The sequence below is a fragment of the Cetorhinus maximus genome, chromosome 2 (genome assembly GCF_964194155.1).
Source record: "Cetorhinus maximus chromosome 2, sCetMax3.hap1.1, whole genome shotgun sequence".
NCBI classification, from domain to species: domain Eukaryota; kingdom Metazoa; phylum Chordata; class Chondrichthyes; order Lamniformes; family Cetorhinidae; genus Cetorhinus; species Cetorhinus maximus.
This window is the reverse complement of record NC_135880.1, coordinates 22,338,960-22,411,048: the sequence shown is the minus strand read 5'-3', so window position 1 is coordinate 22,411,048 and position 72,089 is coordinate 22,338,960.

Genomic DNA, 72,089 nt, shown 5'->3' with positions numbered 1-72,089 from the left:
AATCATCTCAGTTCCAGGACACCACTGCAGGAGTTCCTCAGGGTAGTGTCCTCGGCCCAACCACCTTCAGCTGCTTCACCAATGACCTCCCCTCCGTCGTAAGGTAAGAAGTGAAGATGTTCGTGGATGTTTGCACAATGTTCAGCATCATTCACGACTTCTCCGATGATATACTAAAGCAAGATCTGGTCAACGTTTTGGTGCAACATTATAAGCTTACTATTTTCTCCTTAACCTCCTTAGTTAACACAGAGTTGACTACCAAGGTGCAAACTACTGTCTTATGAGTTGGAAGGCTGCCACATAGTGACACAGTGTGTTTTACCACCAACAATAGATAACCCAGAGTGGAGGGCTGCAAACTCAACCAATCTCCTTAGTGAGCCATGGATAGATCTTTCTTGCTCAGTTTTTGTTTTTCAATGGAATGCATTTTTATTGGGCATTTTGAATTTCTTAAAAATGTTTCCCAATGATTGTTTACCATCATACCTTTTAGTCTATTTACCCAATCAATCATAGCCAGCTTTCCCCACTTACCCATATAATTGGCTGTAAATTTATGATCCTTGTTTGTGACTGGAATATGTTGTTTTCAGACTTAATTTGGAATTCAATTGTATTATGATCATTATTTCCTAGTGGATCTTTTACTTTGACATTACTAATTATTGTGCCTCATTGCACAATACTAGAGCTAAAATAGCTTTATCCCTAAAATAAAAGCAAGAAACTGCAGATGTTGAAAATCTGAAATAAAAACAAATAATTCTGGCAGCATCTGTGGAGAGAGAAACAGAGTTAACATTTCAAGTCCAATATGACTCTTCTTTGGAACCCTTTAGCTTTTAGCTTTATCCATATTTGGCTCCACAACATATTCCTCCAGGAAACTATCATGAAAACATTCTACAAACTCATCTTTCCAGACCACCTTTGCCAATTTGATTAGTGCAGTCTATGTGGTCGTAAGATTATAAGAAATAGGAGTAGCGGTGGGACATTCGGCCCATCGAGCCTGCTCCACTTGCCCCCACAACAATTAATACATTGCCTTTGTTACACACTCCAATAATTTCTTGGTTAATGAGCAATATGTTATTAACTATTCCCACTTGCAGATTCAGACCCTTGCAATTCCTAATCTCCACCCATACCGATTCTACTTCCTGGTTTTTCTGAGCCAAGGTCTTTTCTCACCAGTGTCCCTATGTCGTCCTCTATTGTCAGGGCTACCCCTCCTCCTTTTCCATTCTGCCTGCCTTTTCAAAATGTTGTGTACCCTGAAATATTTACTTCCCAACACTGACCACCTTGTAGCTGTGCCTCTGTATTGGCAATTAGATCTAAACCATTTATCTCTATTTGTGCCACCAGTTCATCTATCTTATTGTGGCTGCTCCACGGATTCAGGTAAAGTGACTTCAGTTTTTTTTTTACTACTGTTCCCTGCATGGACCTTGCTCTCTGATGCACTATGACCTTTCTGTATACCCTTCCTGTCCCACTCAGCTTGTCTTTACTGGCATCGATATACTTTCCTATTGCCTCAGCTTTTACCTTTGAATTTCTAAACCTCCCTTCACTCGACCTTCCTCCCTCAGTGTTAGTATAAAGCCATTTTACCCTACTTTGAGCATATTTGCTGGTGCACACTTATGTTTGTACATCCTGTCCCTTCCTGTCACACTTTGGTTACCATTACTCATATCTCTGCCCTGCATAATTGCCTTGTCCTTTCTCTTAAGTTTTCCAAATCTTCCCTTGCATGAACCCTCCCCCCACTATTTTATTTAAAACACTCTCTACAGCCCTGGTTATAATGGTGACTATGAAACTACTGGATCGTCGTAGGGAAAGAAATCGGCTGTCCTAATTGGCAAAGGAACTAAAGGAGAAACTGTTCTAATGTAGGAAACACAGCAACGAATTTGCACACAGCAAGCACCCACAAACCCCATAATCTGCTTTTGTGATGCTGATTGATGGATAAATATTGGCCAGGACACTGGGGATAACTCCCCTGCTCTTCTTCAGTGTCATGGGGTCTTTTACATACCCCCAAGAAGGCAGTAGGGGCCTCAATTTAAAGTCCCAATTGAAAGTCAGCACCTCCAACTGTGCAGCACTCCCTTTATTCTGTCATGAGATGCAAGCATTGCTGGCAAGGCCAGCATTCGTTGCCCATCCCTAATTGCCCTTGAAGGGGGTGGCTTCTTATACCATTTCAGAGGGCAGCTGGAATCACATGTAGGCCAGGCCAGATAAGGATGGCAGATTTCCTTTGCTAAAGGACACTAGTGACCCAGGTGGGTATTCATGACACTGGATGATAGTTGTCATGGTTACCATTACCGAGATTAGCTTTCAATTCCAGATTTATTAACTGAATTTAATTTCCACCAGCTGCTGTGGTGGAATTTGAACCCATTTTCCCAGAGCATTAGCCTGGGTCTCAGGATTGCTAGTCCAGTGACATTACCACAACACCACCATCTCCCTGTGTGTCAGCACAGATTGTTGTGCTCAAGCCCTTGAACTGGAACTTAAGGCAGTTAGTGTTGTAAATACAGGATGGTTAAGATTGAGAATGGATGTAGGGTGGGAAAATGGAGTTTATAAATAGCAGTGAGATGCACGTCAAGTTCTCAGCAATAATAAATCTAATTATTTTCACTTTAGTATTTGATAATGAATTAGCAGGAACCCCAGCAGCAAGAAAGGCATGGTAACAAGGGCAGAATTTCCCAGCCCCTTACACTGGTGGGATCTTCCGGTCCCGCTGATGTGAACGGAGATTCCAATAGCTCTCAGCCCCACTGTGGGGGTCGGGGGTGCTGGAAAATTCCGGCCGGGGATGGTGTAGCAGTCTTTGGGTAGCAGTATCTTTTTAACAGACCAGACTAAGCCAGGATGCCTGAGTAGGGAAAGATATCAGAGTAGAATCTCCATGTGTGTTCTCCTGAATTCCTACTGCAGTCCTGGTAGATAATTAATGGAAACCACAGAGAATCTGCCCAAAGGGCTACTTTCTCTGTCTTTTCTGTCAATCTCTCACCAAGTTTACAGCAGGCGTAGGAGAGAACACTCAGGCACTGTAAATTCTGCCTCATCAATATTCAGTGATGTCTGTAAAGTGGCCCACTTTGAACAGTTTCAGTTCAAAATTCCCAGTGCTTATTCCCAGTGCTCAACTTGGCAAAAAACAAGTTCTAGAATACATGGACTGAAATTTACCAACCCTCTGGAGATGGATTGGGAGGCGGGGGTGGGGGACAAGTAAATTGGCAATGGTAGACCGCTGTGGAGACTCCATCGTCATCCCGCTGTCATGCCATCTTGCCAGAGGTCAATTCAGCCATTTAAATGGACAAGTAAGGGCCTCTTCCCACCACTACTGGTGTTCTACTGGTGGCTCACCACCCTAACTTTCCCCTTTGGGTTAGGCAATGAATTGTGAAAAATCTTAGGCCATTTTGCTCCCATAAAGGCATGATATAAAATGTTTGTTGCCATAAATCCAGCTCCCTCCATTCGGATGGCCAAATCCTGGTCCCAGTTATCTTTTTGTATTAGTACAGAACATTCCTGTAAACGTTAAGTGGTCTTCAGGATGAAAAAGCCATTTCATTTTCTACCAGTTCCGGCTCATGACATTTTTAATAGCCCTCTTCACTTATACTTTCCACAGGAAGCAGTGATCCAGACTAAAAGGAATTGTTTAAAAAACATTCGCCTCTACACAAGAATGTAAACAAAACATTTGTAACGTGACAAACTACAGCCATAATGTCAGGCTCTAAAGGTGTTAGCCACATTCCTGATGTGTGTGATTTAGCAAGTATGTGACCTGCCAGGGATATAAATTACACCATATCCTTCAATAGGTCATAAAGACCAACCCTCACTGCTAGCTTCCACTACACAGTTAATTCAAGAAAGCACAAGGATATTTTCAGCATTTTGGAGATCTAAGTACAGACTTTTCAATTTGGATCGTAACAGATAAAGTTAAAGCTCATAATGATAATTTTTCTCTTGAGTACAAATGGAATTACCTCCTACATTATCTTTCAGAATCATTATTTATGTTACTTGTTGCAGGTTATCTATGCTACTGTAACGACTAGAAGTCATATAGTCTCTTCAAATTGTCCTTAGGTGCTTCAGGGTGAGGTGGAGATAGGGTTGGGGGAAAAGGAGGCAGGGGGGCAGCAGAGATGCATAGTGGGCCCAGTTAAGGAAGAAGGAAAAGAATTAAGGGAGGTGACCAAAAGCACATTTTTTTTTTTTGGTGCTTTTTATGGTTCTGCGAGGTAGCAGAAGTTTGGAACCAGAATGTGATGGCAGAGTAGTGGCAGAAGTGTGTGATATCATTGTGGTGTAGAGGGAAGGGCAGATGCACCATAGGCCAGAGCTGGGAAGAGCAGATATCATGAGGGACATATGGTTGGAAAAGATTCAGGTGTAACATGGAGGAAACCATATGTTTTGAAGCAATGAGAAGGATGTTTAAGACAATGGATGGAATCGTCCCAGATTTACACTAAGTGCGGTAGCGGACGTGAGAAAAGGTGTTTTACCTGTTGGCCGTAATGGCGGCTTTTCACGCCATATTATTCACTTCCCATCTCATTAATTATGCAGCCACAGGAAACACGCTGGCTCACCGGACCTCTGAATCACCTGCCACGCCACTACCTCATTGTTTCCTCACTCTAGGTGCCATATCTAAACTGCAGCCATGCATACAGTTCTCAATACTTGCAGCCTAGAACTGCTCCAGTGAAGACATGGCCCTGAAAGTCAAGAAGAGTTCAGCAACCCATCACTGGAATGCATTGTGGGGGCCCTTTGTGATGTCCTCCACCACCGCTCTAGCCAAAGAAGGTCCAGCAATCTCACCACTCCAGCTTGGGAGGTGATGACAGTCGTGGTCAGTGCCAACCTCAGAGGTTGGCCACCCAGTGCAGAAAGAGGATGAATTATCTCATCCGTGCCACCAGGGTAAGGCAACTATCTCATCACTCTAAACTCACAAACTCACAAGGCCATTACAGATTCAATGGCATCTCAAGAGACATCACCGCTCACTGTCTCACACACACCCTCACATGTCTATCTGGCCTCATCTCCTCTGGAGACTGCCTCCTCAGCCCTCACTATCTTGAGGCAACTTTCACAGATTAACATGTGCCCCACACACACCTGGGATCCCATCCCCCCCACCCCTGCCCTCTCTTCCCTAGTATAGCCTTTGCCTTGCAGCCTCCTCCCTTGCCTGAGACCACTTTTCTCCCTTCCCCAAGCAAGTCCTAGCCCTGCAGCCATTGAAAAGCCACTTCCGCCTTACGGCTGGTCTGGTAGGTAGAGACCTGCCCGTGAGCCCCACTAAAAGTGATGAGGTGCTGTGCGAACCAGGGCGCTGATGACTGCGAGTGCTGCCCGAAGCAAGGTAGGCAAACAAACCTTGAAGTCCAGAGCGAAGTGCAGTTCACCAGATACATGTCGTTTATGCATAGTTGTGAAACATGTTGGTGTGCAATCATGCCAACGTGCCCGGATGATCCAGCATGGGGGATTCCAGTGAACAGGGCTGACAATCAGATGCTAAAGTATTGAAATTAGGTTCCTGACGTGCGGCGGTGGCAAACGCGGCCCAGCATTGACGGGTGGAGTGGACGATTGCAAACTGGTTTCATGGCAGCATAAATACGATTTTTGGCCTTGTCACCATATTGTCTGCTCACGCCAGCCATGATGCCCACCACCAATGGGAGCAGAAAATTCCTGCCAATGGATCCCAGTGAGGTTCAGGGTGATGGGAGTAATAGTACATAGTGCAATTGGGAAATGTACAGTGACACGGAGTGAAACATGAAAAGTTTACAGGAAGGTGGAATGTTGTCCCATTCCCTCAGTCTACACAAATGCCTCTTTTTAAGAAAAAATGTTCATGTAAACTTTCGCTTGTTCTATTTTGCACTTTGCTCCACTCACCTATCACCCCATCCTCAATGACACTGCGTTCCTGGGAAATTCAGTTTTTTTTTTCTCTGTACCATGACTCCCGGCCTTCCTTCTCCACATACACATACTTACTAATCCTAAACATTTATGTTACATACCCTTTTCAGTTTCTCAGCAAACTGCACTGCATGATTTTACAAAGAATTGCTCTGCCTTTGTGTATCACTTTAGATGCAGAAGGAAGTAACTTACATTTACGGAGCCACATTGATCTAAGTATAAAGGAAATCAAGTATTAGGAAAGAATGGAGCAGCTACAGCTTTACTGTCTTATTGAAGATAATCAGGAGAAATATATTAAAAACACAGGAATAGGAGTAGGCTCATTTAGCCCCTCGAGCATGTTCCACCATTCAATGAGAATATGGCTGATCTGCGATCTGATTGCATATATATAGCTGCCTTTGCTCCTTATTCCTCATTGTTTTGGCTACAGAAATCTATCAAATGAATAATTCATCTAGTATCAGTTGCCAGTTGTGGAAAGAGATTTCCAAACTTCTACCACACTTTGGGCTGGATTTTATATGATGGCAGTGACCCCATCCACCAGCTGAAACGTTACAGACAAGCTCACTTTTGCCGGCCGGCAAGCTCACTTTTGCCGGCCTGGGAAACCATGACCAGATTTTACAGTTGTCAGGCAGTCCATTGCCTGAGCTCACCCCCCACGTAGGAGGATGTCCTACCTCCAAGAGCTGAGCCGATCAGATCTCTAGCAGATTTCCAGTCCCAGCAGTGCCACTGAGGAACAGTGGCCAACTCTGGTGCAGTAGCTAGTCCCTGATGAGGTGCCATACAGGAGGCCGGACTGGAAGGTAAGTGGGGCAGCCTTTCTGGGACCAATCAGGGAGGCCCCAGTGAGGTGGGAAGGCTGGAGCGGGGGGGGGATGGACATGATCAGGAGGTTGTATCACGACAGTGGATCACAGCTCCGAATTACTTATGGGCACATTGACCTTTTTAATGTGTTTTTGAAAAAAAGACATACAAGTAAAGACACTGAGCAAAAGATGGCAGAGAACATAAAGTAGCCACTTTCTGTAAAATTCCTATGTGGATTATACTTGACCGACTAGTCCAGAGAGAACATGGAATGTCACACCTAAAATGGCGCCAAGGCCTTCTTCAGACAGAGACACTTGAAAAGAAAAGATGAAATGCAAAAGACTGAACTTTAACCTCTTGTGGCTGCGGAGACCATGGGGACTGATTGCCACACCTCAGCAAACATCCAAAACCATCTCCTGTTGAGTTACATCTCAGAATGTGGAAATGATCTGAGTTGAAGAAAATGGACTCTGGGTGAAAGACATGTTTGTTTTTTCCCTTCCAGGAATACACAAAGAAATGGGTTAAAAAGCTAGCGGCTGACCTGATCTGTGTGTGCTCGTGTGCTGTGAGAGCAAAAGAAGATTAGCTAGGCACCCTTGCAACTTGCAGGCAAAAGGCTATCTCCCTCTCTCTCCCTCTCTCTGTTGCTGGAGGCAAGTCAGCAAAGCCATAATCAAAAAAGGAAATAGGACAGCTTCTTCAGCCAAACCTGCAGAAGCAAGTGTCTCCAAACCAACTGCTAAACTGCCAAAGTCAGCTCTACCAAAATCACCCAACTTAACAGCCTAAGTAGATGTTTCACCATCTACACCTCACGGACAAGCCAAAGACTGACTCATATATTTTTTTTTAGCTTTTATTTGGACTCAACTTCTCATTTCTGATCTGTGTGTACGTGTGGTGCATGTTTATTATTTTTTTCTCAGGTTTTAGTAGCAAATAAATTTACTCTTTTTTTGACTCAAGAAAGCCTGGTTAAATTGGCTCCTTCGAGAACTTAAACACATTTGGACTGGGAAAAGGTATCCATGAGGGGAAGGGATCCCTTTTGAATTAACCTTGTTGCGACCACCCGTGGGGGTTGAATAAAAAAAGGGAGCCAGCTCATTCCTCCTCACCTGAGAGCATAAAAAAATTGGGTTCCTGTTTGGGAAGTTAACGAATTGGAGGACCTCGCCTGGAGACCGGTTATAAGAGTTGAGAGGTTCAAGCAGAGGCAAATCTTTCCACTGGAGAGCTGACTGTTGGGTTCAGGGTGCCCAAATAGGAGAGATATGCCCCGCCCCCACCAACACCCAGCAGCAGTGGGAGGAGGTCCCCACTTAAGGGTTTCAATTGGCCTAAGGGTTGTTTGACACCTATCCTGCTGCTGGTAAAACACCAGCAGAGGCAGATAGGCAATGGGCACAGCGGCCCATGCCATCGCGCCCAATTTTGTGGCCATCCCACCTGCCAGATGGAGAGCAAATGCCTCCACGTTGAAGTACGGTCTCCATTACTTACCTTCCATTGTAGCCTTCTGCTCCTTTCCAGCAGGAAGGCCTCTGATCACCCCTTCAGCTTTGAGAGGCCACCCACCATCCTTAATTGGATGGTAAGCTCATCTCCAGGCCCATTTAAAGGTGTTGCCCATGAAAATCACAAAGAATGATTCTTTACCCCCAGGGGCAAGTGTGACCACTGGAAACAGTCCCGGCCTCAGTTTCCAACCTCTGGAGCGTAAGATCTGCCAATTATCTTTGTTCTTCAGGCTTCTGCTAGTCTCCTACCAGAGTAACAGTGAGGGGTTCAGGAGAAGACCCGTTGAATATTGTGACCTCAATCAGCAATACCTCAATTGCCATATTTAGATGAAAGGGTTCTTAATAAGAATTCATATCCTCACGCATGAAGAACTAAGACAGTGGATGAAGTGGCCTGGAATCAAATAGTTCTCAAGCAAATGTTGCTTTGTAGTCTAAAAGCTGCTTTTACTTAAGAAATGGAATGCTACGTTGGGCTAATCCGGCTCACTATAACCCTCTGGAGGCCACTAGGATCAAAACTAAATAAGCTTTATATTCATACAAAGTATCTTAAAGGTTATTCAGTTCACATACACTAAAAGACAGCCGCAAGAACTTTAGGTCACTCAACATTTAACAAATACAGACCAAAGCAGGTGGCTGTGTGATGACTCCTATTCCCCGTCACTTTAGATGCATCGCTGAACAATAACAGTGCTGGAGCCTGTCATACCCTGTATATGTTCGGTTCTACTCTCCGCCTTAGATCTATTCTGCACCTTAGCTCAAAACTACTAATGTGCCTGTGAATGAATATCTGTGACAAACTGCCCATATATTGTGTCATGCTGCGAACCAGATGTAATTCTTTACATGCACATTTTGATTGCAGTATTTACACATGTCAGAACTCCACTTTCTTGTGTTCTGTCAGCTGAGGCCTAATGGCACAAAGCACCTCTATGAACGTCATATTTACATAGCCATCAGCTTCCTGAAACCGATAGGACATTCTTCCTCCTTTTAAACGGTGCTATAAGTTGACAACAATTCCTGTGTTCCTTGGGGTCCTCGGTTAGAACTTGGACTAGCTTAGACCCTTCTGAGTTCTCAACTAGGCAAGATCCAAATGAGTGCAGTCATCTCTTTATTAAAAGTAGGCGAACAGAGCACCGATGGAACAAAGTTCTTTGCTCAGCAAATCTTTGATTTCACAAATCAGGAGAGATTCAAAAAAGTAGTCTTCCAAACAGCGGGCTAACATCATAAGAGAATAAGGGTGAGGGGTTTAAGAACATGCAACTATTGACAGACGCAGGCCTTTTCAAGAATGAAGTAGGCAGCTTGGACAATCCTAATTCTTGCATCCAGGAAGAAACTATAGTCTCCCCATCATAACATGCAGTGATTTTTAAGTAATTACAGCTTTATGCCTCCATTTTTGTGAAGAATTCCCTTTTCATTACTTTAAACCTGTACCTCGACAATTCACAATTTGGATTTAATTTGGAGTAGTGTTCTGGATTCGCTGTTTCTTTATCAGCTAGATTCAGAGATACTTACAGCACTGGAAGCAACTTTTCAGTCCAATATGCCAGTGTGGGCCCCATGAAAATAACAGACCTTCTTGATCCTACACCCGTGTGTTTTGTCCCTAGCCCTATTGTCTTATCTATGAGTTGCACACTTTGCCTTCTCAAAGAATGGATAGCCCAAGACTCTCCTAATTTGGGTCAAAACTCAGTACTTTAAAACTAGGATCAATGTTGAAATTCACCCTGGCATCACCTCCTGGGTTCAAATACTTTTCTTGTGCCTCAGCAATCAAACTGGTGCCCAAGCTATGATCTTACCAGACAATATACAGCTTACATATGGTTTTCTCTGTTGTGGACTCTACTATTTTGGGAATATATTTCAGAATTTTTTTCTTTTGTTTTGTTAATTGTTATTTCGCAATGATTGGAATCAAACCTACTAGACCCTTAAATCTCTTTCTGTTCTCTTTCTCAGATTGATCCTTAGATACTTCAATACCATTAACTAAGTTTTTAGAGTTCCCAATTTCTGATATTCAGTATTTATGTTATTTTATCATTAAGAGGTCTACTGTTTAAGATGGAGATGAGGAGAATATTTTCCCTCAAAGGCTCATTAGTATGTGGAATTCAATTCCCCAGAAAGTAGTGGAGGTTGCATCATTGAATTTAGTCAAGGCAGAGTTATCTAGATTTTTTGATAGACAAGGGTATCAAGGGTTATGGGGGACAGACAGCAAAGTGGAGCTGAGACCACAACTAGATCATCATGACCATGCTGAATGGTGGAGCAGGCTCGAAGGGTTGAACGGCCTATTCCTATTCCTAAGCCCTATTATATATTGGATTTTTTCTGCTACTGCTTCACCCCTTACAAATTTTATCTAGGTTCAGCCTAGGGAAATTCTTCAGACTTATACCTAGCCACATTTTAATCGTATATAAATTTGTGCTTGAGTTTTGGAATACAAGCCCAGAATTTCACCAGGGTTGCTCCCAATTTATCGTACACAGCTGGAGTTTCAATGGCACTTCAGGTGAAGGTACAAGCAGAAGTAGCTCCAAGGGGATTGACTGCAGATGCAGTGCAGTGGAAAGAGCCAGGTCCTCTGTCTCAGATGCTGTGAGCTGAAAACACATTGGGATTAAAAAGCCTACACTGAAACCAGCAAGAAACTTCATGTAAGACATTCAGTAACCAACAAAAGCCAAGATATGTTGTGGTGCCAATTAAGTTGCCCAATTCCAAAATATATGAATGAAGAACTAATTCCTTATGGAAAGTGTTTTAGGATGGCTGGGTTATACTATTAATGGTAGAGTTGATCGGCAGATACTTCTTGGGTGGAAACATTAAGTTTATTTACAATATACTCAGCAACAACTACACGTGTGATTTTAACTCCAACTCTAACTCAACACTGACTGCTGAGGTAGCCCATGTGAAATTCCTTAACAAGTATTATTCTTAAAGGTACATTGCACACTAAATAAAACCATGATTATTACATTCCTCCCCCTTTAACTTGACTATACATTTTATATTTACATGTACATATTTTTCAAGACAACATAATATTTACACTGGGTAAGGAATTTACAAGTTCAGTCTTTCAGGTGGTTTCCTGGTACGTGTGGAATGTCGCAGCTCCACAACTTCAGATTATTTGTCAGGAACCTCCTTTTCCGGAGTTGCCTGAACATCAGGTGCCTCAGTGGGCACCTGTAGTTCTGTATCTTTAACTCTTACAGGAACAACAGGCATATACAGTGTCCTCAATAGGAAATGCAGGCCCGGTCTTGGTCACTAGTGGAACCAAATCTTGGTGATTTGCCTCTCTTTTCCTTAATTGATCCACATGTTTACGGATGATCTGGTCTTCCACCTCCATGTGGTAAGATAGAGGTCAGTCACACCACTCATTTCACCCGGTAACCAGTTTGGTCCTTCCCCGAAAATTTTCCCACATACTGGATCTCCCATGGTAAATACCCTCCCGCGACCATGCCAGTCGTGTCTAGTTTTCTAGCTTCCCTGGCTCCTTTCCACCTTCCTCTCTAAATTCGGCATTATTAAGCTTAATCTCGTCCTGTACAACGTTTCAACAATAACTCCGCAGGTCTAACACCTGTTGTTGTGTGAGGGGGAGTCCTGTAGTGAAAAAGAAAGTGTGCTAGCTTGATTGCCAAGGAATCACCAGTTAACCACGAGTGATACCATTGAGGCTGATAAACTGTTGAAACTCAGCACTTGTAAAGGCTGTGCCATTTCCAGAAATGACTTTTTCTGGTAGTCTATGAATGGCAAAACTCTGACGTAGTTAACCAATTGTAGCGGCCGAAGTTGGTGACTTCACCTCATATATGTCTAACCATTTTGAATGGGCATCGACAATGAGCAGAAACATTGTTCCCAGGAAAGGTCCAATGTAGTCAATGTGTAACCGCACCCAGGGGGTACCTGGCCACTCCCATGGGTGTAATGGAGCTGTCACTGGCAACTTTTGCAGTTGCTGACATTGTACACAGTGCTTTACTAAACTTTCTATTTCATCATCCATCCATCCCAGGCCACATAGATAGCTGTGTGCTATGGTCTTCATTTGGGAAATTCATGGATGAGCACTATGTAGCTCAATTAAAAATTGGAGAATTTATCTCTTTTGGAGAATTTATCACTTGTGCTCCCCACAATAAGATGCCATTCTGGTTGGTTATTTCATGTCTCCTGTTGAAGTACGGTTTAATTTAATCAGATACAGGCTCCAGTGGCCAACCACATAGCAATTGTTCTCGTACTTGAGATAGGACTGGGTCCCGACTTGTCCAGTCTCTGACCTGTCGAGCACATACTGGTGAGGAATCTAAGAAATTTAACAGTAAAACAAGTTTCTGTGGGACTGGGACATGCTCATCATTTTCTTGTAAAGGCAACAACTGAGGGCATCGGCGTTTGCGATTTGATTGCCAGGCCTATGTACGAAAATGTATTCATATGTTGCCACAACTAAAGTCCATCATTGTATTCTTGCTGAGGCTATGGGTGGTATAGCCTTGTCTTCATTAAACAACCCTAGCAATGGTTTGTGGTCTGAAATGATTGTAAAATGGGACCGTGTATGTACTGGTGAAATTTCTTGACACCAAAGACGATGGACAGGCCTTCCTTTTCAATCTGCAAATATCCCTTTTCCACTGTGGTGAGCGTTCTTGATATGTAACCTATTTGCCATTCCGTGCTGTCATCCATCCAATGAGATAGCACTGCTCCCACACTGTAGAGAGATGCGTCACATGTCAGCACCAATTCTTTCGTCTGGTCATAATGCACTAATAGATTAGACGAATGCAACAATTGTTTCACCTTAATTCTTTCTGGGGCGCCTCCCAAGATCAACTTTGGTTCTTTATGTGTACAGAATGCAGGGGGGCCAGCATTGTAGACAAATTGGGTAAGAACTGTCCATAATAGTTGATCATCCTTAGGAATGATTTGAGCTCTGAGGCGCTCTTTGGTGCAGATGCCTCTCTTATGGCTCTCACTTTCTCCTCAACTGGTTGGAGGCCCTATGAATCTACCCAGTGACCCAAATAGATTACCTGCCTCGCTTGAAACGTGCACTTTTTTTTTTGAACACACTCCAGCATGCAAGAAATGTTTTAAGACTTCTCCTAAGTTTGCCAAATGCTCTTTCTCAGTGAATCTTGTCACCAATACATTGTCTAAATAGACTACATCCTGGGGCATTCCCTGCAGTAAGCTTCCCATTGTTCCCTGAAAGATGGCACAGGCAGAGGAGACACCAAAAGGCAATCGTGCATAATTTTACAACCCTTTGTGGGTATTAATTATGACAAACTCCCAGGAGGACTCTAGCTGTTGATAAGCATGACTCATGTCATGTTGTCCCTCCTGTCAGCTTGGCATACAGGTCTTTGATTTTTGGAATGGGTGACAGTATAGCTTAGCTAATTTATTAACCACCAGTTTGTAGTCTCCACAAATTTGGACGCTTTGGTCGAATTTAAGAATGGGGAATATGGGTGCTGTCCATTCTGAGAACTGCACAGGTTGTATAATGCTCAATTTCTCTAGTCTGTTCAGTTCAATGTTGACTTTTTCTCACAGTGCGTATGGCACCGGTCTGTCCTTCATGAAGCAATGGGTTGCCTCCGGATCCACATGAATCTTGGCCTGCAGGCCCTGGATTTTCCACAGCTCGTCCTTAAAGAGGGTGGCGTACTTTCTAAGTAGCTTTGGTAGCCCACTGCTCTCAACTGGAAAATTTAAGTCCATTCTAACTTAATCTCCTTGAACCAATTTCACCCCAGGGGGCTTGGCTCTTCACCTGCTACCACCACCATGGGCAGCTTGGCTGATTGGCTTCCATAATGGACAGTTACTCTGCTTATACCGTTTACTTGAATGTTTTGAGCTTGGCGGCTGTTCCTTCTAAACTTAATTGATGTTCGCCATTATTCAAATATCCGAAGGTCTATTCCTCAATTACTATCGTGGAAGCTCCTGTGTCCACTTCCATTCTAACAGGTTTGCCATTTACTTTCACTGTGACAAATATTGGTTCTGCCTTTCCAACTTTCAGATTAAACAACGAGTAAATGTCTGAAGTTGTTGTTTCAGGCTCTTCTACATTGCAGATTTCACTGGGCTTCTTCTTTTGTTTACAAGTCTGCTTGAATCTTTCCTTGCATTGCCTCGTCATATGTCCATTTCTGTGACAATCGCAGCATTCGATTTTTTAAAACTGCCAATCGTTAAAAGACTGCTTGTTTCCATCTCTATTAAAATTATTCTTTGATTTCGTTGCTAAGTTATTTTTCTTTATTCTTCAGCTAGTGGGGGCTGTTTCTTGCTTCTCGGCAGGGTCTGGCTTTTCCATTTTTTGGCTGATGTTTCCTGCCTGATGTGGAGGACGGTGCCGTTTTGTGCGCCCTGTATTGATTTTGAATCTCTTACTGTGCTTTCCATGGCCAGCGCTATCTCTAGCACCTTCTTGAAATCCAGATTCACTTCGGACAATAATCTTTTCTGAATAGTGTCCTATTTTACACCACACACACTAAACGATCTCTGAGCATGTCATTCAGAGTCGTACCGAACTCACAATGTTCTGTTAACTGCTTCAAATTTGCCACATAGCATGCAATTGTCTCACCCGGGGCTCTATTTGGCGAATAAACCTGAACCTCTACATGGTGACTGAGAGCTTGGGTTGAAAGTGACTCTTCACGAGCTCCACTAATTTATCAAAATTCTTTGAATCTGGGGCATTGGGTGCCATCAAACTTCGAATCAGACTGTAGGTTTTGCCCCCACAAGTACTCGAGGATCGCTCGCCTCTTCTCTTCCCCCATACCCGCGTTCATTTGAAAAAAGTACGTGAGGTGTTCTATGTATTGAGACCAATCTGTGGCAGGTTCAAAAGGATCAATTCTCCCAAATTGTGGCATTCTGAAAGGGGCTAACTTCTTCAATTCTAACGGAGCTAGTTACTTACAATCACTGGGTGAGGTATAGTGCTGATTTCTTTCTAACTTGATTTCTTCTTTCCAATCCTGTTTTACCCTCATTGCCAGTTTGTTTTAGGGTCGCAAAGTTGTACTATTAATGATAGGGTTGATCTGCAGACACTTCTTTGGTGGAAACATTAAGTTTATTTACAATATACTCATCAGCAACTGCACATTTGCTTTCAACTCCAACTCTAACTCTACATTGACTACTGAGGTAGCCCCTCCTGTTGGTTACTACAGACCATGTGATTTTCCTTAACAAGTATTAGTCTTAAAGTTACATTGCACGCTAAATAAAACCATAATTACTACAGAAAGGAAATGGATAGGAGCGAGGAAAGGTACAGAGGATAGGTGTGTGTCTTACATGAATATGGCTTGCCTTGTGCCTTGTTTTAGAGAGATCAAAGGAGTTTAGAAAGAAAAGGAAAATTGTGGGATTGACTTTAACTTTGACTACTTGGTTGGTAAACTGGGGAAATGAATTTTCCATTCATTATGGCTAACCTGCTCGACTACTTTATTTCTAGAGTGTGTAAAGTGAACAATAACCTCTGCTCCCCATCCCTTAATCCACCCCTAAACCTGTGTGTGTTTCCGGCATGCAGAAAGGCATTGAGACGTAAAAACTACACTTCCCTTGGTAAATGACTTCAAGTTATTGAATTTCTTCTTGATCTGGGAGGTGACCCTTATATGGCAGAAACTGTATTCAGGAAAATTGCCACCTGCTCTCAGGCGGCCCTGGTTGATGCCTTATGTGGAGGGTGTGCCTCACACCCATAATTTAAACCTCCCTTTCTAACACCTCCCTCGGTTATACCATGGGGTTTTATTTAAAATTGAGAGTTGTGCTCCCTCTCCTCAGGAAACTGCTGGATCCTGCTTCAGCTGACACCTAAGTTGCAATTCCCAACGAACAGAAAGTGCATGGGCTACTCTGCTCCTGCTCAGGAGATCCAATGACTGGTGTAAACAATGTTGCGAGCATACATAGAAACAGGTGTTAGGCCTTTCAGCCTTAATTTGAGCCTGCTCCATCAATCAATTGGAACATGGACGGTCTGTGTCTCAACTCCATTCACCTATCTACCTCCAGATCTCTGGATCCACTCTCCTACAGTAAACAATGGACAAAACCAAGAACCATAGAACCATAGAACACTACAGCACAGAAAACAGGCCATTCGGCCCTTCTAGTCTGAACCAAAATATTATTCCGCTAATCCCATTGACCTGCACCTAGTCCATAACCCTCCAGACCTCTCCCATCCATGTATCTATCCAATTTATTCTTAGAACTTAAGAGTGAGCCCGCATTTACCACGTCAGATGGTAGCTCGTTCCACACTCTCACCACTCTCTGAGTGAAGAAGTTCCCCCTAATGTTCCCCCTAAACCTTTCCCCTTTCACTCTAAAGCCATGTCCTCTCATGTTTATCTCTCCTAATCTAAGTGGAAAGAGCCTACTCGCATTTACTCTGTCTATACCCCTCACAATTTTGTAAACTTCTATCAAATCTCCCCTCATTCTTCTACGCTCCAAGGAATAAAGTCCTAACCTGTTTAATCTTTCCCTGTAACTCAACTCCTTAAGACCCGGCAACATCCTAGTAAATATTCTCTGCACTCTCTCAATCTTACTGATATCCTTCCTGTAGTTAGGCGACCAGAACTGCACACAATACTCCAAAGTTGGCCTCACCAATGTCTTATACAACCTCACCATAACATCCCAACTCCTATACTCAATACTTTGATTTATGAAGGCCAGTATGCCAAAAGCTTTCTTTACAACCCTGTCTATCTGTGACGCCACTTTCAGGGAATTATGTATCTGAACTTCCAGATCCCTTTGTTCCTCCGCACTCCTCCGCACTGAGCTTGGAGAACTCGGGGATGCTTCCCATAGCATGCTAGAAATCTAGAACATGTCAAGGTAAAATGAGTCACGGTCATCATTTTAGTGCAAGTAGTTGCATTTTGTCATCTGCAGGCTTGTTGTTCACCCTGCCTCTATACATGCAGTCAGATCTCATTTACCACAACACCGCAGAAATACTCCTGTTTTAGATAATAAGTGAACAATTTGGGTAACTATCATTCTGCATTAGACAATACTACTTCATCATAAAAAACGAGCTTAAAACATTACACACAGAAGGCACACCGAGTCATCCAGTAATTTTAGTTAATTGGTCAATTTGACATCTGGAGTAATGGATCCCAACTGCTCATGTTTGTTACATAGGTATACTGTTTCCAACATGAAGTTTTATTCTGCATTACCATCAAAGCTTTAGAAAACAATATGAGTGTATACCGTTACGAGGATGTGTTTTTTTTTAACAGGAAAATATACAATTTCTAATGCCTTTTTGTCTGGCTTGATTTTTAATAAACTGTAATCCCATTAAGACAATGGAAAGACTGCCAGCCAGCCAAATATACAATTTGCATTCCACCCACAAGTGGGGTGAAAAGGAACAGCCTCTCAAACCCCACTCACCACCACCAGGAGCATGAAAGACCCCATCTCTTAACATTATTACTCTTAAAAAGTTTCTGGTATAAGACATCAAAAAATGTAATTAGCTGTTCTACAACACAACGTCTACAGCAAACATGATCATCAAATTCCTCTGAAATATATAGCCAGCGAGGCTTTTTTCAGAACTGTTTTATACCAAGTCAGAGCACAGATTGGAAGGATATACTGGAAGGCTATATTGAAAGGGGAGGCAGTGTCATAGTGGTATTGTCACTGGACTAGTAATCCAAAGATCCAGGATAATACCCTGAGGACCTGGGTTCAAATCCCTCAGTGCCACCATGGCAGATGGAGAAATCTGAATCTAATAAAAATCTGTAAATAAAAGTCTAGTGATGACAATTAAACTATTGTTGATTGTCATAAAAACCCATCTGGTTCACTAATGTCCTTTAGGGAAGGAAATCTGCCATCTGTACCTGGTCTGGCCTGCATGTGACCCCAGACCCACAGTAATGTGGTTGACTTGTAAACGCCCTCTGAACAAGCAATAAATGCTGGCCTAGCCCGCATCCCATCAATGAATAAACAATATATACATACTGCAATGTGGTTGACTATTAAATGCCCTCCGAAATCAACCTAGCAAGCCACTCAGTTGTAACAAACTGCTACAAAGACACAAAAAAGGAATGAAACCAGTTGGACCACCCAGCATTGGCCTTGGCACTGGAAATGACAACAGCAATTGCAGCCCTGTTGAACCTGCAAAGTCCTCCTTACTAATATCTGGGGGCTAGTGCCAAAATTGGGAGAGCTCTCTCACAGACTAGTCAAGCAACAGCCTGACATAGTCATCCTCACGGAATCATTCCTGACAGATAATGTCCCATACTTCGCTATCACCTGTCCCAGCAAAGTGGGTGACACAGTGGCATACAGTCGGTAGAGAGTTGCCCTGCGCGTCCTCAACATCTACTCCAGACCCTGTGAAGTCTCATGGCATCAGGTCAAACATGGGCAAGGAAACTCCTGCTGATTACCACGTACCACCCTCCCTTAGCTGATGAATCAGCTTCCTCCATGTTGAACGTCACTTGGAGGAAGCACTGAGGGTGGCAAGGGCTCAGAATGTACTCTGGGTGGGGGACTTCAATGTCCATCACCAAAAGTGGTTCAGTAGCACCACTACTGACTGAGCTGGCTGAGTCCTAAAGGACATAGCTGCTAGACTGGGTCTGCAATAGGTGGTGAGGGAACTAACAAGAGGGGAAAACATACTTGACCTCATCCTCACCAACCTGCCTGCTGCAGATGCATCTGTCCATGACAGTATCGGTAGGAGTGACCACCACACAGTTATTGTGGAGATGAAGTCCCGCCTTCACATTGAGGATACCTTCCATTGTGTTGTGTGCAAAATGGGGTAGATTTCAATCAGATCTAGCAACTCAAGGTGCTGTGGGCCATCAGCAGCAGAATTATACTTGAACACAATTTGTAACCTCATGGCCTGGCATATCCCCCACTCTACCATTACCATCAAGCCAGGGGATGAACCCTGGTTCAATGAAGAGGGCAGGAGGGCATGCCAGGAGCAGTACCAGGCATACCGAAAAATGAGGTTTCAACCTGGTGAAGATATAACACAGGACTACTTGCATGCCAAACAGCATAAGCAGCAAGTGATAGACAGAGCTAAGTGATCCCACAACCAACAGATCAGATCTAAGCTCTGCAGTCCTGTCATATCCAGTCTTGAATGGTGGTGGACAATTAAACAACTTACTGGAGGAGGTGGCTCAACAAATATCCCCATCCTCAATGGTGGAGGAGCCCAGCACATCAGTGCAAAAGATATGGCTGAAGCATTTGCAAAAATCTTCAGCCAGAAGTGCCGAGTGGATGATCTATCTTGGCCTCCACGGGATGTCCCCAGCTTTACAGATGCCAGTCTTCAGCCAATTCGATTCACTCCACATGATGTCAAGAAGTGGCTGAAGCCACTGGATTTTGCAAAGACTATGGGCCCTGTCAACATTCCAGCAAATAGTACTGAAGGCTTGTGCTCCAGAACTTGCCACGCCCCTAGCAAGCTACAGTACAGCTACAACACTCGCATCTACCCGGCTATGTGGAAAATTGCCCAGGTATGTCCTGTACACAAAAAGCAGGACAAATCCAATCCGGCCAATTACCGACCAATAAGTCTACATTTGATCATCACAAATTAATGGAAGGGGTCATTAACAGTGCTATCAAACAGCATTTGCTTAGCAATAACCTGCTCACTGGTGCCCAGTTTGGGTTCCGCCAGGGCCACTCAGCTCCTGGCCTCATTACAGACTTGGTTCAACCATGGACAAAAGAGCTGAACTCCCGAGGCGAGGTGGGAGTGACTGGCCTTAACACCAAGGGAGCATTTGACTGAGTGTGGCATCAAGGGGCTCTAGTAAAATTGGAGTCAATGGGAATCAGGGGGAAAACTCTCCACTGGTTAGAGTCATATCAAGCACAAAGGAAGATGGTTGTGGTTATTGGAGGTCAGTCATCTCAGCTCCAGGACATCACTGCAGGAGTTCCTCAGGGTAGTGTCCTTCACCCTACTATCTTCAGCTGCTTCATCAATGACATTCCTTCCATCATAAGGTCAGAAGTGGGGGTGTTCGCTGATTATTGCACAATGTCCAGCACCATTCACGACTCCTCAGAAACTGAAGCAGTCCATGTCCAAATGCAGCAAGACCTGGACAATATCCAGGCTTGGGCTGGCGAGTGGCAAGTAACATTCGTGCCACACGAGTGTCAGGCAATGACCATCTTCAACAAGAGAGAACCCAACCATCTCCCCTTGATGTTCAATGGCATTACCATCACTGAATCCCCCCACTATCAACATCCTGGGGGTTACCATTGACCAGAAACTAAACTGGACTAGCCATATAAATACTGTGGCTACAAGAGCAGGCCAGGGGCTAGGAATCATATACGAGTAACTCACCTCCTGACTCCCAAAAGCCTGTCCACCATCTACAAGGCAGAAGTCAGGAATGTGATGGAATACTCCCTACTTGCCCGGATATGTGCAACTCCTACAACACAGAAGAAGCTGGACACCATCCAGGACAAAGCTTGACTGGCACCACATCCACAAACATTCACTCCCTCCACCACTGATGCACAGTAGCAACAGTGTGTACCATCTCCAAGATGCACTGCAGGAATTCACCAAGGCTGCTTACACAGCACCTTCCAAGCCCATGACCACTACCACCTAGAAGGACAAGGGCAGCAGATACATGGGAACACCACCACCTGGAACTTCCCCTCCAAGTCACTCACCATCCTGACTTGGAAATATATCGCTGTCCCTTCATTGTCGCTAGGTCAAAATCCTGGAACTGCCTTCCTAACAGCACTGTGGGTGTACCTACGCCACATGGACTGCAGCAATTCAAGAAGGCAGTTCACCACCGCCTTCTCAAGGGCAACTAGGGATGGGCAATTAATGCTGGCCCAGCCAGCGAAGCCCACATTCCGCGAATGAATAAAAAAAGAGCTGTCTCCCTCTCTCTCTCTCTCAAAAGTATTGTGCCTGATTTGCAATGAACCTTCTTGAAAGAAATCTACTGAAAACTGAGATTTTTTGGGAATAAAATGAGGAAATCTGTTCCACACTAATATACCCAAGGAGACGACTAAACAAAATTGCCGCAACGCGGAATCACCGCATTTGAGACCAGCTAAAGGACAGCTAACCATATATTCCTTTGTTCCATAAAGATATTCCATAAAGATATGTAAAACATCCTCTTATCCTACCATCTGTACTAGTGCGTGTGTAAGACCCAGGAGAACGTGTGTGTGCGTGAATGGTAGCCGTGATTTACATAATTTTTTTTTTGAATTTGGGAAGTAGCTTAAGTAAACTTGTCTCACTCTCTGATTGAAAATTGGAAAACCTGCCTGCTTAATTTTTTATAATCTGAAAGCATACATAATGGGCGGAATCATCCCAGATTTGTACTAAACGCATTCGCGGGCGAGAAAAAGGACATTTTACCCGCCGGCCGCAATGCGGGCTTTTCGCGCGGTATTATCCCAATCCCAGCTCATTAATTATGCATTACCGGGAAACACACTGTCTCCATGGTGGGTGAGCCCTCATTTGCCTGCCACGTCATCACTTCGCTGCTTCATCATGCCGTGCGCCATATTTAAAGTGCAGCCACGAGCACACCCCTCAGTGCTTCCAGCCCACGACTGCTGCAAAGACAGATGGATGCTGCCTGGACGTGACGGACAAGAAGACTGCAGCCCTTCAGTTTAATGATGCGTCCCTTGAGCACCTTTTGGGCGCAGTGGCGACCCGCCGTGATGTCCTCTACCCCCATTCTAGCCATTAGAATTCACCAGTCCAGCATGGGAGGCATTGGCAGTGGTGGTCAGCGCCAATGTTCTGCAACAGAGGACAGCCACCTAGTGCCACAACAGGGTGAATGGTCTCATCTGTTTCACCAGGTTAAGACACTCTTCTGATCACTGTCAACTCACACACTCGTAAACCCATCACACATCAACAGGGATCTCACATATTAAGGCACAACACCACTAACTGTCACATACACCCTCACATCTTCCTCAGGCTCATATCCTCTGAAGCTTGTATCCTCACCCTGTCCATGTGTCCACTCACCACACAAACATTTCATTCAGTGCCATGCATCCTGCTCACACTCTCTCCATCTGTTTTTATGCAGGGGAAGCTGGCTCACAACAACAGGGAGAGGTCTCAGACCAGAGGCGGCGTGACCCACGTTAGGCCCCTCACTCACTTTGAGGAGCATGCCATCGTTCTGACTAGTGAGGATATGGACCGTGTCTGCGGTGATGGAGAGATCAGCGACGAACACCCATGTGAGGATCCTGCACCACATCATCCCCCTCTCAACGCAACTGTGAGTGCTCTCCCTCCTGCTATTGAATCTGCTGCCATGCACTACTTATCTCTACTTTGGTTCACAGGGAGCTCGGCGAAGTGATCAAAACCCTCAGCCAGCCAGTCCCTCAGTTCCAAACCGAACTGCACCTCCAGCCAAGAGGACTCCTCATTCATTGAAGGGCTGGAAATAAGCAGCCTGGAAGACCCACCACAAAGCTTACCCACAGCCTCCACAGTCACTGCAGAGACATGCACCTCCCATGGGACCTAGATCTAGGAAAGGCTCGGGTTCACAATCTGGTGGTCACTGCACGGACACGTGTCCGCAGCAGGAGGAGACAGGTTCAGCTGAGCTCCCCGGCACTCGGAGGACTGCTGGGGAAGAGGCACCTGTGAGGTCCGAGTCAGATGACGAGCCTCTGGATTTGGCCTTCCAACTCATCGTGGAGAGTCAACAGAAGGTGGGGGAACATCACACAGAGCTGCTGGAAGCCCTCAACAGAGAGGCACACGAATCAGGGGAGTGCATCCGCCTGCTTTCTGATAAAGTGGTGCCCGCATGTGCTTGTTTGGAGGTCTCCATGGGGAGGATGCCGGATGCCATGGAATCCCTGGTCCAGCAGAACATGGAGACCCGCGCAGATCTGCACTCCATCGCAATCGCCAAGGGTGAGTTCCTGCAGTAGCAATGCGAGGGGGAAACAGGGCACCTCAACATCTCCCCGGGTGCACTTTCCACTCAAGGAGTCAGGCCCACACCCTCGAGCACCCGAAGGGAGGAGGAGCGACAGCTGGACACCCCTAGATCATCCACTAAGCAACCTCAGAGGCTGTCCTCTCCCTCTGAGGTCTCCTTTGCCTGTGACCCCCCGCTCAACCTTGTCCTCTCTCATCACAGAGAGTGCCGCTGGCGCATAGAAAGATAGCCAAAGTAATCCAGGGCCTCCAAGGTCTTGGATCTCCAGGGGACCCATAGGCAACAGGGCCAACCATTGCACAGGCTGTCTCCACCCCTGCTACGGGTGTCAGGGCAGCACCTAGAAGTGTCAAAAGTTAAGAAATTCTGATCACAGTTGGTTGCATAGGTGAACACATTTTGTCATTTTGCAATCTGAAAATATATTCACTTTCACCGAACAATGTGTAATCGTGTATTTCAGCTTCATTGAGAGGCTTCACAAGTCCTCCCACTGAATCCGCACCCCTCCCCCCATCCCCACTAGCAGATCAGCTGCACGTTGTTGGCCCATGAGTGATTCTGGAGGGAGAAGTGTGTGTGTGTGTCTGTATGGGGGGTGCAGGGCCTTTCGGAGCCTCATGCAAGCACTCTCCCACTCACGCGGATCCTTCCTCCATCACACACATCTCAATGTTCTAAGCATTTTCACTGCTGCCTGCTGGGGTTCTCTTTCAGTTGACCATCTGAGCTGACCTGCATCTCCACCCACCCACTGATCACACTCCCATGCCGCGCCTGTCCTCGCCCACCACGACTCTCGTTTCACTTTTGATTTAGCAAGCATTGTAATGCTACAGTTTTTCTTGCACTCTCCAGTCCTTTCCTATCACCCAGTCACCCATTTCTTTTCCCCCATCACTGTCGACCTCCCTCCGCCCCACCGTGACCTACCAGCCGCAACCCTTTACTTTCGGGGTGTCCAGGTGTATGCGTACGTTCCCTACCATCCCAAAAGTCCCATTCTCATCCACATTAGCCTCCCTGACCATTCCCTTCCCACACCAAGGTCCGCATCAGCCCTTGAGTCATCACCAACCGCCCTCACTGTCCCTTCTACTGATTCCATTGCACCCTCACCCTCCCACCCTACCACCTCACTTTGCCCTTGGTCATTCTCACCATTCCCTCTCACCACATCCGCCCTCCGTTCATTCCCCAGGAGGCAGTCATGAACTCAACAGAACCCTCCCTTGCATGTTCACCTGGACATCCCCCCCTCGAAACTCCTTCCCCTCTTGGACTCCTTCCCTGCTTGGAACTCCTTCCCCCACACACCAGACTCCCTGGCCCACTCCCCGCCCCTCCTTAATCCTTCACCCTCCTTGGCCCCTTCCTCCACCCTTACTCCTTCCTCCTCCCTGGACTCCTTCCCCTCTCCAGACTCCTTCCTCCCCCAACTCCTTCCTCCTCCTAGACTCCTTCCCCCATCTGGACCCCTTCCCCTTCTGAACTCCTTCCCTTACACCTTCCTCCCCCTTACTCTACCTCCCCAATTGCTGTCTTCTCCCCCATTACCCCCCCACTTCATACTGCCCCCTCCCAATCTCACCCTCCCCTGACATCTTCGTACCCCCCAATCTCAGCCTCCCCGATACCTTCATCCCCTCCTTGTAATCTCAACCCCCCGACACTTCATTCCCCCCAACACCTCACCCCCCCTACACCTTTGTTCCCCCCTCCCAACCTCACCCCTCTCTGACAACTTCATTCCCCCCCATCCCAACCTCACCACCCCCGACACCCTTACCCTTCCAGTCGATCCTAGACCTTCCTTTCCCACCCCCAGTACATCTTCCTCTTCCAAACTCAGCTGGACCTTCCTCTCCACCCCCTCGACCATCATCCATTGAGAGCAGACCCTCAACGGTGACTTTCCACCTTCCAACAGCTGCTTCGTGGCGGAGCCGTGTCCATGAGAATCCCAGCATGCGATGGACGTTCCTCCAGGGTCCCACTGCTGTCAGGCTCCAGCATCTTCTGCTCCTCGGAGGTCCACACTGTGAGCAAGGCCCTGGCGCTAAGTCCCGACTTCTGCAGGTCACACTTGTCAAAACGCGCTCTGCACGGCATGTTTTCCCACCAACATGCTCAGATGGTCCAGCGTGGTGGGGGGTGGGGGGGATGATTCTGGCGGGATGGGCTTACAATGATATGCAGATGTATTCTAATGAGCTTCCTGATGCCCTATGGCGGGAAACGTGGCCCGCCATTGACAGGCAGGACAGACGATTGAAACTGGCTTCACGATGTCGTGAAACCGATTTTTGGCCTTCTCGCCATATTGTCCACTCACGCCGCTGAACATGCCCGACGCCAGCGGGCACGGAAAATCCCGCCCAGTGAGTGGGACTCCTGCAGCATCGGCAAAGCACATGCTTGCTAAATTCACGGCAAAATCCTCTTACCTCCAGACCTGGAGTGGTAAATTGGGGGAGTCAATTTTTACCCCTCCTCATGTGCTGGTAACCATACACGCATGGCAAACAATCCAACCTTAAGCTGCTTATAAACAGTGGACATATTTTATGCTAATTAAGGTGGGTCGTTGCACCTTTCCAAAATTGGGAGATGGTTAGATGCCTTTTAGCCAATGAGGTTACATCCATGAGGCTCACCTGATATGAGCTGTTTCTTGATGACTCCACTGGCCAGTAATTCCATACTTTAATAATGATGTTAGTTCGGAACGAAAGTGGTTTGAATGCCCTAAAGAACTGAAGATCAAAGCTAAAGGGAAAAAAAAAATGACTTTTTGTTGATGTTAATATCTTCTCTGCGGGTTAGTGTGGGAGAAGGGAAACTGACACCACAACTACTTAATACCTACACATTCTAGTTTCTTACCAGCCGTGCCAAATGTAAAATTCCACTCTGAAGTACAGTAAATTGCCATTAAAGCTGTATTCTATGTACAAAGGGTGCTTGTTTTAAAGTTTTCAAATGCACTTAATGCTTTCAAAGGTGCCTTTCTGAACATGCCTTTTTGAGAAATCAAGAAAGTTAACACAAACAAGATGACGATTACTTTACCCTTAAGCAGTAAATCCATCAGAGATTGGCCCTCTGCAGGTAATATTTCAGACGTTTACGCACCCATTTTAGTAATCCCTTAAAAAGTGCTACATTGTTAGCATGAAGAAGCTCTTTAAGCTCTAAGGGCAGAATTTTCTGGATGGCGGGGACAGGGGGAGTGGGGCCGGAGCGGACGCGGACCCACTCATGATCGGGTCTGCGCCGCCAATTTACGGGGGTGGGCCAATTAACGCCCGTCCAGCGTACTTCACGACTCCCGTGCGTAGCGGGAGTGGGCGGGCGGCGGTGGGCGTGTTCAGCCCGCCGGGACCAATGGCGACCCGGCGGCCTGTCTAAAGGAAGGCCTGGCAGCCTCAGAAAGGCTGCTCTCAATGGCTGGGCGAAGGGCTCTGCAGATGGGCAATGGAGGTCATGCAAGTCCGAAGGGTAGGCTATCGGGACATGCCAGGCCGGAGGGTAAGGCAGGGGTGGGCCAGTGTTCCCCTCGTTTTTCCGATGATTGCCTTGCTGCCATTCCTCAAGGAGGTGGCAGCACAGCAAGAGGTGCCGGTTCCCCAGGACGAGAGAAGGAGCCCCCCGCACATGACGAAACATGCCTGGGAGGAGGTGGTGGAGGTGGTGAGCTCCCGTGGAGTGGTGCAAGTACCTGGATCCAGTGTCGCAAGCGCATCAACGACTCGTTGCGCTCAGGCAGGGTGAGGACAATGTTGGCATTGGTCATTTAACCCAGCAGGTCGGCTTTCCCCACTGCTGCTCCCCCGACTGCCTCCCCCATCCCCCACACCCTCCCCCAACATGTCTGAGTGTAGTGACTGCATTGAATCATTGACGGTGTATAATGTGATGTGGGCAGCATGTAGCCAAGCGGGTGGTGGGGGTGGTGGGGAGCAGGCTGAGCATCTTTGTGTGAGTGTTCGTCAGCAGCGGGGTGAGGGGGCACTGGAGTCCTGATATGTCCCACTCTGGTTGGGGTGGGCCGTGCGTGAAGAGAGTCCAGGTACAATTTGCACAAATCAATGCTCTTCTCTCATTTTCAGGAGAAGAATGCTCATAATGTGGCCGAGCGTGTGAGGACTGGCGGTGGCCAGGCGCAGTTTGCCATTCTCAGCCGGTTTGAGCAGGAGACCCTGGATTTGGAGAGGTGCCATGTGCCCAGGTCCAGTGATGTCGGTGAGGCTGGGGTGCCACGGGCAGGTATGTTTGCCCAGCAGTGAGGTCAGCAGTGTTCTCCCAACAGCCATGGCAGTGCTGAATCTTAAGTGAGTTAATTTTGCAACATGCGTTGACCATTGCTTATGGAAGGATTAGTGCATAATGATCTGGGGTACAGGGCTGAACATTGACATTGTCTCCACGTTAACTGATCCAATGTCCTTGTTCTTCCTTTCAGCATCAGCGGAGCAGGGCCGGGAGGAGGAGCAGCAGAGGCCTCCCTCTCACACCTGAGGGCCCTGAAGCCTCACCAGTGTCACACCATCTCTGCCAGGCAGGCACCAGCACAGATACTAGCACCTCGGTGGGAATTAGAATATCAGCTAATGTCCCAGGGCACAGCGGTGAGGGCACTTCACAGTTGCTGGAGGAGCTGGCAGAGACAGAGAGTGCCCATGGCGCCAGCAGTCGGAGAACTGCAGGGGCCAGGCACATGCTCAGTTGGTGTCTGATGATGTGCCTCTGGAGTCATCCGCAATGCAGCAAACGCAGGAAATGCAGCCGGGTGTGTGTGAGCATCTGGGGGAGATACATGAGGCTATGCTTGGCTTAGTGCCCGTGGTGGAGGAGTCTGCCCGGGCTATCACTGGAGCAATGAGCCTCATGTCCGAGCACCGTGCGTCCTCCATGGACAGAGTGGCGACTCTCAAGGAGAGGCTACTCCAGGAGACCCGTCAGGGCTTCCTAGGGATGCACTCTGACCAGTAAGCCCTCACATCAGCATTGACCTCAGCTGGTCAGATCCAGTGTGGGAGATGGTGTGGGCACCAAGTTTCCCAACTCGGTGCCCATCCACGGTGAGCAGGGAGGTCCAAAGCGACCTCACATTGGCGCAGCAGCTGCCTGTCGTATCTGTGGACTCCTCTCAGGGAGCTCTGGATGAGGGAGGCAGCTCCTGCGTCCCTCTCCCAGTGACAGCAGCATCCAGTGAGGCTGCGACGACTGGGGAGATGCCAGCTGTGGAACTGGCAGCTCCCTCCCAGGCGGGGCCAGCACAGGCTCCACGGGCCAGAGGACGACCGCCAAGGTCATCGAGGCCAACAGGACAGCAGAGTCAGCAGGCTGTCCTCAGATGCCACTCCCAGCGATGGGGCAGCACCAAGACGTAGCACCTGGAACTGTAAACATAAGGCACCTTAAGCATACCACCGGTGCTTTTGTGTTGGCCCGAGATGAGGTCTTGTGATTTTCTTTGAATTGGAACACCCTTGTCTTTTTGTTTCATTAAGTTTCTTTGCCTGTGATATTAAATTCAGACATGTGACCATGGCTGAGGGTGCCTCTTTTCTTCTGCATGTGTATGGTTTCCAAAAATGTTAGAAGTGCTTTATGGGACATTCAGCTTTATTAACAAGGCCCTTAGTTACTGCTCCTAACCTAGAAGATTTGACACTTAGGTATCGAGTATGGAGCCTACACCCAGGCTTGTCCAGGAGGTCCATCTGTGTTGTGTTAGCTGAAGGTTCTTTGGATTAAAGCCTCTCAGGTGTCCCTGCCTTCCTGGAGTATGCCCGGGTCAGCATCTACCTCCTCAGCATTTCACTGTGCATGATCATCCTTGGACTCACTGCTGGATTAATTGTGTGCAGCTGCAGCCACGACACTGACATCTTCATCGCCCACTGCGTCCCCCCTTTCCAACGCAAGATTGTGGAGAGCGCAGCATGCAAACACTATCACCGAGACACAATCTGGGGGGTACTGGAGTGCGTCCTCTGAACGGTCCAGGCATCGGAAGCTCACCTTGAGAAGACCGATGACTCTCTCCACCACAGCCCTTGTGGAGCCGTGGCTCCTATTGTACCGCTGCTCAGCTTCTGTTCTTGGATGGCGGCGAGGCGTCATGAGCCACCTTCTGAGGGGATAGCCCTTGTCACCCAGCAGCCATCCATCCAGCCGGGCTGGAGCACTGAAGAGCCCCGGCACCTGGGAGTGTCTGAGGATGTAGGCATCGTGGGATCTGCCTGGGTACCTTGCACAGACTTGTAGAATCAGCATCCTGTGATCATGCACTATCTGCACGTTCATAGAGTGGAAGCCATTCCTGTTGACGAAGGCACCGGGCTCACCTGCTGGCGCCTTGATGGCCACATGTGTACAGTCTATTGCACCCTGGACGCAGGGGAAGCCAGCAATGGCCGCAAAGCCTCTGGCTCACTATGTCTGGCTTGCCTGATCTCAATGGAAATGGATGAATGTCAATGCACGCCTGAACAGAGCGTCTGTAACCCGCTTGACACAAGTGTGGACAGCTGATTGGGAGACACCGCAAAGATCACCCACCGAGCCCTGGAAGGAGCCAGAGGCATAGAACTTGAGGGCAGCTGTGACCTTTAGAGCCACTGGCATAGGGTGTCCACCCACACAGTTAGCGGAGATCTCAGGCCCAATCATCTGACAGATGTAGTTGACTGTCTCCCTTGAGAGATGAAGCCTCCTTCGGCACCGCACCTCAGTCATATTGAGGTAGCTGCTTCGCCGCCTGTAAACCCTGGCAGCAGGATAGTGGCATCTTCTGTGGCCCCTCCCGCCTTGGACTACCACTTGGCCCTGCGCCCCTTGTACCTGCAACTGTCCTCCCAAAGGTGGCTCCGCTGGAGGCTGAATGTGCACTCCTGGCTTCCTCCCACTTCTAGCCCTCCCTTCCTCCTCAGAGGCGGTACCTCCAGTGGAGAATTCAGCCCCCATTCCCAGGCTATGGGAAGGCTTCCAGAAACCTGCAGGCCCAAAAGAGATTCCTTACAGCAGAGTGCTGACCTGAAGGTTAAGAGTCCGGACAAAGCAGCTGGTATGCATTTTGACATATTGCAGATCACACAGGCAAGTTTCAAATACTTTGAAAAATCAATAGCTGAGAGAGCACACTCGCGGCCCCAGTGTGCCCTCTTATCCCACCTGTGGATGAGGTTTATACAAATGCGTCCTACCCGCCTGCCCGTTGCGCCCGTGCACTAACCCAAAGATTGCACGGGTGCCGAAAAATGGGCATTGATTAGTGAGCCAAGGGCCTTAAGTGGCCCGTTGATTAATGGCGGGGGCGCAGCGGACATCATCGCGCGTCCGCCCAACGAAATATCCCGATGGCGCGCAGTGACGTCGGGACGCTCACCTGACATCACCGCGCATCATTTTACACGTGGACATGTGGGGCCCGCCCCCACACGCCAATGGGAAATTTCTTCCCTAAGACAGGGAAAGGTTTTTGTTAATTGTCATAGTCCTTTAAATGAATACTAAAAATTGTGTTTTTTCAAAACCAATTATAGGTTGTTTGTGAGAGTGTTATCCAGGTACTGGTGATGGGCCTCCCTTTCAGAAATAATTAGGGAAAATTACATCAAGCTTGTCAGGAAAGTAATTTGGCAAAAATAGCATAGCACCAATAAAGACTTTTTCTCGAAAATTAAGTTTAATGTCAGAAAACAGGCTAATAAATGTCCAGACGCTAAACTGCAGCCTAAAAGGTAAAAAAAAAAATGCAATTAACCTGCATGCAGTGGATGAGCTCTTTTAGTAACAATGCTGAAGGGTCCTTTCCACCTTTCAGTGCCATGTATGGCCCAGTGAGTTTATCACCTGGCAAGTCAGATGCCAGGAGAATCTAATATCACAAAAGGGTCCTACAATAAGGGCAGGGGCCTTATTTAAATATTTTGATCAGTGTTTTCACCACATGCTCCAGACACCAATCGGACGGTCCAAACTCATATGGCAAGCAGTGCATTTCTAGCACTTAATGAGCATATATTTGCCACCCACCATATTGAATGTACAGCATCCCATTTTGCACCTGAAAATCAGACATGCCATCAACAAATTTCCAGACCCTTTTCTGGCATTGTCTTGACTGTGTTTACTTTTCTAAAAATGACTTCAAATTACCAGCTCCGTCCGACTTATACCAGAATTGGGTGTTACACAATTGGGTGTTACCCAGTGTTACACAAGGCTTGTACGTGCTTCCCTGCTATAGAATGACCATACTTACTGAGCTCTTCCATGTCCCTGAGGCTGTATGAATATTCAGGATGGGACAATAGTAAAAGTGCAACAAATTCTAAGCAAAGAGACTGCAGTATGCTTTTTTCGAGCAAGAATTTCAACACGAAAGCCGTGTCTTAGCCTTATCTTGGGAGCTTTCCTTGGATCTGCCATCTGTATAAGCATTTGGAGCCAGGTACTTTGGGTGTTGCTGATAGTGCTCATATTGCTGATAGCGTCCTGTCAGCTATCTGCTGCCAGACCAGCTTCACCAGCCTTTTCTGTGTGTGTCTGTGTGTGTCTGTGTGTGTGTGTGTTGGGGGGGTGATCAGGGGTGGTGCAAGTGGGACATCTATCCCAATGTGCTATGCTTTCCATTACCAAATATTAAGAGTAACTACCTTTCAAATTAAAAACCGCAGAATCGCTTGCACTCCCCTACATATATCTGATAGGCACAGGGTCAGGAATTTTTCTATTTCAACGTCACCAGTGCGAGGCATTTGGAAAGTCAATGAATCTCACAGCACAGGCGGCCACGGAAATGCAAGGAATTGCCATTTTACACTTTAAAATGTCACATTCCCAATGAATGTCACTGAGGAACAGGAAAAAAAGGCACAGGTTGATGGAAACATTTTATGTTTGAAGGAGAAATGGCACTTGTCTGATTTATACGTATATATGTTTTACAAACTTGGACAGAAAAGTATGGAGGAACTGAGGCACTACACTTGCTGAAGAGTTCCTTGGGCATTCTATCGTGACACAGGATTCAAAGTGTCTGCTTTTACATCCACTTATGCTGAAAGCCTAATTATATAATATCATTTTCATGATTGGTTAGGTGCATTTATGCCATTTCACATTAGTGATATCAAATTTTAGTGCAGCACATATCAAATCCATCCTACCAGTTGAAAGGAAAATAAAGAACGTAATTCTTTACGCACTTCATTCCCAATTTTGTGTTTATTAAAAAATAAACTTAAAGCTGTACGCATCGATTATGACACATTAAAGGGATTCTGCAGGAAGTTTTCTACCAATGCGGTCTATTTATCAGAGTAAAGGGAATACTGTCCGACTCCATATATACTTCCTTTGATCTTTGTGAGATTTTCTTAACACTGTATACTACCGGTATTCATTGCCTCCTTCCTTTTCTCATGCCCAAACTAATCCTGAGATGTATTAATCATTGCTTGTAGTTATAGCAGTAGTGCAAAAATTCTTGTGTACAATTATGTATTATTCAATATTTCAAGAAGCGCATGTTTCTGATTTAATAGTTGGAAGGATATCAAAGGTTGACATTTTTGCGGTTAAACATTTGTACATAAATTCCCATTTATGTGTTTGGGTGTCTCTGTGGTTGCATTTAGGCATACAAGTCAGAGGTCGTGGGCTCAAGCCCCACAATAATCTAGGCTGATGCTCCAGTAAAAATGCTAGAAAGACGATGACCAAAAGCCTTGCATTTACATAACACTGTGTCACATCTTCCAAGAATTCTTCACATTCAATGAATTATCAAGTGCCATTTGTGCACAGCGAGTTCTAGTAAATCTGTTTTTGGTGACATTGGTTGAAGATGAAATGTTGAGCAGGATACTGGAAGAGCCTGCTGTTTCTCTTCAAACAACGACATGGGATCCTTAACATCTACCTGAAAATCAGGAATAGACCAACAGGGCCTTGGTTAGTGTCTCACCTGAAGGAAAGCGCATCTGTCAAAGTAAAACTCCCTCAGTGTTGCAATCATTTGACAATACAGCACTCGCTCAGCAATGTATTGGAGTATCAACTTGGATGCACCCAGAAAGCTCGTCAGAGCTGGAAGAAGAATCATATGGGCTCGAAATGTTAACTCTGGGAAGAATTTTTCCGTCGGCGAGCGATGGCTGGGCCCGCTCGCTGACATGTAAAATGACGCGCGATGATGTCAGGCGGGCGTCCCGACGTCACCGCGCGTCATTTAGATTGTCAGTTCGGCCGGCGCGCAGCCGACATGGCCCACTGAACTGTCGAAGGCCTATCAAGGCCATTAAGAAAGTAATTAAAGTTGGTAAGAATGCTGCCCATCCAACCTTAAGGCTGGTGGGCAGGCGAAGAGCCCAGGCGGCCTTTGAATTTTCCATGAAACCTCATCCACGGGCGGGATGAGGTTTCATGAAGGGTTTACTAATTAAATAAAACATTTTGAAAAATTTAATGGACATGTCCCAGCTCATGTGATAGTTTCACATGAGAGGACATGTCCTTAAAATTTTTTTTCACTTTTATTAAATTTTCCAGAACTTAGATTAATCTCCCTGAGGCACCTCCGTGCCCCGACTCAGGGAATTCCCACCCCCCCTCCCCGTCCCCAACCCCTGCACAGGGACCGCATAGCTCTTCCGGGTGTGCATCATGCTGGGCGGGTCTTAGTTGGCCCTCCCACGCAAAATGGCGGCGTGCACCCGATCGGGGGCACCGATCAGGTTTGCGCTGGCTCCCGCCCGCCCCCGCACAACCCCCCCCCCCCCCCCAAACAGGGCGAAAATTCAGCCCTCTGTTTCTCTCTCCACAGATGCTGCCAGACCTGCTGAATTTTTCCAGCATTTTCTGTTTTTATTATTAGCTAAAAGAAATATTGCCTGAGAAAGACTCACTTAAAGAGAGGAGCTTTTTGTTGGTTGGCAGGCAGGGGGAAGGGAGCAAAGAATTTATTCTTTCGTGCAATATGGGCATCACTGGCAAGGCCAGCATTTGTTGCTCCTAATTGCCCTTGAACTAAGTGGCTTGCTGGTCCATTTCAGAGGGCAGTTAAGCATCAACCACATTGCTCTGCATCTGGAGTCACATGTAGGCCAGACCAGGTAAGGATGGCAGATTTCCTTCTCTAAAGGACATTAGTTAACCAGATGGGTTTTTATAGCAATCAGTGATGGTTTCCTGGTTACCATTACTGAGACTAGCTTTATATTCTAGATTTTTAAATTGAATTCAAATTCCACCAGTAGCCAGATTGGGATTTGATTCCATGTCCCCAGAACGTTAACCTGGGCCTCTGGATTACTAGCTCAGTGATATTACCACTACACCTTCATTTCCCCATTATATGTGTTAAGGTAACAATTGTAAGGGAGGGAAGTTCAGCGAGTTGGATCATTGTGACAGATGGAACAGGGGAAGCAGTGAATAAGAAGTGATACAGCAATGTTAAAGGGGCAGAGTGCCTATGCAGGATCATGAAAATGGGAAGAGATTTAGGACATAGGTAGGGAGCAATTCCACAGACAGACCATGTGGATCTTGAAGTCAAATCTCTGGGGATTGGGAACCATTAGATTTTAGCCAGGACAGAAATGCTGAGAATCAAGGTCTTAATGTGGGTGGGGATGTGGGATGTGACATTCTGGGCAGGTTATAGTATTTGGAAAGGCTATAGTATTTGGAAAGGTTATAGTATCTGAAAGATGGGAGAAGCAAAACCCATAAGGAGAACATTGGACAATTAACATTTTGAGATGATAGGATTTTATCAGCAGAGTAAAAGAGTGAGAGTAGAGAGGACAGTGGTTCGCACTATTTAACATGTGTACTCACTTTAACACTCGCAGCAAATGAACCCCTTAATGTTAACACTGCAATAGATTTTACAGCTAAGTAAAATTTTATTTTTATATTGTTTGTCCATTATACCAATTATCAAAGTGCCCCAGATACTCCAACAGCATTCCCCACTTAATAGAAAACGGAACTAAAATAATAAAGAATAATCACTTATGCTACTGGATTTATTCTTTGCCATTTGGAACATGCTGCATTGTGTTTATCTGTCTGGAATTCAGTCCAAAGGTTATGGATTCCAACATCACCAGGGAGACTTCTTATACCTGATCGTTCTGACACCGGATAAGGATAAAGGAAAATGCAAGATTTGAAGTGCTATTTATTTAGCAAGTAAACTAGGGGCTTATCTGTCAATCCTAGATGGTAAAATAGATCCCGCAATACCAATCTAGAATACAGGCTGATAATACTGCATATAACATTTCCCTGAGAAGCCTCTCCCATTGATTTTCACTCAGCTCCAGTGTGATGATACAGTATCTTGCTGGATTATACTGGTTAAACAAAACAGGTGAAGCTAGTGTTCTGTAAGGTAGCAGAGTACATTCATCAAGCTAAATATCAGAGTTATACCACATTGATTTCTAACAGAATTGAAGCATTACTAAGCATAGTTCAAATTCCTTTAGGGATCGCTATCTTCTCTCCTTGACCATTCACAAAGATCCAATGTCTCAGTTGACCCCAAAGTAATCAATCATCTTACCTTTTTTATTCATTCATGGGATGTGAGCATTGATGGCAAGGTTAGCAATTATTGCCCATCCCTAATTGAGCTTGAGAAGGTGATGGTGAGCTGCCTTCTTGAATTGCACTGCAGTCCATTTGTGGAGGTATACCCATGGTGCTGAAATGAAGGGAGTTCCAGGATTTTGACCCAGTGACAGTGAAGAAGTGGCAATATATTTCCAAGTCAGGATAGTGTGTGACTTGGTGGGGAACTTGCAGGTGCTTCTGTCGCCACAGTATTTATGTGGCTGGCCCAGTTAAGTTTCTGACCAATGGTAACCCCCAGATGTTGATGGTAGGAGAATCAGTAAGAGGTGATGGTATAGTGGTATTGTCACTAGACTAGTACTCTAGAGACCCAGGATGGGGATCTGGGTTCAAATCCCACCATGGTGAAATTTAAATTCAATAATAATCTGGAATTAAAAGTCTGCTGATGACCATGAAACAATTGCTAATTGTCAGGAAAAACCCATCTGGTTCACTAATGTCCTTTTTAGGGAAGGAAATCTGCTGTCCTTACCTAATTTGGCCTATAGTTGACTCCAGACCCTTAGCAATGGGTAGTAAATACCCACACCCTTTGATGAATGATAAAAACAAATCAAGGGATGTTTGTTAGATTCTTTCTTGTTGGAGATGGTTATTGCCTGGCACTTATGTGGCATGAACGTTCTTGCCATTTATCAGTCCAAGCCTGAACTTCGTCAATGTCTTGCTGCATGCAGGTACGGACTGCTTCAGTATCTGAGAAGATGAATGGAAAGGAGCTAAACAGGCAACAAACATATACGTTTTCAAATGGTAATGTACAACTTGTAAAATATCAAAATAACTCTTATTTAAATGACCATATAATTTTCCAGTTCAAAATGTATAAACACTGCAGTGTGGTTATCTTCATTTCATTGCTTGATGAGTCAAAATAAACACAAAGCATTACCAATGTTAAAATCATAACAATGTAGTTTCATGTTATTAAATATTTGTGCCAAGTTGACAACCAATAAATAACATTTAGAATTTTTTTTCTTCATTCTTTCAAGGGATGTGGGTGTTCCTGCAAGGCCAACGTCCCTTATTGCCCTTGAACTTAGTAGCTTTCAGTGGGCAGCTAAGAGTCACCTACATTGATGTCTGGGCCAGGTGAGGATGGCAGAGTTCCTTCCCTGAAGGACATTATTAAACCGGATAGATTTTTCCAACAATGAATGATAATTGTCATGGGCACGGTTACTGAGACTAGCTTTATGTTCCAGATTTATTAATTATTAATTATATTATAATTTATTAATTATTACCGATATGCCACCATATCCCCCATTAAAGAGCATAGTAATGTTCAATGCTATTCTAAAAAACTATGTGAATACAAACTGATTAAATAGGGGTAATCGTTAAACATTTGGCTACTTGAAGGCAATGCCAGGAGGTTTAACTCTGAATGATGTGCCACCAGCCACAGAAAATTTAAAAGGTAATCCTATGATCCTTACTGATTTCCATTAGGAAGATAACTCTGAATTGTATTTAGGAGCTGGAAAGAAATGGAGTTGCATTTATGTGATGTCTTTCACAACTTAGGGTGTCCCAAAGTGTTTACAACCAATGAAATATTTATGAATCGCGGCCACTCTCGTGATGTAGGAAATGAAGCAGCCTATTTACATACAAATAGCAATGTGATGGTAACCAGGTTATTTGTTTTTTGTGTTGTTGGTTGGGAGATAAATAGTGCTCAAGACACCAGAGAAAACGTCCCCGCTCTTTTTTGATTAACACCGTGGAATCTTTTGCACCCGGCTAAGAGGGCTGGGTCTTGGTTTAGTGTCACATTTGAAAGGTGGCATCTCCGACAGTGTAGCACACCCTCAGTAATGAACTGGTTTGTCCACCCAGAATTTGTCGTCAGGCTGCTGGAGAGACTCTCTGACTCAGAGACGAGACATTTACCACAGAGCTGATGTTGAACTACAGAAGGAGGAAGGATTTTGCTCCAGTTCCACTGACTGTGTCCATCAAATTGCGTAATAGAATGTACCATGCAGTATTATTGCACAACTGTCAATGACGTGGTGAAGCAAATGAATGCCCCCACTCCCCGGTGTATGGTGCGGTCTTCAATGACCAACATCTCTCTATTCTGTCTGATCGCCCCACATTCATAAGATAAATGAAGAAATGCTGTTCCCTGGAACTCACTGCCTATGTGGGTGGTGGAAGCGGGGGTGATCAATGATTTCAAAAGGCACTTGAGGGATAGAAAAATGCAGGGCTACAGGGATACACTAGAGCATAGGGCCTAACTGGATTGCTCTACAGAGAGCTGACATAGACTCACTGGGCTGAGTTGCCTCCTTCTGTGCCATAACGATGCTATTCTATGACATTCATTTTTTATATTTTCTCTGCCTTACACTGTGCTATCCTGCAAAGCCCTCTTAATGGGTTAAGAGTTCAATGCAAAGTCTTGGCTTTGCCAGGAGTTTTATCGCTGCTCTCATTAATCCTTGCTCCTTTTCTCCAAAATTGTGATATGGCTTGGCATCTGACTCTGATGAACTAGATGTGAAAGCACAGGCACGAAGACAGCAAAAAACATTTTAATTATATCACTTTGGACTCTGCATGAACTCCATGCTTTTACCAGAAGACTGTTTCAGAAGACTAACAGCAATGACAAAATCATTTAAAACTTTCCTAAATACAAAACGCCAGGCTTATTAAAGAAAGAGATCGAATTTATATTGCACATGTCACCACCTCAAGATGCTTCAAACTGATGCACAGCTAGTTAGAATTATAGATTAACTACTCTTGATGTGCAGTCGTGATTGGTATGGAGGCAACTGGAGCAGAAATTGGCAGCTAGCAAGGCCCCAGTAACAGCAATGAGATAAATTACCAAGGAGTTTGGCCGAGGACAAATGAGAGAGCTCTTCTGCACTGTCTTTAAATAGTGCCATATAGCAATTAAGTGAGATTGATGACATCCACCTATGCAGGCAAACAAGGCTGTGAGTTCATAGGCTGCATTTTACAAGAGTAGAGGAAAGTTGACTGGGAGCCAACATGCACCAAGGAAGCCTGCCCCGCATCCAAAACACACTGCGGGCAGGCTAAATTGTTTAACAGTGGGAATTCCACCCCTCAGTGGGAGGAAGTCCCGCCCTAGGGAGCTGCCGGCTGATCAGATCAGTCACGGAACCAACGGAGCTCGGCAGTGGGTGGTGCCGGGAGTGCAAGAAGAAGCCCAAAGAGGATCATGCCTTTCCAGGATGGGTGAGTGTGGTAAAGTTAGGTACCCTGTCCCTTTAAGAGAATGCAGGTGCACTGATCATGTGACAGCAGTGACGAATCACTGTTTAGCGCAGGCAACTGGGAACTGTAAGTCTAGTTCTGGAGGTTTCTTCATGTTCTGGTGCTCTGCCCTATGCCTCAATAAGCCATCACTGTTTATTCTTACATCAGTCTCTCCCTGTTATTGATCGCAGGCAGCAATTGATGAGAACATAGGAAGCCGCGCAGTTAGAGTTCAAAATTGGTCAACAAACTCATTTACCCAAGACATAAAAGTGAGTCTGGGGTTTAAGGGCAGGGAGGAATACTGGAGCCTGGGGAGGGTGGGTGATGGCCTCGGTTTTGTGGGGCACGCAGCATGGAAGGAATGGTGGGGGGGCATGATGACATCTTGGGGAGATGTGCCCCCGATGCTGACAGGGCACCCCCCCAAATGTGGTGCCCTCCTTTGCTTCCTGTCTCCTCACGTAAGCCTTAAAAAACAACCTGCCGCTCCTGCCCGACTGCCCTTGCCAACTATATTTTAGCGTGGGCAGCATATTATTCAGGTCAATAGTTTGCTATCAAGCCTAATTGACATTTAATTATTCATTTAAATATGGTGGGCGGGCTGCTGATTTCAGCGCCCGCTCACATAGCTTATTATGGGGACCAGGTCGGGGTTGGGTGGGAAGGTGGGTGGGCTAGCCACCTGACCTATTTTATGTGCCGGTACCCCTCCACCCACCCTGCTGAAAATACACCTGGTGGAGGTGCATAAAATCCAGCCCAACATCTCAGCTAAAAGACAGTGGGTAACCCTGACTTGTGCCATAGTGTGAAATAGGTATTTCTATTCATTTCAATAGAAATAAAAATTGGATGGGATGTTAAATGGACTGCTGGCTCACCATCACCTGTGTTACACTATTGCACTATAAGTCAAGGCCTGTCCTTATACTTTTGACAAAGCAACACTCCCTCAGTACTGTATACTGCACCAATATTTCTCACTCTTAAGTTTTAAGAATAAATTAGATAGATACATGGATGGGAGAGGTCTGGAGGGTTATGGACGAGGTGCAGGTCAATGGGACTAGCGGAATAATATTTCGACACAGGCTAGAAGGGCCGAATGGCCTGTTTTCTGTGCTGTAGTGTTCTATGGTTCTATGGTTCTATATCAGCTTGGATTATATGGTGCTTGAACCTTTGACTGTTTGAATTAGAGGTGAGAGTGCTACAGCTAAGCCAAACTCATCGATGACTCTATGGATTCTCATGTAATATTGTCTCTTATTCATTATTTTGATATTACATAGCTCTTAACAGAACCAGAAATCTCTAATATAATATATATAAAATTAGTTAAAGTTTCAAGTCCAGGCTCAAAATGTTAACTCTGTTTCTCTCTCCCCAGATGCTGCCAGACCTACCGAGTTTTTCCAACATTTTCTGCTTCCATTTCAGGTTTCCAGCATCCGCAGCATTTGCTTTTATTTTACAGAAAACTCTAATGGTCTGCTGACTCTCACCTGGACTGAAGTGTTTCCTGATCAATTTTCTGACCAGATGAGTATCTTTTGAGAGCCAAGCGCTTAGGCCCAACATTCCACAAATCTCGCCCCACAGAACAATCGATTTTTTTTCGAATACGGAACAGTACAAAATACTTGAAATAGGCATGAAAACTGTTGTTTAAAATTTTGAGCAGTTTTGAGAGGACAGTCACGTTCTGTATTTGGAAATCAACACATCCAACAGTTGTGATGATGCTGACTGTGTTTTGTAACACAATTCTGAATGTTGACCACATTTGTGAATTAATGGGGTTGAGTAGTTCTGAAGAGTTCAAGATCAACTGGAACCTCACTTGTAGATGGTTGAAATCTTGAAGCTGACTTATTTAATCTTGGTGACATTTGGAGTCTTCACCGCGATTAGTTGAATGACACCAAGGCACATTTTAGTTATGGTCATATAATGTCTTGTTGGAAAATGTCTAAAGGACTAAGGCTATATGTTCTGATGAATTCTTTTTGATTGTTCATTCCTATTACATTGCCAGGACTTTATTCCATTGATGTATTGAATACTTTTTTCCCAATGTGTATTGTCAGGTCACCTGGTATCGAAACAAGCAAGAAAGCCTTGAAGTAGAGAGAGAAAGGGAGGGAGATTTCTATAACATGTCTTCGCCACCACACCATCTGTGCCAGAAGATTTGGGATTGCAAATATTTTAAAATTACAATTTTTAGGAATAAGTTTCCAGGCTTCATTTTAGGATAGGGATCACAAATCACAAGAGAGAAAGAGGTAAGGAAAGTCATTTGACTCATTATGGTCCATCCATCTAGAAATTTACCTAGGGCAGGGTTTTCTACTAATTTTATACTCTACTGGTCCTTCGCTTGCTCTGCCACTTGTAGGATTTTCCACCAATATGACTAGGAATATAATATAGATCGAGCCAAATATGAATGGGCGCAACCAAAAGTCAAGAAAACCATTGGATTATTTCACCTGTTATTTCCCATTGCTACGGTGTGTGTTGAAGTGCATTTAGCCACAGTAATTCAGGTTCCTTGAGGAGATGGTGTTTGGCCCAGTTGGCCAGAAGGCCAATATGAATCCGATTGGTGCTAGTGGCACAGGGTTCAAACCACATTCCGACGGGGTGGATTCCGAATCTGCCTCTTTTCCATACCTGTGGTCGAAGTCATGCCGCTGTGGCTCAGACCTGCCTTCAGGCAGGGAACTGAAGGAAGTGGTATGTAATATGGAAGTGGGCCCTTATTTAAATGTCCCACAAGGAGCTAAATCATTTACGTGGTGATCAATCTAACATGGCAGCCCCATGACATTCTAACCATTTTATCACAAAAGAAATCGAGGGAAGGTTAGAAAATAAAATCCTGTAGACGTGGGGTTGTGGAATCCTGTGCCACAAACATTTTAAAGCAGAAAACATTAATTATTTTAAATGAAAATTCGATCTTTGACAGAGAAAGAGGACTGTTAAAAGGGATGGGAGTAATTGCTGAAAAAAAGAGGCGTTTTTTGTCAAAGCTTTTTGTTTTGCACTCATCAGGACAATTCACAAGAAAATACCAATGTCAGGAGAAACAACATATTTATAGTGTATGAGAAAAGAATACTGATTGGCTGGCAGGTGGACTCTGATTGGTAGGGGCGTTGCCATGGAGAATGCACCAGTTGGTGGTGACTGACAGTTAACTGCCAAGCATTGTTTGAAATTTAAACCAGGCAGCTTGACTCTGATTGGTCAAGACATTGTGCTGTGAATTGTTTTTTTAATTCATTCAAGGGATGTGTGCTTCGCTGGTTAGGCCAGCATTTATTGCCCACTTCTAATTGCCCTTGAGAAGGTGGTGGTGAGCTGCCTGAACTGCTGCAGTCCATGTGGTGTAGGTACACCCACAGTGCTGTTAGGGAGGGAGTTCCAGGGTTTTGACCCAGCAAATGACTATCGCTTGTTTTGTTTAGCTGAAACAGGCACAGTGTGTGTGTACATGTTCTTTCTGTCTGCATTAATATCTGTCAGGATTTGTCCTCACTTGTTGCTGCTTCTGTGTATGTATGGGCTGCCCAAAACACACAAAAGTGATATCCCTTTAAGTCCTATTTTATCTATGACCGGTTGTGTGCAGCATGGTTTGGCCAATCATTGGGCAAATTGTTACAATCAGTCTGCAAAGAATAGGGCCCTGTGTATTATTATATGTAGCTTCCTGTACATGCAAATTTACCATACTGAGAGCCTGACTGACAATCTTAAATTGGCTGTCAGCATAATTCTTAGCAGACTGATGATTATTTAGCAAATATTGTCCAATCACGGAATCACATGTCAATGTTGCACACTGTGTTTTGAGTTTTGCAAGCATGGGTTGGTTGGATACGGTCCATACCTTGCCCATCGCAAACAGTGGAAGTGATATGCTGTTTGATGTGATCCGCCAGTCTTTGGGATGGATGGCCTCCATTCCTGGAATCCCACTGGCACTAAAGTTTATACAGCACATCACTCATTTGTGTGATAGGCAGAACATCTTTTTGGCTTGGTGGCAGCATCCTGTTAGAGACGAATACTACTCGTGTTGCTACTGCATAGTAACAGCGTCAAACAGCTAGCTCTACCTGTTGCTCAAATCTTTGAGAGAACTTGCCCTTCCAGGGTAACCTGAGGTAGGCTAGGCACTTTTCAGGGCAGAAGTTGATGGTATTGCGAAATGGCTATATGGACTGGAATAAGCAAGAAAATGGGACTAGTCTGGGTATCTTATATGGACACTTGTTGAATCAAATAATTTGTTTCTATGCTGTACAAATCTATGATTTGATCAGAACTCAGGGCATTTTTGGAGGAAGGGCCATATCTGAAAATTTAATCACTCTCTATATGGCAGATTGGTATTTCATTTCAGATCTTAGGGGCTAGCAGTTTCTATTTTATTTGAACCATAGTTGATCTTGGCTCAGCTAAAGACAAGAGCTGCCTGTCCATCACTGACTGTGATAACAACAGGTTACTTTTATACTTTTAATATACTTGACGTGCTGCCCAAATTCTAACTCGCACAAAGTCCCATTCAGCCATCACACCTGTGCTCACTGACCTACATTTACTCCCAATCTGGCAATGCTTCAGTTTTAAAATTCTCATCCTTATTTTCCAACCCCTCTGTAGCATCACTCCCCCCAAACTCTATAACCTCTTCCAGTCCTACAATTCCACAAGATCTCTACACTTCCAATTCTGGCCTCTTGTGGATCCGCAATTTTCATCACTCCATCAATGCTTGGCTCCTAAACTCTGGAAATCTCTTGTTAGTCACTATGGTCGTTAGCCTGTAGCATTCTCTTCCCCAGAGAGCAGTGGAGGCTGGGTCAATGAATTTATTCAAGTCAGAGTTAGACAGATTTTTGATAGACAAGGGAGTCAAGGGTTACGGGGAGCAGACAGGAAGATGGAGTTGAGACCACTGCCAGATCAGCCATCGTTTTATTGAATGGCAGGGTAGGCTTGCAGGGCCGTATGTCCTACTCCTGCTCTAAGTCCTATATTCCTACGGTTAAATTCTCCACCTCTCTATCTCTCTCTCCTCCTTTAAGACACTTCTTAAAGTCCACCTCTTTGACCAAGCTTTTGGCCATCTGTCCTAACATCGCTATGTAACTTGGTGTCAAATTTTGTTTGATAACTCTCCAGTGAAGCACCTTTAGATGTTTTATTACATTAAAGGAGTTATGTAAGTGCAAGGTTTTGCTATAAGTTTTCAAGAATGTCAAAGAGGCGGGACAAAGATCGAGCACTAGCAGAAGAATATAGCTGATGTGATCAAAGGCGTGGTCACAGAAGTAGATCCTGAGGACATTTTTGAAAATGAGCAGAGAGTTAGGATTTAAGGGGAGAGAGACAGGAAATGCCATGACTGCCAGGTAAGATGCTGTATAGGAGACCTGATGTTAAAGGTAAGGCACATGGTATTCAAGGGAGCAGGGATAGAGAGTTGGGTAAAAGATGGAAAGCAAAGAGTAATAGTTAACAAAGAGTTCTCAAACTGGAGGGGTGTAAGCAGTGGTTTCTGGAATCTGTGTTTAAGGGACACAATCAACGTTTACAGATGACACAAAAATAGGGAAGAGCCAGAAGAAGATCATCTTCCCTGGCAACGGGGGGAAGAAACCTGCTACTGTCCTCCTCCTCCTCTTCATTGGGATTATCATCAGATGATGGGTGATGAGCACTTTGCTCCTCCACCTTTGCAGAATGCAGCTCGCTGCGACCATTCTAGCGACCCTCGCTGGTGAGCACTCCAGATCCATCTGAGCATCGGAAATGCAACTTAAGCTTGTCGATGGTTTCCTCAGTGTCACATTGGTTGTCATGTGACTGTTAATGTACCATTCTCGGAGCTCATTGGCGGGGTTCCTCACAGACGTCATCAGCCAAGTTTGAAGCAGATATAACCCAGAAGGAAAAAACAGTTCGGACCAGTACTCTTTTTTCCCAGTTTTTACTGTTTTTTTCCTTCAGAGAACCTACCACCTCTCAAGTCTGCTTGCAGGACCTCTCACAGGCTGAAAGAATCACAGCTCCCATGGAACGTGATGCGCACCTGTCCAAACATTTTCTTGTGGTTGCACATCAATTGTGCATTGATAGGATGAGATTCCCTGCAGTTGATAACATTCCTGGTTGATCTGATGGCCTTTGGTTTGGCAAGTCTGTGCAGTCGATGGCACCCTGTACCTGAGGGCAGCCAGGCAGCGATGCAATCCTGATTGCTTGTTCATCCTGGCTGTTGTCATTGCAGGGCAAGTTGACATAACTTGCAGCTCTGGCAAACAGCTCAGTTGCCACCTTGCATTTATATGCAGCTGACTGATGACTCTCCAGATGTTCTCCTGTGGTGCGCTGAAAGGAGCCAGAAGCAAAGAAATTCAGGACTGCAGTGATTTTCGCCATGTCCAGCTGGGAGCAGATCTTTTTTTCCCAGCAGGCTGCAGATGTCCACGAACTCCTGACCTATCAACCTGAATGTCTGGAAGCACTGGTCTTTGGTTAGGTCAAGGAAGCTGTCCTTCTTCCTGTACGCCTTGCTCAGTGGTTACTGTCTTGTATAAAATCAGCCCCTCTTTTTCTCCTCTCTCTGCTGGACTCCTCTCTGTTGTCCACCTGCAGCACCCACCACAGGATGACCTTGCTGCTGTGAATGCCTGTCTTCGGTCCATTCTATGGCAGCCATGGTGCCACTCATTCTCTGTGCAAAGACTTCCAAGTTTACCAATATATCTGTCACCACACAAACTCTCAGCAAACTGTTTACCAGAAGGAACTGAGAAAGAAACTGCTCAGTGAGCCTTCATTCATATTGTGATACTTCTCATTAACCAACCCCATGAATTATCACTCAATCTTGCCTCCCTTTTACTGCGGAGCTTCCCTGAGTCCCAGGAAACAGATGCTGGAGGCGTTAAATTCAAAGTTGGAGGGACGTACCTTAAGAAACACATTATACTAACAGACAGCCCCTCTCTGGGTGGGACTAATTGGCTTCAAATGTGCCACCATTAAAACTGGAAGTGGATGTGTTGAAGATGGGTCAGGGTTGGGATTCCTGTTTTTGATATTTTAATCTCCCCACGTTCCACTATCCATCCATCCATCCATCTAAAACTCCATCATTGCTCATTTCAAACTCATAATTTCTTGATATACTTCATCGAATTATTTAGACCGAGAGAGATATTCATATTATATTACATTAGTATTTATTACCCACCATATCATTTTAAGCAGTACACTGTAGTCTTGTTAATGCTAACAGACTGGCACCCGCGGGACAGATTTTTTTTTAAGAAAGCATGATAAAGATGGAAAAGGATAAAAGGGATGGAAAATAAAGAAAAAAAAGACTTTGGGCAGGATTTTTAGCACGCGCCCGCCCCGCTCGAGCGTAAAATGACGTGCGATGACGTTAGGCGAGAGTCCTGATGGCATCGTGCACTTGTATGATATTTCGGTCGGCGAGCACATGCAGGAGTCAGCAGCACGCCCGCCGACAATTAAAAGGCCTATTAAGGCCATGAAAGATTTAACTAAATATTATTTTTCGCTGCCCGTCCAACCTTACAGTTGGCGGGCAGGCGAAAAGGCCAAGCGGCCTTTGCACTGTTTAGGAAACCTCATCCACGGGCGGGATGAGGTTCCAACAGCAATTAAAAATAAAATATAAATTTTAACATTTCGTTAAGAGCCTGTCCCTGCTCATGCGGCAGAGGGGACATGTTTTTTTAACACCTTAAAATTCTTTATTTTTTTATTTTCAAAACCATTCATCTCCTTGACTGTTCATCTCTGCGCCTCAGGGAGCTTGTCCAGTGCACACCCGCGCGCATGCGCCAAGTTCACTCTTGCCCTCCTCCCACCCCCCACACAGGGCAGCGCTGAGCGCTGAAGCATGCATTTCACGCAGGGTGGGCCTTACTTGGCCAGCCAGCGTGAAATCGCGGTCTGACCTGGTTGTGGGTGGCGGTCGGCTCTCCGACTGCTCCCGCCTGACCCCGTTGAGCCCACCCGATGAGGATGAAATCCTGTCCTTTACATATTTATGTATTGCTTTTCATGATATGGCGAAGCGCTTTATAGCCAACGGGGCATTTCTTGAAGTGTAGTCACTGTTGTGATGCTGTAATGGAAGGAGAAAATTTCTTAGGAGCTTGTCTCGGTTTACCACCCCCCACCTCCTCAGAAATCCCTGGAAAATGAGTGTGAATAGTGAACGAGTAGGAAACGCTCCACAGAAATCCACCCTGATAGGGTAAACAAAACGGTATTTGAGTAGCATGATGGTTTGGATTTAAAATCCCGAACAGTTTAGGGGAACTAAAAATATGAGGGAGCAGGGAGGCCCAATTTTGAGACCAGAAGAAAGAATGAGGAATGAGGAAGAGTCAGAGATGGTGTGATTAGTCTTAATGCCAACACAAGAGTGAAAGAAAGACACAGAAATGACATAACATTTAACAAGACTAATTGGCCTATTACAAGGGTTAGATTGGAAAGGCTGGGACTGTCCTCCTTGGAGCAAAGTCGATTGAGGGGAGATTTGACAGAGGTATACAAGATTATGACAGACTTAGATCAGGTGGATAAGAAGAAACTCTTCTCATTAGCCATAGTACAAGGACAAGGAGACACAGATTTGAGATTTTGGGCAAGAGATGCCAGGGGAATGTGAGGAAGAACTTTTTTTACACAACGAGTGATAATGGCCTGGAACTTGCTGCCCACAAGGTTGGTGGAAGTAGAGACAGTCAAAGATTTCAAAAGAAAATTGGAAGGGCGCTTGAAGGAAATAAATTTGCAGGGCTATGGAGACCAAGCAAGGAAGTGGGGGCTAACTGGATTGCTTTGCAGGAAGCCAGTGTGGACTCGATGGGACAAATGAACTCCTTCCGTGCTGTAAGTAACTCTATGGGAAAAAATTATCCTCCCGTTGGGAGGTGGGGGGGGAGTGCAGGAGCGGGCGCGGGCAGGCGTGCCTCCGATCAGCGCCCCCAATTGGGGGCATGCCGCCATTTTACGTGGGCGGGCCAATTAAGGCCCGCCCAGCATGACGTCCGCCAGGAAGCACCATGTGCTCCCTGTGCGGGCGGAGGGTGTTCCCTTAGCCGAGAGTGCGCTCTTTCATGCGTACACGCGAGAAAGCGCACAGATCTCCCTGAGGCTAAGTGCTGCCTCAGGGAGATCGGCTCCGAATTTAAAAATGTTAAACAAATGATAGCAAGATTTCCCTGACCTGTCCCCTCATGTGACACTGTCATATGAGTTGGGACATGTCCATCACTTTTACTGAAACCTTTATTAAATATTTTAAAACACTCATGAAACCTCATCCTGCCCGTGGATGAGGTTTCATGCTTTTTCTTAAGCCTGCCAGGGCTCCCGGCCTGCCCGCCAACCTTATGGTTGGACAGGCAGGTCCATTAATGATATTAATTACTTTTTAAATGGCCTTAATAGGCTGTTGACAGGTTGGTGGGTGCGCAGCTGATTTGTCTGCGCTCTAGCCGACCTGAAAATGGAAATGACGGAGGATGACATTTTATGCGTCGGCGAGTGGGCCCCGCCCCGCCCCCCCTCACTTACCAGAAGATCCTCCCCTATGACTCTATCATGACTCTTTCATAACTCTACTATTGTTAAAGCAATATTTGACACTGAGCTATAATGGAACATATTGGTGCAGATGATGAAGTGTGTCTTAAAGAAAGAAAGTGGGGTAGAGAAGTGGAAGGGTTTAGGGAGGAAATGCCAGAGCTTAGGGCCTAGGCAACTGAAAGTACGGCTACTAATGGTGGAGTGATTAAAATCAGGGATGGTTAAGGGGCCAGAATTTGAAGAGTGCAGGTACCATGGAGAGTTGTGGGGTTGGAGGAGATAACAGAGATAGGAAGTGGTGAGGCCATGGGGGAACTTGAAGAGAAGTATAAGAATTTTAAAATCAAGGCATTGCTTAACCAGGAAATGACAGTGAGTCCATGAATTTTACATTTGGAGATATCTTCCCTCAACCCTGTTTACTTGCGTTTTTCCCATGCTGTGTCCTTTTATATTCTTCCTTTGCAGTCACTTATCCAATTACTGTTTGAATGTTCTAACAGCACCTGCTTCAATAGCGGTTTTGCATTAGTGCATTTGGTACATTAATAAGCCTCAGCTTGAAAGAAAAGTTCTACTTTCTCGCAATACGCCTAGCTTTGTGAATGGGACTTGCTGCGAGTTAAGGCACTCAAGTTTACAAAAAGTAGAATGTGGGAAGGTCGTCCAGGAGTGCATTTGAATAGTCAAGTCTTGGGGTAATGAATGCTTGGATGAGGGTTTCAGCTGCAGATGAGCTGAGACAGAGGCGAGGTTGAGCGGAGTAATGGAGGTAGAAATCTGACAGCCCAGAAATGAGGCCGGAAGCTTATCTTCAGATCAAGCATGACCCCAAGGTTGCAAACAGACTGGCTTAATCTCAGACTGTTGCCAGGGAGACGGATTGAGTCAGTAGCTAGGAAACAGATTTTGGAGCAGGGACCAAAAACAATCCCCTCAATCTTCCCAATATTTAATTGGAGGGAATTTCTGCTTATCCAGCACTGGATGGCAGATAAGCTAATTTAGCAACAGTGGAGGAGTCGAGAGAGGTGGTGAAGTAGAGCCATCAGCATACATGTGGAAACAAGTAAGTAAAAACTAGCATAAAAGCAAAAAAACTGCGGATGCTGAAACTAGCATTGTTTATGCTCTCAAATTGTAATAATGTTAAAAACTTCTGTTACGATTCTACCTCAACCTTAGCTGTCTCTATAGAATTTATTGTTTAATAATCATAACTGGGTGCTTCACATCTGTTTTTATTATCCTGCAACATTGGATGAAGTTTCCCTGAGGAAACGTACTGCACCATAGTAAGTGCAAAATTCACTTGGTTTCAGAGGTCGAGTTTTTGTTCCCTCCCTCTCCTCAGTAGCGCAGCTGCCAGGATCTGACTGCCAGTATTTCATTGGGTTATTGCCCATTGGAAAAAAGGCATACTTTCCATCAATGACCAGGCAGAATTAATGCTAATTATAACAAAAGATGATGGAAAAACTCAACAGGTCAGGCAACATCTGTAGAGAGGAACGGACCAGGTTGATGAAACGTCATCGACCTGAAAAATTAACTCTGTTTCTCTGTCCACAGACACTGCCTGACATGTTGAGCTTTTCCAGCGTCCACAGTATTTTGCTTTAGCATCAATGCTAAGTTGCATTTTTCTGATATTGGAAGAGAACAAGAATGTTAAGGGCAGAAAAACTACAGAAGCTTAAACCCTACAGTCTAAGGAGGAAAAGTTTAAGGGGCAACTCACCGAGGTATGCCAAGTATTACATAACATGCATAAGCAAACCCAAAATGTTACCTTCAGGTCAATCGGGCTTGTAAAATAAAAGGGTACAATTAGTGAAAAGGAAATGTAAAATTTAAAACAGCTTTTGAGGGAAAAAAAAAATTGATGAATGTTTGGAATGATTGACCAGCTTGGGCAGGCATGCAGTCAAACATTAGAGTAGTTTATGATGGTGTAGGCAAAGTGAGAGGACTGCCAGAGTGATAAAATAATTGGGCCGAATGCCGCTTTCTCATCATTGGCTTTTTGTAAGGTTCTTATTTGAATTAATACTTTGCATATCTCAGTGAGTTTGCCCTGATCGCTGGTCAGTTTCAGTGCTGGAAATTGGATATGTGTCACTATCAGGAAAGGTAGGATTGCAGTGATCTCCCTCATAATCAGCTAATCATCATTGTGTTCATATGTTTCACATTTCCTGTTCCAAATCTGCAAAACCCTTACTTTTATCTATATCTAACTCTATCTGCTACTCTCCTTAGTCCTAAGACCATGCATGTATTTTTAAACAGTAAAACACAAAGCACACCTTCCCTTCCCTGCCCTGAAAAAACTAAAGCACTGTTATTAATATTTACACAACTTTGTGAGATCTGAAAACTAGGGGCTATAAAAAGAGCACTGTTCCTTAAAGTTCATCAGGTGTGTACATAAATTAGGAATTGGAGAGGTATTCCAACTATTTGTGATATGATTATTTATATTGTGTATTATCTGTCATAGCCTTTTATCTTCTCTAACGTGATCTCAGGTTGCATGATTATCAAAGTATTGCCGAGCTGAAACTCTTTTAATCACTTAAGAGCTGGTGCATAGTTTCATGTCTTGTGTACCACATTCACTGTCCAATTAAGACCTCTCACATATTGCCCAATGTATGGTTCTCCTACTGATTCAAAGTTGAGAGTGTCATCCTGCTGACTGCTCTTTCAAGGAGGATATTCATTCAGGATGCTTGGCTGTTTTCTACACCTGCTGGCTTCCACTTCCCTTGGCTTACTCAGCTGAGCACTGGACATGGAGGAGCTCTGATCCTGCTGAGACAACACACTGTATACTATGGCAGTGTTTGAAGAAGAGCTGGGCAGTTTCCTGGTGCCCTAGCTAACTTTTATCCTTTAGCTAACACCACCAGAAACAATTTAAGTTGGTAATTCATCTCATTGCTGATTGTGGGAGCTCACTGTGTACAAATTGGCTGCCCTGCTTCCCTATGCTACAACGGTGACAAGACTTAACTGCTGGGCTACAAAGAACTTTGGGAGATCTTGAATGATGTGAAAGGTGACATATGAATCCAAGCTTGTTCTTTTTCTCTGTATGCCTGAGGTCCCTCCTAGCCAATGCCCTTGAGCTTTGAAGATTCCCAGGGCCCAGAAAATTTGACTCATTTTTACTCCTGTTTTCTTCTCAAACTATGAATCCCAGTTTCCTCCTTCCTTCCATATCCTTTTTTCAATTGTTATTTGGTCCCATTGTGAATAGTGTGATAACTCTTTGTGGAAATGTGTCTGTGCATGTCTTCGGGGGAAGGTCGTGGTGTAGTGTTAATATCACTGGACTACAATCCTTTGCTAGAATTATAAGAATCCTCAGGTCAGTATGAACTACAATCAAATAATCCCTTGCCACTTTAAGCCAATATCGCCCCACTTTTATAAAAGCAAACTACTGCCGATACTGGAAATCTGAACCAAAAACAGAAAATGCTGGAGAAACTCAGCGGGTCTGACAGCAACTGAAGAAGAGCCATACGGACTCGAAACGTTAACTCTGTTTCTCTCTCCACGGATGCTGTCAGGCCTGCTGAGTTTTTCCAGCATTTTCTTGTTTTTGCCGCCCCACTTTTAATTTGTTTACTTTTTCTCTAAAGTTAGAAAATTAAAACATACGGCCCATAACAGGTTAATATTGTCTAAATTTTTGCAAACGAATAATCCCCAAGGAAAATTCTAGATGACCTTTTTCAAGTTCCTGTGGCACTGCAGTGTTTTTACAATGTCACGTTAACAAGCGTTCCTTGTATTCCACCCATAAAATACTTGTGCTGCCCCTCTGGAAACCCTTATTGCTCAGGAGACTGTTTCACTGACGTAAACGTTTTGAGCTAAAAAAGAATCAAATGGTAAAAGAGACATCTAGCATGTTGAACGGTCATTGCTTTTCAATCTCCAGTGTGTGTTATCTCTTTGTTGGAATGGCACAGTCGTTCAACTTGCATATAAAAAAAAAACTACTGCGGATGCTGGAAATCCAAAACAAAAACAGAATTACCTGGAAAAACTCAGCAGGTCTGGCAGCATCGGCGGAGGAGAAAAGAGTTGACGTTTCGAGTCCTCATGACCCTTCAGCAGAACCAGCCAGTTCTGTTGAAGGGTCATGAGGACTCGAAACATCAACTCTTTTCTTCTCCGCCGATGCTGCCAGACCTGCTGAGTTTTTCCAGGCCATTCTGTTTCTGTATAAAAAAAAACTTCACTCAGCCGCATGTCAACCGTTGGTGCAAACCCTAACATTTCACAACTGGTGTTTATCTTAATTAAATCTCCAAGGATTTGAATGACACTTGGCTTCAGTCCTCAGGTGTGCATTTTTTCGTAGCATTGCATGTCCCACTGTAATGTCTGCAGCGCATGATGATCAGCTAACTGACTAATGCAGAATCACATTTTGCCCATGACTCAACAAATTACATAACATTGCTCCAAATGATATAAAAGCTCAATGGTTTAATGTGCAGTTCAAGGAAAGGTTAAATAAATCCTTTTCAGCAGATTTAGTTATTTTCCGTCAGCCTTAACTCAGACACACCATCCTTCTTCTGGACTTACTTAGGCTGTACTTTCAAACTATCCAATTTTTTAATAACCCCAACCACGGTTTTTTTTTTTTGCCTTTAACTAATGCAGTCCCCTTGCCAGAACGCCATATTGCCTCTGTACCTCTCTGAAGCCAATACAAAATTTTCATTTCAAAAGCAAAATTCTGCAGATGCTGGGACCTGAAATAAAAAGGGGAGGATGGACACTCAGCAGGTCAGGCAGCATCTGCGGCGAGAGGGACAAGAGAGTTGATGTTTCACGTCAGTGACCTACCACCTGAACCGCCATCGTCGGGTCGGCAAGGTCATCAACACGAAACATCAACCCTGCTTCTTATTTCATAGTTCCAGTATTTTTTGTTTTTATTTCAAAATACTAACTTGCCGTTCCAGCGCAAATGCCTGCAGCAGTGTTGGTCTACTCTTAGCGGCTCTTTGCATTCGGTACCTTCCTGATTGCAATAACTTTAGGAAACTGGTGTTTCTGCCACTGTGGCTCAGCTTTGAACAGCCCTTCCTTCTGAGTCAGAAGGTTGTAGGGTCAAGTTTCTCTTCAGAGAACATCCAGGCGGACGTGCAACGATGAAAAAGAGCAGCTGCCTTTCCAGTGAGATTTTAAACCAAGACTCTGTCCAGCCTCTCAGGTCGACATAAAAATCCAATCCATTTTTGAAAAGTAGGAAGCCTGTACTCCCCAGTGTCCAGGTCAATGTTTATCCCTTAACCAAAATTGCTGAACGATACTGGTTATCTGATCATTTTAATGTGCTGTTTGCGAGATCTTGCCATGTGCAAACTGGCCGTTGCATTTCCTGCTTTGCAACAGTGATTCCTTTGACTGTAAACCATTTTGGAATGTCTTGAGCTTGTGAAAGGAGCTGATTAAATGCAAGAATAGTCCACTTGGGCTGGCGGAGTAACTGCGGGATAGGTAGAAATTAAACCTCGTAATGTTAGGTTTCTGATTTCCCCTCTCAAAAGTTTTTTTTTATTCTTTGACACAACGTGGGCTCAAGTCCCATGCTGGTGGAAGTTAAACTCAGTTAATAAATCTGGAATTAAAGTGCTAGTCTTGATGAATGAAACCATTGCGGATTGTCATAAAAATCCTAAAATTAAAGCAAAATACTGTGGATGCCAGAAATCCAAAACAGAAACAGAAAAGCCAGCAGGTCTGACAACATCTGTGGAGAGAGGAAACAGAGTTAACATTTTGACTCGATATGACTCTTCTTCAGAGTTGAAGAGTTCACTAATGCCCTTTTGGGGAAGGGGAAATCTGCCAACCTTACCTGGTCTGGCCTACATGTGACTCCAGACCCACAGTGATGTGGTTGCCTCTTATCTGTCCTCTGAAATGGCACTCAGGTGTATCAAACCACTATGAAGTCGACAAAAGTGCAGCAACTTTCATTCTCATTGTAAGTAACACTAGAGTTTGAGCTAAAGCAACATGGCAGCTGCAAAGCATAATCAAAGGAAAGACCAGACTCATATGTTTAACAAGAGTTATTGATTTGTTTTCTTAGCTCCATCCACATGAAACATAAAAGATTTATTGATTTCTTGTTGCCTTCTTTGACACCAGCTGAAATCTGGCTGCTGATGGAAAAGTAACTCCAGATTAAAGGCACTAGCGATTGCAGAGCTGTAAACATAGGATTGTTATTAACAGAAATAATCCTCCTTAATATACCAGATATTCTGTTAAAGATTAACACTGCGCTTGGTCAATCTGAATTGGAACTGAGCTGCAAGCAACAGAAAGCAAAGTCAAAGCGTATTACAACGAATTGCTCTTGTTTTCAATGATATTTAAGGTTTTGGTAAATACAAGTCCACCCATTCTCACCTGGTTCATACCCAGCAGCCATTCAGTTCCTGGGTGCAAAGCGGGGAAAAGAGGTAGAGACCCAAGACTTTTCCATTGCTCAGGGATTTCCATTTTTTACCATGAGGAGGACAGAATGCAACTGGGGACGGAATCATCCCAGATTTGCACAGAGCGTGGTAGCAAGCGTCAAAAGGCGTTTTAGCCGCTGGCCGCAATGGCGGGTTTTCACGCCATATCTTCCCCTTCCTGGCGGGTGCTGCCTCATTAATAATGCATTCACGGGAAACATGCCGGATGTCTGGTGGCCCCAAAAGCAAAGAAGATGGCAGCCCCTAAATTTAGTGATGCCTCCCTGAGGTGCCTGCTGGACGCAGTAGAAGGTCGCCGCAATGTCCCCTACACCCGCTCTGGCCACGGGAGGTCCATCAGGGTCATCAGTTTGGCCTGGGAGGCAGTGGCAGTGGCAGTCAGCACCACCGGAGCACAGAGGAGGTCAACCATTCAGTGCAGGAAGAGGATGAATGCGCTCATCCATTCCTCCAGGGTAAGTCAACCACCTCTTCACTCTCAACTCACACACTCCCAAACCCATCACAGATCCACAGAGATCTCACACCTCAAGGGACAACACCCTCACACACACCCGTACATTTCCATCAGGCTCATATCCTCTGGAGCTCATATCCTCATCCTGTCCGTGGCTCCGCTCACCATACAAACATTTCACACAGTGCCTTGCATCCTGCTCGCACTCACTCCATCTGTTTTCATGCAGGAGAAGCTGACTCACAACAGCAGGGAGAGGAGTGGCCCACATTGGGCCTCTTGCTCACTTTGAGGAACGTGTCATTGTGCTAACTGGCAAGGACTTGGACCATGCCTGAGGCAACAGTGAGTTCGGCGGCGAACACCCACATGAGGATCCTCCACCCCATCGTCCCTCTCTCAACGCAACTGTGAGTGCTCTCTCTCTCCTGCTTTTGATTCTGCTGCCAAGCACTAATTATCTGGGGAGGCAGTGGTGTAATGGTCTTGTTGCTGGGCTTGTAATCCAGAGGCCCAGGTTAATGCTCTGGATTATTCCGTCCTTCCCCCAGACACCTTCCCCCCTCCAAACTCCCTCCTCCCCCCACCGGATAACATCCCTCCCCATTCCACATTCCTTCCCTTACACCATCTTCCCCCTTACACCTACCGTCGCACTTGCTGCATTCTCTCCCACTGGACCCTCCTCCTTCCATACCCCCTCTCCCTTCCATACTCCCTCCTCCCCCCGCCAAACTTTTGCCCCCCAGACAGCATTGTCCTCCCCCCCCACCCTCCACCCTCCCCACCCCACCCCGGCACACCTTCCCCCCTCCAGTCACACCTAGTGCTTCCTCTCCCAACCAACCCCCGCCCACCCCGGTGTACTTTCCTCTTCCGCAGCTAGACTTTCCTCTCCCCCTGCCCTTCACCAAGCATCCATGGCAGCCCATTTCCAAGACCATGATATTCTGAAGCAGACCCGAAGCATCAACAGAGACCTCCGTGAGCTGCTTCCTGGGGGGGGAGTCATGCCCATGCGAATCCACCCTGCATGTGATGCACGTTCTCCTCCAGGGCCCGGTATCTGTCGGGCTTCAGCATCTTCTGCCCCTTGGTTGTCCGCGATCTGATCAAGGCCCTAAAGGTGAGATCCAACTTCTGCACACCTCGCTTACCCAGAAGCGTTCTGGGCCAGTGTGTTTTCTCACCGGCACAACAGTAAATCGGGCATGGGGGTACAATTCTGGTCGGGCCTTACTTTGGATCCCATGATCGGGATGTAAACCGGGTTCACGCCAACCTGCAGTGGGATATGCATTCCGCCATGGCCGGCACCATTGGATGATCCCGCTGTGATTTCACGCCAACATGAAACCAATTTCTGCCCCTCACGTAGAATTGTCCCTCCCTGCCCACCATGATGCCCACCGCCAAAGGGACAGGACAATTTCGCCCTGGGGCAGATTCAAGCCCCCCCCCCCCACCTAATCCTATGCGAGTGAACCAAGAATGATGCTTCAGAGTCCTTCCCCTACGCTGGGTTAAGAAATGTTCTTAGGAGAAGAGTACTTCTTACAGAAGTAGAAAGTAGGGCTGTGCAGATCCCTCTTCACATCAGGGAATCAGAGAAATGATAGGCAGTAATATGGATGAGCCTAAAATAAGGTATCTTGTAGCCAAGAAAATCTTCAGAGGTGGCAGCTTTTTGAAAACCACCATTGCAACCGATAGTCATTACAATGGTTGGGTTTCCGCCATCGTTTCTGAGCACAGACCCATACCAAATGACTGGAGCCTCTAAACATAAGCAAATTCAGGTCATGTCAGGTGTACACTCCAGGTATTTGTCCCCCATCCCTAATTACCCCCTGAAAGGCTTGCTGGGCCATTTGAGAGGGCACTTAAGAGTCAACCACATTGCTGTGTGTCAGGAGTCACAAGTAGGCCAGACCAGGTAAGGAAGGCAGATTTCCTTCCCTAAAGGACATTAGTGAGCCAGATGGATTTTTACAACAATAGTTTCATGGTCACCATCACTGCGACTACCTTTAAATTCCAGATTTATTAATTGAATTTAAATTCCACCAGTCATGTCCCCAGAACATTGGCCTTGGCCTCTGGAATACTAGCCCAGTGACATTACCACTAAATCACCATCTCCCATGCGGAGTTAATGGTGAATGGTGGGCATTTCTTTGGAGCTGTTTAAAAAGATGATACAGCTACAGAACAGAAACAACCTTGAGCAAATGCTAGGCTAATGTAATGGAAGTTAAGTCAATGGAACGACAACCAGGTGACTTCTACGGTAGGTGGACACTCTGACCCATCTGGTAGAAGACAAGGCAGTAAAGATAAAATAATTAACCCACAATCTTGAAAAATAAACAGAATTGATCACAAATAAATACTACAGGGAGCTCAGTGAAATTTCTCTAGCCAGAGAGTGGTTGGGACTGAAGATAACAGCCTTCAACAGTCTCCCAGCACAACCTGAGCTCCAGTTCATCAACAGTTGGTAGAAGGTGCCATGGACTTTAATCAATAAGTTAAGGGAGACTGCAGAGGGAATGCAGCAAGACCAGTCACTATACAAAGTTGGAACCGCCTTATGCAACAGCTTGGTAGCACTCTTCCTCTGAGTCAGGAGATTGCATGTGCAAGTCCCATTCCAGGACTTGATCAAATAATCCAGACTGACGTTTCATTGCAGTGCTAAAGGGAGTGCTGCATTGACAGACATGCTATACTTTCACCATAAAATGTTGAACTCAGGGTTTTTGCCTGTTTATAGAACTATTTGAAAGGCAGAGAGGTGATCTCACTGAGAAAATAGGGGCATAAGCCAGAACTTTCTGGCCCCTCCTACTGGTGGGATCGTCCTGCCCCACCGAAGGTAACGGACCTTTGAATGGCCCGCCGCATTTTCCGGCCCAGCCCCCCCTCCCGCCTTGACAGGGCTGGAAAACTCCGCCCATAGGAACTGGAGTTGGTCATTTTGCCCCTTGAGGCTGGTCCGCCAGTCAATGAGATCATGGCTGACCTGCTTCTACTTCATAATCCCTTCAAACCTTTGGTTTAAAAAAAATCTATAAATCTTAGATTTGAAATTAACAATTAACTTTGCATCAACTGTCGTTTTCAGAAGAGAGTTCCAAATTTCCACCACCCTTTGGTCCTGAACGTTCTGGCTCTAACTTCTAGACTATCTCCCCCCCCCTCCACCCCTAGTTCTAGAGCCCTGGGAAAAATTACTCTCCCAACCAACACCACAAAAAACAGATTAACAGATTACTCTTCTCATTTGTTGCTTGTTGGAATTTAACATGCACAACTGGCTGTCATGTTCACTCTACATAACAAAATCTATGCTTCAAAAGTAATTAATTGGCCGAAAAGCACTTTGATACATCCTGCAGGTTGTGAAATACGCTCTTTTTTATTCTTTCATAGGATTTTGTATTTGAGAAGGGCAATTTAAGTGCAAGTTCCATTGCACAAAGGTGGTCTACAATGTACTTTATAAAATTACTGTGTAATTGCTAATTTCCCAGAGACGGCAGATGTTTCATACATTTCATTCCCCTCTTAACTAGCAAAGGCTTGCAGTGCAATGCGTCATACAGAGTTCATTATTGGTAATTGATCACGGAACTGGTACTAATATATGTAGTGAAGGGGAAAATTTTATAGCACTATGGGGAAAGGATAGAGAATGGGATTAATTGGATAGCTCTTTCAAAGAGGCAGAACATGCATGATAAGCTGAATGGCTGCCTCCTGTGCTCTAAGGGTCTATGACTCTATAATAGATGAATAATTACTACTAATCCTGTTTTTTACTCAAGTGTATCAGATTAAGAAGTGGTGTCCCTGTTTCAAAAAAGGGTAGATATTGTCAGATATAATATATATCCTACATATATAAAATATATATATATAAACTGACTGATAATAATCTTTTTTTTTCAAAGGGAGACCCAACGGCTTCTGCAATGTTAATTTGAATAAACAGCATGCCAGGCTTTTGTAAAAACCCAGCTCTAGCTGAGACATACGTCCAAGTGCCAGCAACAGCAGTCAGCTGATCTGAACATTTTGGTAAGCATTAGGTTTTGGATAGTTGAATAATTCAAGTAACTATTGGCAGATTTACTTCAACATAGTACTGTTGTATTTGTGTACAATACTAGCCTGGCTAGGTCGTGTACAATTCATCCAAAATAGCACAAAGGATCACAAAATTTCAACTGCAAATTATACCCAGCGCAAATTGAATTCACAGGGTTTTTGGCACTAGTTTAAAAAAAACATCGCATTAGAATCTCCCCCTCCCCACCTACAAAACTGGCCAGTCTCCCAGACCAAATTAATCATCATGACGAGTTTCCACCAATTGTGCCCTTGACCTACGAGCAACAAAACTTGAGACTTCCTGAAGCTCATTTCAATTTAGGACAATGACAGTCCTCAGAGTTAAGAAGCTTCCACCTCTTTAGTTCAACTGAGTTCCCAACCCAGTCCCATCCATTTGTTTTTTAGTGGAATTATACAGAAGTAAATGCTAGAATTACAATGAGAAGCATCAATTAGTGTTAATATTGCATAAGAAAAATCAAAAGAGCTTTGAATTCAGAATCCAACCACCTGCAAGAAACAGGAGTAAAAAGGAATTATAGGAACAGGAGACAGGTCCGGATGAAGAAGTCTATTCATCCCTTTGGATCTCATCTTTCCAGAATACAACCCAGCCATCTTTCTATTGTTCCCAACATTATTAAGGTATTCCAATTATTTTTTATACAAATGAAGGGGAATTCAATCCGAAAAGGTAACTCCAGTGGAAGAGATGGCACAGCAATGATTTGTTAGATTCTTCTTCTGTTCTCTGAGTTCTATGATTCCATAACATTGCATTAGAACACCCAAGAGAATCCATCTCTACCCGATTTGTTTCCTTTCTGAAATTTGACACGTTTCTCATGAAGTCAAGTCATACGCAAAGCACAACCTTATATTATTCAATTCCATTCCATGAATGTTCTGCCCAAAAGGCAGGTCATTGACAAAGGTTTATCTGTCAGCATTTAATATGTAATGAACAATATTTCCACATCTTGAAGGTGAAGAATGTGCAGGGTGACTGAGAAAGAGCAGGGAAGCGGGACCTTTTAAATAACTCCTTCAAAGAGCTAGGACAGGCACAATGGATCAAATGGCCTCCCTCAATGCTGTATAGTTCCATGACTCTATCATCTCTAACTCAGTTGCATCAACCATTTTTTTTGGCTCTTCTGTCCTATAAATTTTAATGATGTAATGAAAATGCTTTAGTGAATAGTCCCAGACATGAAATTACACGTAATATGAAATGTCCGACCCCAGGTGTGGTCAGCCTTACAACAGCTGTACTGAGGCGCAATGTGATATATACAGGAAACGATGTTTGAACTGCTGTGAACTACTACAGAAATGTTACTCTGATTAAGACTACCTACAAAAAATGGGGAAAAATGAAATAATTATAGATGTTGGATAACTGCCTTCAGTTTAAAAACAAAGGCAAAATGCATGATCAAAGGGCTACACAGTGCATTTTATCCTCCCTTAACCAACGACGTTGTAGTCACTGAGCAATGCTAATGAAAATTTATAGGCAGAACATTGACAAATAAGATCACTGAAGTTTATAACACAGAAGGAGGCCATTCAGCCCATTCATGTTTGCCATATTATGACTAAATGATGAATATCGCTTAGGTGGTTTCTCCTAATTTTCTCATTTTCTCTGTCACGTCAAGCTTTGAACAAACACCTTAGGTAAGTACCTTTGGATGTTTTATTCACGTGGCCACATTCCTGTCAGGTGGATTCATCCAGCTCAGTTAGCACAATTACCCATAAGGAATCAAGGTAGGTTAGAAAACCTACCTATCCTTAGGTTACCCCAGACTAGAAAGCCTACCTTGTAGGTAAGGAAATAAAAACTCTTATTTCATGTTAATGTTCAAGGGAGTAAGAGTTCAACAAAGAGCAACTTCAAACTTTTTCCGTACTTGTTTTTATAGAACCATAATTTAAAGCACAAAACCCACAAATAGACATTTTTGTATATTTTCTTCTTTGCCAAGTCATTAATCTTTGCATCGCATATCATAAAATCCGATGGCATTCATTTTTTTGTAAGGCAATGGTATTAAGGGATATGGAGCCAAAATGAGTTGTTGGAGTGAAGATACAGATCAGCTGTGATCTAATTAAATGCCTGAATTGGCTTCAAGGGTTGAATGTCCTGCTCCTATTCCTGTGTTTCTGAAATGCAATTCTGCAAATATAAATTACATATGAATGCTGTAACAAATATTTTAATGTTCCATTAACAATCATTTGACAGAGCATTTTATTACCATCTGCACCTTTAAGTGTGTATATATAAAACCTTAACATTTCAAAACCATAGATGTATATTGCATCCATTGCAATTCACAGGAGGAGATGGGTGGTGATTTGTGGCAGCACATACAGACATGATCTGCCAAGGTTGTTAAGATGTGGCCTTGAGCTGACCAACTAAATACACAAATACACAAAGGAGGACACAAATAACATACCAGAAATGTTGGGGAACACAGAGTTTAGTGAGAGTGAGGAACTGAAAGAAATCAGTATTAGCAGGGAAATGGTGTTGGAGAAATTGATGGGATTGAAGGCCGATAAATCCCCAGGGCCTGATAATTTACATCCCAGAGTACTTAAGGAAGTGGACCTAGAAATAGTGGATGCATTGGTGGTCATCTTCCGAGATTGTATAGACTCTGGAACAGTTCCAACACATTGGAGGAAAGCTAATGTAACCCCACTATTTAAAAAGGGAGGTAGAGAGAAAGCAGGGAATTATAGACCAGTCAGCCTCACGTCGGTAGTGGGGAAAATTTTACAGTCCATTATAAAAGATTTAATAGCTGAGCGCATGGAAAACAGTGGCAGAATCAGACAGAGTCAGCATGGATTTACGAAAGGGAAATCATGCTTGACAAATCTACTGGAATTTTTCAAGAATGTAACCAGTAGAGTTGATGAGGGGGAGCCAGTGGATGTGGTTTATTTGGCCATTAAGAAGGCTTTCAACAAAGTCCCACATGAGAGGTTAGCTTGTAAAATTAAAGCACATGGGATTGGGGGTAGTGCATTGAGATGGATAAAAAACTGGTTGGCAGACAGGAAACAAAGAGTAGAAATAAACGGGTCTTTTTCCGAATGGCAGACAATGACTAGTGGGGTACCGCAGGGATCGGTGCTGGGACCCCAGCTATTCACAATATATATTAATGACTTAAATGAGGGAACTAAATGTAATATCTCCAAATTTGCAGATGACACAAAGCTGGGTGGGAGGGTGAGCTGTGAGGAGGATGCAGAGATGCTTCAGTGTGATTTGGACAAACTGAGTGAGTGGGCAAATGCATGGCAGATGCAGTATAATGTGGATAAATGTGAGGTTATCCACTTTGGTAGCAAAAACAGGAGGGCAGATTATTATCTGAATGGCAATAAATTGAGAGAGGGGAATGTGCAACGAGACCTGGGTGTCCTCATACACCAGTCACTGAAGGTAAGCATGCAGGTGCAGCAGGCGGTAAAGAAGGCAAATGGTATGTTGGCCTTCATAGCAAGAGGATTTGAGTGCAGGAGCAGTGATGTCTTGCTGCAATTATACAGGGCCTTGGTGAGACCACACCTGGAATATTGTGTGCAGTTTTGGTCTCCTTATCTGAGGAAGGATATTCTTATGGAGGGAGTGCAGCGAAGGTTTACCAGACTGATTGCGGGGATGGTGGAACTGACACATGAGGAGGGATTGAGTCGGTTAGGATTATATTCGCTAGAGTTCAGAAGAATGAGGGGGGAATCTCATAGAAATCCAGAAAATTCTAACAGGACTAGACAGGGTAGATGCAGGAAGGATGTTCCCGGTGGTGGCGGAGTCCAGAACCAGGGGTCACAGTCTGAGGATACAGGATAGACCATTTAGGACTGAGATGAGGAGAAATTTCTTCACCCAGAGAGTGGTGAGCCAGTGGAATTCGCTACCATAGAAAATAGTTGAGGCCAAAACATGGCATGTTTTCAAGAAGGAGTTAGATATAGCTCTTGGGGTGAAAGGGATCAAAGGAAATGGGGAGAAAGCAGGAGCAGGCTATTGAGTTGGATGATCAGCCATAAGCATACTGAATGGTGGAGCAGGCTCGAAGGGCCAAATAGCCTACTCCTGCTCTCATTTCCTATGTTTCTATGTTTCTATCTCTCGATGAGTGATTTTTGAAGGCAGGCAGGCCATCATACTGGAATCTTTGTGAGCTGATATTCTTCAGCAATGTCATCACTCACAAATGGGCATAGATCAGACAAGAAAACTGGCATGAGATACAGTCTATTGGCCGTGTATGAACAACGACATTGAAGTCATCATCAAGAAGTGCGAGGCATGTCAAGAACATATGCTAAGTCAGCACAAAGAATCTTTGATTCCACATGAACCTCCTACACACCCTTGGTCCAGAATTGCATCCGTCCTCTTTCATGTCCATGGCCCTGACTTCATCATCACTCATCACTACTTTACCAAGTTTTCTATTATTCGACAATTTCACAATACATCAAGCACAACTGTTGCGACTCATAGGCCACAATTTCCCAGCCCTGTTGGCATTGGTCATCATGGCGGGTGGGTGGGGACTATATAGCAAGAAGGCCAAAAATTGGTTTCCCGCTGCCATGAAACCAGTTTGCAATCGTCCACGCCACCCATCAATGGTTTGCCACTTTTCCCATCGCCACACATCAGAAACCTAATTTCAATACTTTAGCATCTCGTTATAAGCCTTGCTTGTTGGAATCATCCTCCCATGCTGGATCATCCAGGCACGTCGTCATGTGTTTCACAACTGCACATAAGTAGCGTGCACCTGGCGAGATGCACCTTGCTCAAGACTTCAAGGTTTGTTTGTCCACTTTGCTTCAGGCAGCACGTCATCCACGCCAGGCTTCACAGGCAGCATCACATCACTTTTAGGGGGGCTCACGGGCAGGTCTCTACCTACCAGATCAGCCATAAGGCTGCAGGGCTAAGGCTTGCTTAGGGAACGGGGAGAAGTGGCCTCAGGCAAGGGAAGAGGCTGCAGGGCAAGAGCAGTACTAGGGAAGGGGGGTATCTCAGGGTGCGTGTGGGGACATATATTGATCTGTGCAAGTGACCTCAAGATGGTGAGGGCTGAGGAGGGAGTCTCCAGAGAAGATAAGGCCAGATGGAGATGTGAGGGTGTGTGTGAGAGAGTGAGTGGTGCTGTCCCTTGAGCTGGTGGTGAGTGAGGTGCCAGTGAATGTGTGTTGGGCTTGTGAGTGTGTGAGTTTAGAGTGATGCAGTTGTTGCCTTACCCTGGTGGTATGGATAAGATCATTCATCTGTTTTCTGCATTGGATGGCCACCCTCTTATATGCATCATTGGCACTGATGACGTCTGCCACCATCTCCCACGCCGGAGTGGTGAGACTGATGGGCTTCCTTTGGCCAGGCTGGGGGTAGAGGACATCTTTAGGGAATCCCACTGAATTGGGGGCTGCACTCTTTTTGGCTTTTGGGGCCATGTCTTCACCTGCAAACATTTGGAAGTGTATGTGTGGTTGCAGTTTAAATATGCGAGGTCATGGTGTGGTGGGAAAATCGGAGGCCACCTCCCAGAGAGACGGCATGTTTTCTGTGGCTGCATAATTAATTAGGTGGAAATGGGATGATACAACGCAAAAACCCGTCTTTGTGGCCAACGGGTAAAACAATTTTTTTCCTGCCCACTACCACACTTTGTGCAAATCTGGGACGGTTCTGCCCATGGATTCATCAGTTCTATGCACTTATTTAATGCTAGCTAAACATGGACATGCATGGTAAATAGTTATATTTCTTTGGAAGGGGGGAAAGTATCTTTAAAAAGAAAGGGGGATGTTGTAAAATGCCTTTAAAAAAGAGCAGCATGACATCACTATAAGAGAAACATGTAATCCAGTCTTATTTTCACCTTTGCTTTGAGCAGAGCTCACAAACACACGCGCGCACACACACACACACATGCACACAGCTCTGATGCCTTCAAGCTTTAAACCTATGTATAACTGTTCTCATGTGTCTAGTCTTAATAAACGAACCCAGAATATGTTTACCCTATCCCTTATGAACAAGTGGTGCCTTGTGCCTTTTACATTGAATAAGCCCAAGGTATTATTTCATTATAACAACATGACAAGAATGTCCCAAAAGCCATTGAAAGACTTTTGAAAGGTAATCACTGTTTAAAGAAATGCAGCAGCTAATTTGTGCACAGCAAGCTCCACAGGAATATGATATGGGCTTAACAATCTATTAGTGATTTCCCATGATTGATAAATATTTGCTAAGACACTGGGGATAAACTCCCCTGCACTTCTTAAAATGTGTCATGGGATATTACACATCCACCTGAGAGGTTAGATAGAGCCATACTTTAGCACCTCATCTAACTTGAGATATGCAGATGACACTGCACTGATTGCAGTCAGAAGAGGCACTACAGGAAATAGCAAACAAAGTGAAAGTGAGGAGCGTGGAACATGGATTAAGAATGAATGTGAAAAAAAAAAATAAGACAACGGTGATAAGCAGAGACCTAACCCTGGAAGTGAAAATTAAAGTAAATAGACAAGCCCTGGAACAAGTGAACAGGTTCAAATACCTCGGCAGATTGTCATAGAAAGTGAGATACATGATTGTCAGATCCAAAGGAGAATTGAGAAAGCCAGGACTAGCTTTGTTGGAATAAAGGACCTGTTAACATCACTGAAACTGAACCTGAATCTTTGGAAAACAATGCTGAGGCGCTATGTTTTTGTCATCTTTGTTATATGCCTCGGAGACATGGACCACAAACAAAGAGACTGTTGATAAGCTTAATGCATTTGAAATGTAGACATATAGGAGGATATTCTGCATATTATACATAGACAGAAAGACTAATGAGGAAGTGCTGGAAATGGCTGGAGGAAAGAGGAACTTAGTAGATAACATCAAAGAGAGTAAGATACAATACTTTACTCATGTCATTAGAGCAGATGGTAGACAGAGACAAATATCGAAAGGAAAGATCAATGGAAAGCATGAGAGAGAGGAGCAGAGGAAAAAATGGATGATGGATATAATGGATAGATGCAGTTAACCAATGTGGAATGTGTAAGGGCAGCACAGGACAGAAAGAGGCGAAGATCCATGACAGTCAACCTTGTGGGAAGAAGTTGGCACCAATGAACAAATGATAAAGACAGCAATAAAAACAAAAAGCTGAAAGCTACTGCGGATGCTGGAAATCCAAAACAAAAACAGAATTACCTGGAAAAACTCAGCAGGTCTGGCAGCATCGGTGGAGAAGAAATCAGTTAACGTTTCGAGCCTTCACGGCCCTTCGGCAGAAAAAAATAAAGATAAAGATAAAGACAGCACCTGTACAAACTTAGATTTTGTGCTGGAGTGCGGCTTAAACTTACAATCATTTAGAGACAAGTTTGCAACCACTGAGCCATAGTTGACACCTGATGGGGATGAACTGACTCACAGGTGTGCAGAATCCAGAGGCAGATCAATATAATTGCAGCTGGCTAGCTTGACAAACGTGTTAAAATAACAGAGACAAGAATTTTTAATGAAAACATTAAACGCTGCCCTGGGGAAAATAACAACAATATCAATCCCTGGCTAGTCTCCCACATTCCATCCTCTGTAAACTTGAGGTTATCTTAAATTCTGTTGCCTATGATCTTACTCACCACCAAGTTCCATTCACTTATCACTATTGTGTTTGCTGACCTACTTTTGTGGAACATGCCAGGTCTGAACTCTATTGACGTGGAACTGCAGGGAGGGCAAGGGTATTTACTTAAAAACTAGCTTATTTACGATATTTACAGAGTGGGTTACAGAGAAGGCACATCTGCTCTCAGAGCTGCCCATCTGCTGCACAAAATGCCTAGCCCATGACTGATGTCAGTGCTACATCATCACCTACATTGACTCTCAGTCAAGCAATGCCATGGTTTTAACATTCTCGTCCTTGTTTTCAAATAGTTCCATGGTCTTGGCCGTCCCTATCTTGTAATCTCCTCCAGCTCCACCATTCCCTAAGATATACATGCTCATCATAATGCTGGTCTCTTGAGCACCCCAATATTAATTTTTTTTAAATTCTTTCATGTGGGCGTCGCTGGCTAGGCTAGCATTTATTGTTCACCCCTAATTGTCCTTGTTCAGAGGGTATTTAAGAGTCTGGAGTCACACCAGGTAAGAGACATCAGATTTCCTTCCCTAAAGGACATTAGTGAACCAGAAGGGTTTTTACAACAATTGGCAATGGTTCTGTGGTAATTTAATTCCAGATTTTTATTGAATTCACATTTCACCATCTTCCGTGATGGTATTCAAACCCAGGTCCCCAGAGCATCACCCTAGGCCTCTAGAATACTAGTCCAATGACAACACCACTATGCCACCGCCTCTGCCAGTTGTGGTCGTGCCTTCAGCTGATAGGCCCTAAGCTCTGGAGTTGCCCCCCTGAACTTCTCTAACTTTCTACCTCTCCTTCTTTAAATGCTCCTTAAGACCTAACTCTTTGACCAAGATTTTGGCCACCTGCACTAATATCACCTGTAATGACTTGACAGCACAGGCAGGTTTCAACAAGAAACAGATAAACGTTATTACAGAGAGCTTTTCAGGTACTACATGCTCGATCATGGCTCTCATCAGGAAGCCCCACCCCCTGGATTGCCCGTGCTTAGGGCTTATTGGCTGGAGCCTCCCAGAACATCCCATGACTCCTGATAGACAGCAGGAGAGGCTATACCCTCAGTTATTACATTTCCTCACCCTTTAGTTTTTTTTTTACAATTTCTAGTTACAAGAAAATATTGAATATTCAACAATATATGCATATGTACAACTTCAGGAGATTAAAGATCAAGTCTCTGAGGTGCTCTCCTTATACGGCTAGAATGGCGCAGCTCTACCAATTGAGGTTCCTCAACAGGACCGACAGGATCTGGAACTGCAGCATGAGACACATCATCAGAAAGTGGCAGTTCTAGGTTTAGCAACTGTACTGAGACATCGGGCATGACTATTCTAGGACGATCGGTCACCTCAAGAATTAACAGTTCAATATTAATCACAGGCAGAATAGTTGGTTGTTGGAATGCCTCCCTAACACGAATATGATCCACGTGCTTATAAATGATTCTATCTTCTACTTGTACTTGGAAACATAACGGAAATATAAGTCTCTGAGACAGTGGCTCCAGGAACCCAAAAGGCCCACTTCCGAAATTTCACACGAAAACTGTGTCACCTAAACTGACTGTGCAAGTTTTGCTGTGCATATTGTGATTCAATTTTTGATGACTCTGATTCTGCTCTACCTTTCCCTCTAAATTTGGAAACACTAGGCTCACTCGTGTACATAGGTGGTGTTTTGTCAATAACTCAGACAGCGTTGGGTCCGTAGTCGAATGTGGTGTTGTACGATAATTGAGAAGAAAGCGGGAAAGTTGAGATTCTAGAGAACATTCTGATAACCTCTTCATACTAGACTTGAAAGTTTGTACAACTCTCTCGGCTAAACCATTCGATGAGGGATGGTTTGGGGCTGTTTTAATATGTCTGATTCAATTCAGATTCATGAATTTCTGAAACTCTGTGCTGGTAAAGGCTGCACCGTTATCAGAAACGATGATTTCAGTAGACCATGTACGCTAAAACAGTGATGCAGCTTCTCGATAGTTGCGCTCGGTGTTGGCCTTTTGACTTCGTAGACATCCACCCATTCAGAATGTACATCTATGATCAACAAAAACACAGTATCTAAGAATGGTCCTACATAATTGATTTTGGTCTAATCTAGGGTCAACCAGGCCACTCCCACGGATGTAGTGAAGCTGAAACAGGCAACTTCTATTGTTGCTGACAATGGAGACAGTGTTTGACCATTATTTCAACGTCACTGTCAATGCCTGGCCAACAGACAAAGCTTCACACAAGCATTTTCATCTTTGATGTGCCTGGATGCGCACTGCGAAGCTCTGTCAAGAGTGGTTCCCGATCTTGTGATGGGACGACAACTCTTGATCCCCACAACCAAATTCCATCTTGACAGCTTAACTCTGTGTTTCTGGCATGGAATGATCTCAAACCTTCAGATACAGGCAAATTTATCCATCCTTGCAAAACAAAGTCTCTGACTTTCAACAATATTGGATCTCTGTTCGTCCAATTTCTAATTTGCTTCGCGCACACAGGCAAAGAATCTAGGAAATTCAGTACTAACATAATCCATAATGCTATCTGGTAATGGTAGACGACTGAGTGCATCTGTATGTACAATGTGTAAGCCAGGATGGTACATAAAGGTATACTCACATGCATATAATATGTTGTATTCTTGCTGATGCTATTGGTGGAGTGGCCTTATCCTCATTGAGTAAACCCATTAATGGTTTATGACCTGACATAATGGTGAAATGTCATCCATGCAGGTACTGGTGGAATTCCTTCACTCTGAATACCACCAATAAACCTAAACAAAAGCAGAAATACCTGGAAAAAATCAGCAGGTCTGGCAGCATCGGCGGAGAAGAACAAAGTTGACGTTTTGAGTCCTCATGACCCTTCAACAGAACTAAGTAAAAATAGGAGAGGGGTGAAATATAAGCTGGTTTAAGGTGGGGGGGTGGGGAGAGAGAAGTTGGGGGGTGGTGGGGTGGCGGGGGTGGTTGTAGGGACAAGCAAGCAGTTATAGGAGCAGATAATCAAAAGATGTCACAGACAAAAGAACAAAGAGGTGTTGAAGGTGGTGATATTATCTAAAAGAATGTGCTAATTAAGAATGGATGGCAGGACATGCAAGGTACAGATAGCTCTAGTGGGTGTGGGGTGAAATAAGACTAAAAGGGCATAAAAGGTATAGATTTAATAACAATGGAAATAGGTGGGAAAAGAAAAATCTATATAAATTATTAGAAAAAACAAAAGGGAGGGGGAAGAAACGGAAAGGGAGTGGGGATGGAGGAGGGAGTTCAAGATTTAAAGTTGTTGAACTTAATATTCAGTCCGGAAGACTGTAAAGTGCCTAGTTGGAAGATGAGGTGCTGTTCCTCCAGTTTGTGCTGAGCTTCACTGGAACAATGCAGCAAGCCAAGGACAGACATGTGGGCAAGAGAGGTATTTCTGTTTTTGTTTTGGATTTCCAGCATCCGCAGTTTTTTGTTTTTATTTTTGTTTTTACCACCAATAAACCTTCCTTTTCTAGCTGGCAATAACCCTTCTCTGTTGTGGAGAGGGCTCTTGAGACATAGCCAAAGGCTTTTCTGATCCATTTTCCATTCTATGTGATAACACTGCTCCTAAACCATTAGGAGAGACATCACATGTTAATACCAACTCTTTCAATGGGTCGTAGTGTACCAATAAACATGGCAAATGCAAGAGTTTCTTTACTTTCACAAAGGCTTTTTCCTGTTGTGAATCCCATGACCAACGAGGATTATTTTTTAACAAGTGTAATGGCGTCAACATAGTTGATAAGTTAGGCAAGAAGCAGCTATAGTAGTCGATCATACCCAGGAAGGACTTGAGTTCGGTTATATTGGATGGTGGGAGTGCATCTTTTATTGCCCAGGCTTTCCCTTCTACTGGATGCAAACCCATAGCATCCATCCTGTAACCCAGGGAGGTTACTTCTTGTGCTTGAAATGTGGATTTTTCCTTCTTTAAGCATACGCCGGCTTCCATGAACCTTCTTAGCATCTCCTCCAGGTTGACCAAGTGTTTGGTCTCAGTTGACACTGTGATCAGAGCATCATCTAGGTATACTACTCGGGGATGTCCTTACAAAAGACT